Here is a 72,089-nt window from a genome sequence, read left to right as displayed (position 1 = left end):
ACGTATTGATTGGACAGTAGCTCAAAAGACACTACTTAAAGTGACAATAATTATTTAATTCATTAATATCAAAACAAGTACACAATTATAATAATCAAAACAATTACATCATATTTATTGTTTGGATAAATATCCTAAGGTAAAAACTAATATCTTAAATCTTGATCAATGTAAATTACTTGTACTTGTAGCATGTATAAAAATAGAGTTTGTCAACACGAATGTTGGTGAGAATTCATAAGTTTTAGTTGAGATACATATATAGATAAAAAAACCACAATTCCTATATTAATGATGAGTATTGCAATTCCTATGAAAATGTGAACAACTATATAGATGTGGACCCGTTCTTATTGATACGAAATCAAAGTACTTGGGTAAATGTATGATCATACTAGATGAGGATGAGATACCAACCACCAAACATAAAATAAACAATTAAGCACATAGAACATTATCATAGAGCATGCAATAATTACACATAAACATATCTTAAATTGTGTTATGAATAGATAAGTAAATAAAAAATGAGTAGTTTAAATAGGGTATACATGCCACCCCAAAAATATAAAAGATGAAAAAGGAGGATATGTAAACTCACCTGATAAGTTCTAAACGGTCCGCAAGAAACGTTCTTAAGGTTGTAAGGTCGTCCAGGTGAAGGCTTAAATGACGAAGTGCAAATACCAAGAGAGAAAACATTTGCTTTGAGAAGTAAACGTTGTGGGAACGTATGATAACCATGGTGGTTTAGAATCTAATTCCTTTTTTTTTATTTTACTAACGGTTGAAAGGAACAATATTTTATGACTTATTCGTTAGAGTATTTTCAATAACCAATAATGTTTATCGTATTTAAGACGGTTTGTAATCTTTATAACTCATCTTCATAAAGACATTAATGAATTAAACATTATTTTCATAAATGGTCTTTCTTTTAGAATAAAAAAAATATGTATAAATTATTAAAACGTATATAAAGTGTGGAAATAAAAATATTCTGATTCAAATACAAATTAAAAAGACAACGTGTTGCATGATTTGTTAATTTAATTTTATTATTTCTATAATAATAATAGAACGTGCAGATGCATGTGAGAATATTTATAATAATAATAATAATAATATTTTAATAATGAAGATAAACAAAGACATCTACAAGGTGTCTTGGATTAACCCACAACCCAGTTTTTAAAACTCTTTCACAGTTTATGTTTAAAAAAATTCATTCTTGTTATGTTAAAATGTAAACGGTAGAGCTTCTTATTAAGAACAAGATAAGCAGAAATGGTGCGTTTAGTTTACCTCGAGTCGGTGCTCAAACCACTAACGGCGTAGCCCGCCGAAAAAGAACACGCGGCGGTGGCTAAAACTAAGGGGGTCGGTTTAGTGAGGGGAAAGGATTTGTGAGTGCGGTGTCCTTAGAAACATATGATTTTAAAGGGCGTTAGACAAATTTGGTAAATCCTGGAATTTAAGCATCAATTTGAGCCGGAGTTAGTCAATATTATCGCGTATGGTGACGTAATATGTTGTTTATGCCATTATAGGATTGATAATTACCAAAAAACTCAAGTGATTTGCGGATCAAAAGAATCATAAGTTCTAACGTTTAAACTTTGTTTTTGGTATGAAAATTGGTGTGATTAGTGCCAAAAGGTTTCCATAGTAAAAAAAAACCCACAATGTACTTGTGTTTTAAGGACCCACTTTTGTATATTCATGCAATTGCTCGACTTTTACTTATCCAGGGTGTTGCGCGTATTTTTTTTATGGCTTCTCCACCAACTCTGTTGTGATATTGGGGTTTATAACTTACACATCAGTAAAATCATTTGATCAAAACTCGCATTTAACACAACAACATTAGATGTCTAAACCCTTTTGTAACATTTAACATCTAAACCCCAGGTAAGCTAACTAGTTTGCTAAACAAATAAGGAGCCTTGATCAGCATAAACTAGCAAGCTGCCAAGCAGCAAGATGTAGAATAAAAAACCATACAGAAAACCTGACTAGCTAGTTAACATGGCCAAATTATCAAAGGATCGATACAATACGTAGACACATGCACGCAAACACATTAATATTTCCAGCACATAAAATGTTTGTGCTTCATTATTTAAGTTGTTGCATAAAGATGAAATCATGTTTGACAATTTAATTGTTTTTTATAGGGTACTTGATAACGGGTACGAGGAAAAGGGGATCTTTCTTTCTCAAAACCGGGTTACCCGCTTCTTCCACTTTCAAATCTTCAATCTTCATTCCACTTGGAAGCTTCCAATCAAACCAGTAAAGAAGGTTTGCGATCACGAACTCAATATTTCCAGGAGCTATGTTCTTAGCTGGACAGGACCTTCGGCCACCTCCAAATGGGAGCATCTCAAACCTATCACGTCCAAAATCAATGTCAGGATTCGTAAACCTCTCCGGATAGAACTCATCCGCATTCTCCCCCCATGTACTTGGGTCTCTTGCTAGCCCCCAGGCATTGGTTAGAACAACCGTATCAGGAAAGACATCATAACCACCAATTCGGGTATGATTTAAGCTTGCATGTGGAATCAAGTACGGGGCGGGCGTGTGAACTCTGAATGACTCCTTCACCACCATTTTCAAGTATATCATTTTTCTGGTATCCAGTTCTTCTACCTTTTTTATTTGATCTCCCATGCAACTTCGGATTTCACTTTGCAGTTTTTGCATCACTCTAGGATTTCTAATGATCTCGAACATCACCCATGTCAACGCGAGAACTGTTGAGTCGATCCCCCCCGTAATTATGTCCTGATCAAATGTTATCAGTTAAGTATTATATATGAAAGTAAATGTTGTAAAATAACTAATGTCCGGCTTACCATCACAAGAGCTTTTAAATCTGAAATGCTCGGTCGATAGCAGGAGCCGGAAGCATCGTCTTTGCTTTTGGAAAGCATGTCAAGTAAAGTATGGATAAAATCTTTGTCATCCTCACACTGTTCTTCAACTAGTTTATTTTTGAGATGGTCATCAATGATTGCGTCGATGAACGTATCAAGATTTCTAAAGCCCTCATCCAGTCTACGATTCCATCCACTAAGTTGGTCAATAAAATAACCTAACCATGGAAAGGAATCACCGACTGATCCATTCAGTAATTCGATGGTTTCATCAAGCATAAACTCCAATGACGGACCCTTTAGCAGTTGGAGCTGTTCTTCGTAGCTCTTACCAAACGCCACCATACACACCTTTTGCTTCACTATTTCTAAGAACATACTGCTTAAATTCACCACCTTGTTTGGTGGATTTAAGGACAGAGATTGGATTACACGCTCCATCTCTGTCACTAACACACAGTTAGTCAGTTTAGCTTTCTTCGGACCGAGGAACTCAGTCACCAAAATCTTGCGCATCTCCCTCCAATGATCGCTATGCGGCGAGAAGGCAACATCCTTAAAGTTGTATGCTAGTCGTTTGGTTGCCTGGAAACGTCCGCGGGAACAAAAATTATGATCTTGAGTTTTTAAGACTTGTTTGGCCATTTCAGGAGAAGAGATGACAAGGAAGGGTTTTGAGCCTATATGGATTTGCATAACAGGGCCATATTGTTGGGAAAGTTGCCATAGGGCCTTATGACGAGGCTTACCAAGCAGTTGGTGCAAGTTTCCAAGTATAGGAAGTTTTGGAGGGCTTGGGGGAAGCTTAAACTTGGATGACCTATTGGATCTTAGGGTTCGGTATACAAGAAATATGCAAAAGGTGGAGAGGACTAATAATATTGCCCATTCAGTGAAGTGGGCCATGTGATTAGTTGGTTTAATTTGGCTAGTTGTGAGTTACTCCAATGTCTATTTATAATCATCGGCAGATCTAGATCGACTAGAGATCTAGATTGACTAGGGATGACAATGAAACTCGAATCCGAAGGTAATACCTAAAACATGACATATATAATTGCGACTGGTAAAAACTTCCTATTAGGGTTTGGGATTAGTTTTGAAAATTTTAACGGGTTTGAATTTCTAAAATACCTGATTACCCGGCCCGACCACCCGATAACATCAACCTATTTACCTGATTATATAGCCGATGTACCCGACGTAACTTTATATAGATTAAAAGTTTATTTATATCCCTTTAATTTAGTATTTTTTTAAGGTTCTTCAGTTCTATCTGTAAATTTTACGTTAAACTATCTTGTTAATAATTTATACCAAAACTTTTTAAGTTATTATATCAAGATCCAAAAATCAATTAATCTAACTGTCACACACACCTACCTCCCAGCTTATTCTAAGTGTTTTGGAAAATTATTTTGTCTAAAATCTCTACCAAAAGATTTTATGAAAGGAAGAAAATTATTTTGTCTAAAATCTCTATCAAAAGATTTTTAGGTTATTATATCAAGATCCAAAAATCAATTAATCTAACTGTCACACACACCTACCTCCCAGCTTATTCTAAGTGTTTTGGAAAATTATTGTCTAAAATCACACACACCTACCTCCCAGCTACTTATATTGAAAGGAAGAATTTGTCTAAAATCTCTACCAAAAGATTTTATTTTTCCTCCAAATGGCATTTCACACTTATTTTTACCGATGTAGCGGTGTATGCCTAAATGCAACCGGTGTTAGTACGTTTGTAATCTACGGAATGTGCGTAACCCGAAGATGATATGCATTTCACGCGGCTTCGTACGGATGTGTAACCAGTGCCAGTAAGCGCGTCACATAATGCCTATACGCGAGAAACCCGGTATGTATAAAAAACACCATCCATGTAACTGATGCTTGAGCGCGCGGTAACTGGTGGCGACAAGCAAGAAGCAAAGATGAAATGTATAGTAATTTCAAAACTTGGTCCGTTTTGACGGACATGTTCCGACCCGAAAATGTTTTAAACCGATGCCCGTTTTGACATGAACCCTTTCGATCTAAACTCATCCCGACATGAACTAAATTAACCCTTTTTGTATTAACCTGTTCCAACACCATTAGCAGAACATGTCCGACCCGCTGTCGGTAATAAATGATCACGCGACATGTTAGTTTTTTAAAAATTAATAAACTATAGCAATACTATACTCAAATAAAAGAGAATAAAATGCTCGTTTTTATGGTGTATTTTTTTTGAAAAAATATTAACATGTGAAAAAGTTACGGCCGTTAAAAAGTCGTGGGGTAGGTGGTTTATAATTAGGGGGAAATGTGTAACTATTTAATATATTAACAAAACTTGATTGAAGTTAAAGTACTATTATTGTATATTATTTTGGAATAAGCAAAGAGTATTTTACCCCTAATTTCTTAAAACTATATGCATTGCTACTTGTACTATACGCAACAAGAGTGGTACCTCTTAAAATTTAAGAGGTCTCCCACTCTTATATTATATATAGTATAGATATAGATTATTACTAAAAATATCTCTCAATGTTCTATCCAAAGCTCCAAATGCAAGTTTATAAGTCACTAGGTTACGTACCCGTGTGCAACAAGCATCAGCCGTCACATATTGTATCTAGATCTGTCCGGCCGAAAAAAAGCCGGAATCCGATGACTTGCTTCCGGAAAAAACGGCTTCCGGCCACAGAGCCATCACCCTCCATCATTTTCGCCGCCAACATTTTCACAACCGGCTGCCTTCATTTAACCATTCGCCGGAAACACGAATCCGGCAACACCACCATCGTCGGCTTCTTTCACTCCACCTCCGGCCACTCTAGCTGCCACCGCCGCTATTAAGCTCGCCGAAAAAACGAATTCCGGCCAACCACTCTCCGCGGCCCTCTTTTCTTTCTTACTTTCTTTATTTTTTCTTTCACCACGGCCACCACTCGACGCTACGGCCGGAAAACCGCAACCACCACCAATACAGCCAGAAAACGGTTCCCAAAACGTCCGGATCAGGCACTTGTAGATCTCGAACATCCGGATCTATAAGGAGATTGCTTCAAACACGCTTATTTCCCACTTTATTTCCAAGATCTTCAAACTTTATTTTCAAAACTTCAACGGGTTTTAACGTCTCGGTTCGGGTAATAGCAGAAATAGAACCCGAATATCAAGAGGAAAGTTGAATCATAAGATTCGACCCACACCGATACCAATTGTAGGTCCCAAAACAACCACCGAATAGTTTTGCTCCCGATAAACGTGTCGAGAAGGGTGCGGTAAATCAAACGATTGAACATAAATAATATAAAGATAAAATAAAGGAACGATCTCGTTGTCGGTTAAAAGATTGGGGGGTGTTTGGGATTCCTTATTTTACCTCCTTACACCTTATTTAAAGCATAAGGTATAAGTTACAATGTTGTAACTTATACCTTATACACTCACAAAACCCAACTTTCCCAAACACCTTATAACATCACCCATAAGTTATAAGCTATAAGGAGCAAAAATAAGGAATCCCAAATAGCCCCTTGATATATAAAAGATAGAACCAACCCACCTAAGGTGAGCTCCCCTTGGATGGTGATTTACACCTTACAAACACACATAAAATAACAACTAAAATCCTATTTATAACCAAACTAACATTCTAGAAGATCTTCTCCCCGTTGAAGCTCAACGTGCATCCCGAAGCTCTCGTTTCGTGTCCGGTTTCCTCTTCAGCTTTAATTATTCACTTGACCATTAATACATAATGGGTTTCGTAATTTGATATCGCAAGTCACACTTTTTGGTCTTACACCACCAAAAATATGCACGACAAATTACTAAATTTTGTAATTTGATAGTTGGAATTGAACTCCAATTTTCACGGATTAAATCCATAACTTTTTATCATATATTTTGAAGCTTCTTTAAGTTTTAGGAACCTATCATTACAATAGAAATGAATCACAATCAACAATCAAATGAAGATTTTGAAAATATTAGCTAGGCATATGTTATATCAAGAAAATGAAGCTCCAAATATAAATAGCATATCTAACCGCTACAACAATATCACCTGCAATATACACAACCATAAAACAAAAGCTATAAATCTGATATTTCGAATCGAGGGACCAAACCTGCAATTCCGTAATCAACTATACCCTGCGAACAACATATGAAAAGAATGGAGCTATAACCGAAATCCTGTCACAGCACCAACGTCCTTAATTATATCTCTCAATTCCGTCTTTCGTTTGCTTTCGATATATTAGTTTATACATGGATGGGTTGTACAGAATCACTGAATTACCTACTGATAGGTTAAATACCATAAGGTCACTAAATTACCTACTGATAGGTGAAATACCATAAGGTCACCTGCAATAGAATGAATGCACAACAACAACATTAATACCACATCACCTGATGTCTAAAGGTCACCTGTAATAGGACATTAATTTAAAGGGTGGCTAGGGGGGGTAGGGTTTGGCTGCCTTGTCCGGAGACCGGAATAGTGGTGTCATTACCAACAATAATATTGTGTAAAATACCCGAACTAAAAGGAGATTGGAAGTTACCTGGGTTATTTGCAGTGACGAAGCTTGAACTAAGACACCGGGGGAGCCGGACTCAAAGTGTATACAAAACTTCACAAAAGATGGGGGGCTGGGCTCAAATTTTTGGCCGAAAACGGCTAAATTTACACCACGTATAAAAATTTTCGAACGAAAATGGATAAATTTACACTACTACGCAAAAAAACCGGGGGTGGGGACCCCGGCCCTAGCTAACCTTCGCCCCTGGTTATTTGTCATGTGAGATGTAGCGCCGATGTCCATCATCCATTGATCCAACGGGTTTAATGACATCGTGTAAAGAGCATGTTCAATGTTGGTAGGGGCAGAAGCATCCGCATATGCTTGATTAGGTCAAGGCCCAAGTAAACCGGCTACAAGATTAGCTTGTTGAGAATGAGGCTGTGGGTTATCCGACCACGTGGTGTATTTGTTTTCCATGGTGATTCATCAAATTGCGAGATGGGTAAAACAAGGAAGGATGTGAGGCAGAAGGTAGGGATCGAAGAATAGGCCGCAAGACATAGAGGCGGCTAGTTTTTGGAGGCTTTTGATACCATGAAAGAGTTATTTACAATTGATAATTGGCTTCTCAATCGTAGACAGGCATAATCTTTACCAAGGGGTGAATTGTAATCAGTGACCACCACTGATACAACAAGCAGTCTTAATCGTGGTGACCGAAGGGATTACGGAGCTGTAACATATGCGTTGTGTTCCCGAGTTAACTTAACGAGGAAAAAAAGGAAAGGAAATCCTCTCTCTTTTCCTTTCATTTCCTTCAAATTCTTTCCATTTTGGAAATAAAACAGTCACCCTTTAAAACCTCACATTTCTCCCATTTTTCCTTTCCTTTCTCCTCTTAAATGAAACTTGGGAACACAAGTTTTTAACTTTCCTTTCCTTTCTTTTCATAAAAAAAAACTTTGGAACACACCCATCTATATCTTTCCATCCATTTCCTTTCATTTCTCCTCTTAAGTGGAACTCAGGAACACAACGCACATGCAAGATTACAGTTATGGTGGTGGTGTGAGTGGGAACAATAGATGGACTCAGGGTTAGCCCAACTTCATTAAAAGCCCAAGCTAGAATTTTGGACCTCTAATTTTTGGAGGTCTCCATCTAGAAATATAAATATGCATACATGGTATATATAGTATTTCTACGGAAAAGTTTACAACAACTTGTGTTAGCTTAGTAGCATAAGAAGTACTTAAGTTATGGTGTTGCGTTACTTAGTGGCCTTAACTTCAATTGTGCTAAAAGTAAATATTGATAGAGAACTCTTGTTTTTATAACTTCACTTCTAAAGTTAGATGAATCTATATAAATAAAGTTATTGTCGTATAAAATGACACCCTAAATAGAGAAATCTGCGTTTTATCTTCCTGGTATATTGACCAATTCGACAGGTTTGACACTGAAAATGATTTTGCGAATTATGAACCACTGTGAAATTTCGACGGGTCAATCTGTACCAAACCGTTAAATATTTTCGTTAAAGGCTGTTAAGATGGAGGGTGTTTTGGTCATTTTACAAATGAAAATTTGGCGATAAAAATGTGCCATTCTGTTTTTAATTTTTTTTGAAAGCTTGGAACACCAAGTTGACGCTAAAAATGGCAGTCCGACCACTGGGTATTTTTTTCTTCCCTGCTTCCACCGTAAGATTACCCACCTTCCTCTTCTTTTCCTTTCTTTCTTACCCACATCTTCTTCCTTACCCACATAAACTTACCCACATTATATAATCCACCATCTGCTTCCTTTCTTCCTTACCCGAACCCGTAGCCCCCGTAGCCCCTCCACCGTATCTCCGGCTCAACGTCTATGACTCCCGTGTCTCCGGCTCACCGTCTCCGGTTCCCCGTCTCCGTCTCCCGTGTCTCCGGCTCCCACCGTCTCCGGCACCCGCTCCGTCAAGATGGTTCTAATAGTGAATGTGAACTTCAATAGGGCTCTTTTAGGAGTCCCAATCGAACTCAATCTCCGGATTGAGTTCCGTATCCGAGAGATCACGGGTTGGTTTGTGGTCGACTTAGCCCGCCATAACCAAATAAACTTCCATCGTACGTGGAATTTTGGGTCGCGTCTCCGGATGCTACCCTTATAAAATCCCGAAGCTTATAATTCGGGTGAATAATTAATTATTAGGTATATTATGTATGTGAAATCCCGAAGTTTCGGGTGATTTGATATATTTATTTTGTGTTCGTGTTATATATATAAAAAAATGTTTGTGTTAATGTGTTCGGGTTGGGTTCGGGTGGTTGGGTTCGTCGTTTTTTAACAAAAAAGTTTGTTAAAAAACGAGCCGTTTCGTCGTTTTTTAACTAAAAGTTAGTTAAAAAACGAGCCGTTTCGTCGTTTTTGAACCAAAAGTTTACTAAAAAACGGGCTGTTTCATCGATTTTTAACAAAAAGTTTGTTGAAAAACGACCCGTTTCGTCGTTTTTGAACCAAAAGTTTACTAAAAAACGACCCGTTTCGTTGTTTTTGAACCAAAAGTTTACTAAAAAACGGGCTGTTTCGTCGTATTCGGACTCGTTTTGATTTTTTAGAAAAAATTGGCCGTAAATACGTTTAAAAAAACCCGATCCTAGAAATAATGCAAATATTATATACAACATATACATACAGAGCATATATACACAATATATATATACAACATATATATACGGCATACATACTGAACATATATACAACACACATATACAGCACATTCTGTATATACAAGAAACTATTTCAAGTGCTTAATATATATTACATATTGTATAGTTTGATTAAATAGTAGTTCAGTTCAACTGGTTGGTGTTGTTTGTTGTTAAATCGGGGGTCGGGGGTTCGAACCCCACCCACTACATGAAATTTGATATTTAGTTTTAGGTTTAATTATAGACTCATGGGTAAAAGGGTAATTTCACCGTTTTTTGTCACTCAACTCACGGTCAACTGACGGCAAGGAGTCAGATTAACCCGCTGAAATTTCACAGTGGTCCATAATTCGCAAAATCATTTTCAGTGTCAAACCTGTCGAATTGGTCCATATACCAGGGAGACACAATGCAGATTTATCCCCTAAATATGTAACATTACCATATTATTTACTCGTGATTTGTTGTTTTATTAACGGACCCAACTCATTTAATGTCAAAATGTAGTTATAAATTGGCAACCAACGTTATTTTGTAAAAACATATTTACATAGTTTCTAAATTGGTTTGATTCTAATAAGTTTCTAGTATGGTCAAATAAAAAGAATAAAAACTAAAAACCCACAATTTCTTGAAAAAGGGGCCCCAATATTTTTATTTGTTTAATTTAGGTCTCTAAAATCGTTGAGTCGGCATTGAATGAACTACCCTAATTAGCTAGTCGCATTTTAGCATTTATTACTTCAACTAACATGTGGCGTCAAGCCTCTCTTTTATCTATAGTTATAATGTAATGTGAATGTGCTTGGTATTATGATGCAACCTTGGGTACTATCACATAATAAAATTAAGCTAACACATAATTAAGTGGCACATGAATTACAGTTCTTTTGCTATTGGTTTGAAGTGATGCCAACACTGAAAAAGTCATAAATTAAATATATGAAAATTTCTATGATTTTACAGTCGTCTTATAAACGTTTCCCAAACAAAACCAGGCTAGTTGTTGTAACTTGAAACAAATCTCCTTTGATCGATCTTACTACTACAAAAACACTAACTCAAAAACAAGTAAACAAAAGATCAACCCAGCAAATTAATTAACACATGCATGCATCAATATTTAAGGGGACAAAAAGTTCCCCAATGTTACAAATTATGTTGTGAGTGTTGGGTCATGCAATTCTACCATAGTGTAGCACCATAAGATGGTCCACTGAGGCCGCGGTGGAGTTTATAAACACAACATCCTTCCTTGGCCTATTCCATATGTTATCTCTTACATGTTGCAGGCTCAAAAACGGAAAAAGTTGTTGTCCTTTACATCTTATTTCTGTCTGCTTTCATAAATATAACCAAGGAGAATCATGTAATTAGTAGCAAAATTTAATGATGGTGGTGAACATGAAGCTAGTAAAGAAGATGCACAAGTATCTGATGTACAATTACATTATCATTGCGTATGCATGAGGTAGGGGTTTGTCATGGGATTATGGATGGTGGGTCCTACCCATACATCTAACTCGGCTCAAAAGGAAGCTACTTTTTGTCTTTTCATACCTAGGACCCAATAACGTAACTTGCCATTCACACACACAAAAAACATAAATGATTTATTCGTATTGTTACAAAGGGATCCTAAACTGATTTATTAGCTTTATATGTAGAGAGTTCACAAGCTACATATTTAAAATATTTGGGAAAATGATCAAAATGTTTATTTGGTTGGTTAATGTTAGACCTAATGTCTATGTAATCTATTGATTTTTAACATGTTAACCCTAAAACTAGTTGACTCCCACTTTTTATTTAATCATTACTTGATGGTAAGTATTACCAATTAGATTCTAACACATGTCCAAAAGATCTCGTCAGAAACCAAATAATCTCATCGAAAAGGGAAAAAACTGTCAAAAGTCAAAATAATCTCGTGGGAAGACAACATAAATCTCGCCAGACGCCAAAATCGGCTCTAACAGTTTCATAAAAAATAGTGACACGATGGTTTTTTGACGCATCACATAATTTGATCGGTTAAAAGCATGTTTAGGGTTGAGTTGAAAACAATTTATTGTCTTATTGGCTTGAAAACACCTTAAACGCATATTGGCTCGATGGAACTTTTAGGGCATGTTTGGGATTTAATTTGAAAATTGTTTATTGACTTATTGGCTTGGTTTTTCAAAAAGCCAATAAGTTAAAAAAAATATTTGGCAAACACAAAAGTCCCTTTTATTTTTGTATTTTAAATGGTTAAAAAAACTGTTTTCAAAAAGTCACGAGAACTCGTCTTGAAAAGTCCAACAGTTTTCAAACTAAATCTCAAACATGCCCTAAAAATTTTATCGAGTAATGATTAAATAATGATCAGGTCACCAGAATTTATGGTGAACATTTTTTAAAAATTGATCAATTAAATGAAAATTTTGTCAACATCAACCGATCAAAAGTAACATCTTGTTAATTATTCCAATATATGCAATATAAACCTATATATACCATGGTTGATAAAAATGTTGAATGGGCTTCACCTTCCGCCACGATCGATACTTTAATAATTAGACCGCAATCATCATGCAGCCATTAGACTAATTTCTAATAATTTATCACGTACGTAACTTTATTAATTCTTTAGACCAAATGCCGAGGAATATTAATATATACTTCTATTCTCAATTGCTTTATTTTGTATCCAAAATATACAAATATATCATCATCATCATCATCATCATCATCATCATCATCATCATCATCATCCACCAATATCATGCCCGTCTCTCTCTCCAACCATCCATTCCATCCCACATGTGCCAAACTTTATATATGTAAAATCAAATGACATTCTTCTAATCTAAGAAAATGAAATGGTGCCTTCTTAAGAAAATGAAATGCAAGTATTCCGTTTGAAAAATGACCCCACAAGTATTCCGTTTGATGTACTATAAATACCCTTTAGCTCATGAGAATTAGGGTAAGTAAAGGCGAGGGAGAACTCTATACTTAAGGAGTGAGATCAATTTGTTTGTCATTCATGTATTCTTAGTAGAATGATGAGCCAATTAATGACACGCATTTAAGATCAATAACATATGATTGCACAATTAGAATAGCTTTAATCCAACATTTTGTTAGTTATCTGATAGCATACAACAAAGTAACTAAATAAGTGTGCTAGTTATTCAAAATTAAGGTTTTCATCTTCAGTTGGTCATACCCAAGTATGTTTGCTAGCAATTCAACATCAAGGTTTTGATCTTCAGATGTCCAACTAAGAATAGTTGACCTGTGCATGTCAATTCCGGCCCGAGACCTAGGCCAAAACACCCGAGCTTGCTGTCCCATTTGAAATACTGTTTTGGCAGCCACCATCACTACAATTGGAGCTATTTGGTTAACTTTTCTGACCCATAAAACCTACTATGCGGCTGTCAAACACCTCAAATCGCACGACATGATATGACCTTGTAACCGAACACAAAATCATGATGTTACCACCTCCAGCTTCTCAACACCCTGCAAAATTCCAAAAGTTGTTTAAGTTAACTTTATATTTCATAAGCTAAACACAAACATACATATACACAATTGGTGATTCTTTTCCTAGCTAGCATATGAAATACTTTTCTCTTTGGAACTATTGTTTGTACTCATAATTATGATAATTCCAAGTCCAAAAGTTGAAGGTCTAATAAAAAACAGGCACTAAGCAAATGGACACAAATCCTTTCCCTACGACTACTGTTTTACTCTATTTACTAAGGTGCTTTATAAAGTATTAAGCCGATACAAAAAGGTGTAAGAATTTAAAAGGAACTCGGAAGCTAATGAAATACAAAACAGAGCAGCTTACAAACATAGCAGCAGATTGTGGTTTGATGCTCATAAAAGCCTAAATAATGAAAATGCTAATTTAATATACAAATGAAAGCAATAAAATACAGTAATTACTAAATGTAATGTAATATGCAGCCATTAATTGAATTAAATCTTGCAGTTATAACTTATAGTTAAATGTATTTTTGCAGATTCACTGGATTACATTTAAACAGAAATGTGAAAAAAACTAAATCAACATTCAAATTTGTAGTTGACTGTCACCATTAAAAGCAGACGGCAAATGAGAGAGATGAATTGAGTATGCTGGTTTTATGTTAATTTCTAACCAACCGTAAGTAATTACTTTGAAAAGTAAATAATAATAATAATAATAATAATAATAACCATTTGGAACCTTGCCTTGTTTATGTTAATTAAACTGATACAAAAGGTATATATGGGCTTTGGTGCTAGGAAATTTACATCTAAAAGGTCTTGTAGTCTCAGCCCCAAGACTCAAGCCGGTTAGGACTCTTGGTAGCAGAGGTGCAAAAAAAAACCCGAACTCGGAACCGTACCAAAAAAAAATACATGGAACTGGTTTTTTTTACCCGGGTTTTTAATACCCAAACTCGTACACGACCCTACCCGTAGGGTACGGATAGGGTATGCATTTCAGTACCAAAACCCGTACCCGGAACCGGACCCGATTAATACCCGGTAATACCTGAAAACCGGAACCGGCTCCATACCCGAAACCGGGTTTTTTCAAATACTTGAAAAAAAAACCTGAAAAATACCCGAATATACTCCGAAAAAGGGCAATTTCTTAAAAAAATCCAATCTATACCCGGAAAAAAGCTTGAAACCCCCGAAAATAGGGTTTTTTAATACCCGAAAATAGGGTATTCAAATACCCAGTTTTAGAATAGCCGGTTCTATACCCGACCCGAACCCGATGCATAGGGTATGGTTTTTGGAAACAATACCCGGACCCGACCCGGGTATTGCCAATACCCGATTTTTCAATACCCGGTTACATACCCGAAACCGGGTATTTGAAAAACCCGATTTGTGCACCTCCACTTGGTACTTGGTAGTCTCATCATGATACTATTACATAGGGCCGTCCAACTGCTTGCCACTCGAACTCGCTCGCCGCTCGATCGGTAATTGCTAGGAAAATGCTCGCTCGATTGGAAACGAGCACAGGTTTGCTCGGTTCGGTTTGGCTTGAATTTTAATTTGTTTTATATATAATTCTATATGAAAAAATATCAAATATAGAAATATATAGACTACACACATAAAATATAAGTATACAATTATTTAAACCATTTAATTTAATTACCTTGTTTGAGTTATTATATTTATTATTTTCTTTTCTTTTAATCACATTCTCCCTTTTATGCATCAGTAACCCTAAACTCTCTAACCTAAAGCATCGTTCTCTAATTCATTCTATTACGTTATACCAAACAGATCTTGAGTCTCCGTTAAGAAACTCTAGAATTGGATCAACTATTACTCATTAACATAAATGAAAACGACAATTACATTACCAAATAACTATATCATAACACGAGCAGAATACAAGAATATGGTTGGATTTATATATCCTATCACACATGCAACAAAGAAATGAAACATAAAGTATATCATATTACAATGATATTTGTAAACACCAACAAGTCAACAACCATCATGCATTTGATCTTGAATCTTCAACAGGTACAGGGTGGACCAAAATAGATTTAATGTGATTTACTATTTCTTTGTCGGCATGTGTGTAGCCGTCGTTGACTTTATAAAGGAGATCACACGCCCGTGCGTAGTTGATTATCGGTGTAAGCAGAGGGAATGGTATTTCAGTTGGCCTAAGAGAGTCTCTATTTATAACTTTCCATGCTTCTTCAACTTTATTTGATATAAATTCACACGCTTCTTTCTCGGTGGCACCGGTTTCCTTTTGGTAGCATTCAATGCTTGAAGCAACATGACCTCTTTCTTGTTCCTCCTAAATAAATCATCACATTATTACTACAATCATAACTAGAATAATTGTATGTGTTTAGCACCTTGTGTGTGGTAATGTCATCCATTAGTCTTAAAACCAAACATGCGGCTTTAACAATAGGAGGATATGCGGCGACCCACTTAAAGGTATCCTCATTGACCAAATTATCCGTCCTACCAACAAAAGCTCTCGCTATCATCACGCCATAGGTACAAGTCTTCACTGAAACAGATATGTACTCTTCCAGAGTCGGCATATAGCCCTCTTTTAACCATTTAGCTTCCAATAGGTTGTTTCGAATAATGTCTTTTGCCTAAAATTTATAACAGCTTATTTGTTTAGATAGACAAGCTAGAGTAACATTTATAATATAATTACGTATAGCGCAACTGATAGCAGATTCAAAACATACCATCTCAATCACATAGGAGATCTGGTATGCTTTTCCTTCCTTTGCAAGTGATTTCTCCATTTCTTGGTGATGATTCAAAAGTTCTTGATATATTAGTTTCATATATTCTGGAAGCAAATCTATGCAACTCATTGACCATCTAAATAATACAAAATTAACAAGGCAAAATTATATAAACAATAAATGAAGAGGGATTTCTTTGATAAAATTAAGATTAATTAATGCAATTCGCGTACCGTTCAACAGCATCAGTAAAGATCTCGAGTTCTTCATAGGTACCATAGTTATCATATGTGTCATCCAAAACGATCAACCACATGGAAGTCTTCATTAGGAAAATTCTTGTAAGAGTATGGTGAGGCTCGTAATAGACTCCCAGTATCCAAAAATAGCCTTCTATCAACCTGTCTCGAACATATGGTAGTTTTCGTGGCATGTCCAAGTCCTTCCACCATCTAACACCGATTTATACTAATTAGCCATATTGAAAACTCTATAAATATTGATACGGTTGGTCAAGCTAGCGATGAGGTCATGCTTTTAGTTGATTAGTATGTATGTTTGTTTAGCTTGATTAATTAAGGTAAAGATGAATTACATATAAGCCTACTAAGGTAAAAATAAAGTTGTGTGTTACGTACTTGCAAAGTTGCCTAAGCTCCTCCTTGTGTATTGATTGAAGCAGATTAAAATCAAATTTTGCAAGCTTCAACAAGGTCTCATTGTGAGAAGCTTCTTGTTGGTAAATAGGAATGTAACGCACGGCCTCCAGCCTTGGCAACCTTTTCCGGAGTGGTTGCTTTAGTGCTTGTTGTATTTGGGTTCTTAACAAAGAGTCACAAGAAGGATCCTTTGCAATGTTAGCAAGGTTAATTTTAGTGAACTCGAGGGCATAATCTAGTACCTTTTCGCCTTCCACACTCATATATGACGCTTCGTACAAAGCAAGCATTCCATGTGCATCTTCACATAAAGATTCCATGAAATTTCCCTTCTCATCCATGTGGTTCTTGAATACACCTGTGACATGCAAGTCCTGATCATCTTAGCTAGTGCTATAGTGCCCCATGCATCAACCAAGTGATATTTGTTGTAAAAAAAATAAAAATAAATATCTAATGGATCTAAAGTAAACTTGAAACTACATACCAGATGAGATGTTGAAGCCTTGTTGTCGAAGGAGCCGGAACCAAAGAGAGATACTTTGTAGGTTGTTATGATGGACCCATTTTTCGCCATACGTAACATAGATATGTTGCAAGGCTTCCTCAATCTCCTCTTGGAAATGATAGGCAATGCCAAGGCGTTGGATTGCATCAATAAGTTGTATCAACTTTATATGTTGTGTTGACTCATTAGAGGAAGCTTTGATCACTAGCTCTTTTCTTACTTCTTCTTTGAGCTCTTCAATAACTTGTTTCTCCTTCACTAAATCTTTTGGCTGCATTAATTACAAAAGAACATAGAAGACATATAGATGATTTTCTCATTATAATTAATGGACAATATATTAACCGGTGATACACAGAGAAACCTCATCAGGTGTAAGAAACCGATCCCCCCACATGCTAGCACTGAAATTCGTAGTGTGGCGTTTATCATCAGTAGTCGATGGTAGTAATAGTGATGAAGAAATGGAAGATGCCATTTTAATTTAAAAAAAAAAATTAATTATTACTCTATTAAGAGTGATAGATAGGTTATGAAAGCTTCTGAAATCAGGCGCACCAAATATATAGGCAAAACCACAAGGACAAACACATAGAAAACAATTTATACTAAATTATATACAAAAACATAAACGTGCCACTAATGTTATATTCATGGGATATAAAAATACCAAGTTGGTCATCACCAACCAAGAGTATATTTTTAGGATGATCTGCAAGAGTGTTAATTACTATTACTATTATTCATTTATTTAATAATCCAAATTAATTATTAATCCTATATATTTTCCATCTCAGTTTGTTAATTTTCCTTTTGTTTTATGGAGTATGTACTTGTTTCAATCTTGCTTTATGTGTGACTTTAGTTGAGAGGTAAAATGTTTGGTTGATGTGTTTTAATTAAAATATTTATGTTTGCAATGTGTTTAAATAGTACCCTATAATAAGTAGATACATATATGTAAATTCACCTGTAACAAAAGCATGCATATATGTATTTTTTGTTTGATCAACAGAGAAAAGAAATACATTAAAAAGGAAAATAGCAAGGAGGTGTGAAAGTACAAAACATAGACAACTTGAAATACTAAGTGCAAACAAGCAACGACCAAAACAAGACAGCTCTAGCTACCAAAGTTGTCTGCAAAACACTCCAAATAGATCACCCTTACACCTATCCCAAGGCTAGTTACTCCATATGGGTCTATGACAATCCAACAAAAAAATGTGAACCTTAATCTCAACTATGTTCTCGTCTTCAATTTTTTATTGTTGCACACCAAGTCGTTACGCGCTTTCCATAAGATCCAAGAAGACAAACGATTGCAAGCAAAGCCTTTTCTTTGTTTTGCGTAATCCGGATTTATGAACCAATATAATGCGATCTAACATTGAAGAAACACCGGTCGAACCCCAGACAGATTACGAGTAATCTGGGAGTTAGGTAGATGTTTCCCACAAGGGGTTAGATCCGGCAAAGATGGTTCTTCTGATAACCTGCAAAACAGACACCGTGAGCTCGTCACTGAGAAGGGGGGGGTTCCTCCTTGTGACCACCCTCCGGCGTGAGAATCAGACTAGATTGCTCTTTAAATATAAAAGTATATTAAGAGATTGCTAGAGCAGATATCAGGTATGAGATATATATTAGATGATAGTAGATAAGATATGATAAGATGAGATGATCATACCATTTGAGGTATTTATAGCCGAAGGTAGGTTTCCAAGGAGGTATGGCCGGCTGCAACAGTGTTCCTGTTCCACCAACAGTAGCCTACGCACGTGCCCTGCTGGTAGTTGGTGGGTAGGTAGCGGCTGATAGCGACCAGGCCTGCTGTATACTATTCCTTTTCCACCAACTGCCGGCTACGCACGTGGTATGACAAGAGTTGGTGAGTAGGCAGCGGCTAATAGTGACATACAGTGTAGGAGCATGCTGCTCGCCATACTGTTGTCCATAAGCTGTCGTATCTTTAGTCAGATCTTTTTCCCATACCTCGTCAGGTACAGTACAGAAGATCTTCCCGTATCGTACGGACTGGCTTATTTGGGCGGGAGTACTCCCCCTCCCGCCCTTGTGCGGGATTGATCCCGGCTTCGCTCATTCCTTCAGGTGACACTGAGTGATTGAGAGCTAAGTGCCTTGTGCGTGTAGCCTTGCTGCGCGGGTGGCCTTCCCTAATGGCTTGTATCCGAGGCTGCGGGGACAGGCGGAGTCCTTCACCATTGGGAGGCATTTCCTGCGGGAACAGCTTGCGTACTGCGCGTAAGGACGTCACGTCTCTGAGCATGGTTGGTCCTGCGGATCCAGTTGGTTTCTGCGCAGACGTCCCTGTTTAAGGTGAGTCTTGCGGGTCCAACTGGGCTCTGCTGGGACCTACCTCTTCAAGTCCCCCCAGTCCAATGTTCTTCTCATGCGTGTTTAATAAAGTGAGGTGAACTTTTGGACTTAAGCAAAGGGTTTTGAAAAGGGTTTTTTAAGGTTTTCCATGGGGATTCTTCCCGCGGAAGTCCTTGTCACTTGCAGAAATTCCCAAGTTTCCTGCTTGGTCTTTGGGTATGATGCGGGTAGGTCTGTAACCTCCTCGCAAGTCAGGAGCGTTGAGTCCCACTTGTGTGGATTCTCCATGAGGTTTTGGTAGTTTTGAACATAGTGATCAATTATGTTAAAACCACCAATTCCATCCTGGAGCTTCAAACAACGTAGTTCTCGATGTTCCCGCTATGCGGGGATGTTATTTCCGTTTCCGCAAGCATTGCCCAGAAGATCCTTCTTGGTTTCAATTCCCAGCGGAGCGCTAGGTATGTGAAGGGTTTTGCCTTAACACTGTACCAGCGCTCGTCTTACGGTTACTTTACTTCCAAGGTATTCCTGGTGTCAATTCCCTGCGGGTGCTAGGTATGTGAAGGGTTTTGCCTTTACACTGTACCCGCACCCGTCTTATAGTTACTTGGTTGCCGAGGAATATTTGGCTTCAATTCCCTGCGGGTGCTAGGTATGTGAAGGGTTTTGCCTTAACACTGTACCCGCATCCGTCTTACGGTTATTTGTTCGCCAGGGGTATTTTCCCGCTTACTTTTTAATATTTTTAAATTTTGAATTTTGAAATTCGAAAGGTTGGTGGAAAGATAAGAACAGTCCAAACCTCTGAAACGTCGTGCGACGGTTTCTTCTGACTGTGTCAGGACGTGCAGGAAGTTATGGTGACGTGACAGTACATGGTCATTCCAGTCGCTTTATCAGGCGCGTGGGCGCGATTTTTCGGGCGCGTGGCCGCGAAATTACTGGCACACGTCCTTTCAACAGCTGTTTCCAGCTTGCTTTTTGCCACGTGTCATAGTTTCATTGCACCTTCGATTTCTCTCTCCTCCGCATTAAATTCACCGCATTAATTGCGATTACTATATAAAGGGGGAGAGGGTTCTTTGTAATCCACACTTTTCACTCTTCATCTTTAAAGCGATTTCCGGCGAATACTCCCTTATTCAGTCGAGCATTCTCTCGAAATCGTTCTCTTCCTTTCTGCAAGATGTCTTCTCATGATGTTGAGACTACAGCCGAGGAGGCTGTGTATGCCGAGATCCCGTCGTCTATTGCTGACAAGGACGACAAGAGCACTGCTGGTGAGTGCCAGTGTGCTCTTTCCCCCGATCTTTACCGGTATGTGGTCCGGAAGTTCATGCTCGAGTCCCTCGAGCCTGAGTTTCCGGAGCCCCATCAAACCGTGTATGATGCCCCCCGAGGCAAGATCGGGGTATACGCTGCATTCTTTGTCTACGGGAATCTTAGGTTCCCGTTGACAAAGTTTGTTTACCGTGTCCTTGAGAGGCACGGTGTGCACCTGACCGAGGTGCATCCGATGGCGATTGCCAAGGTTCGGCACTTCGAGTGGGTGTGCCGGATTCTGGGCGTCGAGCCATATGTTGACCGCCTGATGACCTTCTACAATTGGAGGTGCATCCAGGGGTGGTATTCACTGACAACCCGGATTAAGGGTTTAAAGATTTGTACCACCGAGCGGAGTCTTCACTCGTGGAGGAGGGAGTTCTTCTTCATTTCTGCCCGCGCCATCCCCATCGCCATGAAGTTTAAAAATGGCCAAGCAATTCCGAGCCTTCACGCCACCAATTACCAGGAGGCGGAATGGTTCTCGAAGATATCCCGGGTCCAATCTCCGGTTTTCCGGTTTCCGGAGTCCGGGATGGTGATGTTGGGGATGAGCCGAGTGTGGAAAGAGGCGGATGCGCAAAAAATCCCGATCGTCCTCGAATACGGTTCGAACTCTATCCCTTACGGTATGCTCCGTTTCCTTTTGTTTATACGAGTTTATCTTCTAACTGTTTATTTTCTTTCAGAGGGGAACGACTTGGAGTCGCTCCTGTACCCGCGGGAAGCTGACGGTCCCGCGCGGATGGGTACTCGTGCTCTAGACGACAACGAGTTGCCCATCCTAGAACAACTGGCGGATCGGTTTGTGGAGGTCTATCCGCTGGGCCACGAGATCCTGAGCCACCGGCGGCCAGGTAAGGCGTTATTCTATCCTCAACCCCTCAATGTTGTACCCGCTGCTGGAATTCCAGACATCCCGTCTTCTTCTGAGGAATCCGCAGATGGTCCTCCGCTGGTGCGGAAGAAGAAGGCTGCCGGCGGAAAAGGGAAGGAGAAGGTGGCCTCCACAGCCGATCTAGTGCTTCTATCTGACACTGAGTCAGATAGTGAAGAGGTGGCGGGGAACCCCGGTGGTGAGAAGACCACTGCTCCGGAGGCTACGACTGTTACCTCCGGAGAACCAACGACGACGACGGTGACCGGCATCAAGAGACCGGCTCCATCGGGTTCGTCTCCGCCCGTCCGTACGTTCAGGCTCAAGAAAACCCGTAAGTACAAATATTCTTCTTTGTAGATTTATCATACTTCATAAATTTATTGAAACACTTATCTTCTTGTGCAGGCGTGGATGTTGACGCATTCCAGGGTGGAGCGCAGAGGAGTACCTCTCCGCCAATGACGGTAGGCTCGGTCAGCCTTCCTGAGGCGTCGACCCAGGCGCCTGCGCCTGCTTCCGCTAGTCCAGTTGCTCACTCCTTTGAGCCGACTGTTCCAGCCGAGATGACGTCACCGCCGGCGGTGAGTGCGATTTTTACAGCATCTTTCACCGAGCCGGCGGTTACTATTGCCGCGGATCCCGCGGCGGCGACCACGGCGGCTGCTACTACGCCCCCGCCACCGGCAACGACGGCCGGTCCATCAGGTACGCGCGGGGCTTCTCGCCAATCTCTGCCACCTTCCCATCTGCCTGACCTCTTGGACGGATTTCCTTTAGGTTCAGGTGATGGGTTTGGCGGATATCGGCCTGTCATTGACCCTACAGGTGCGTAGGGTTCTTTTGGCCCTTATATTTTTTATCATCTTTTCCTAACTGCTTTGTTTCTTTTGCAGTGTCGGATTCCAATGAAGTGTATGTTCCGCGATGGAACATCCGCCGAGGAACAACCCTTCGTACCCCTGTGGAGTGCGTGGAATGGGCTCGTTACGCTGCTCCTAGTGGTGCGTTGGGGGAAGCCATGGCTAGCTACCAGGAGGGTAGGCTAAGAAATGAGCTTCGGGTTCTCCTGGCCCGGATGCAGCCGCGCGTCGAGCTGCTTTGTCGTGAAAACGACAAGTTAAAAGCGGCTCGCGCCAAAGAAGTATCTCAAGCGCGGGCTCTCCGGGAGGAGAACCAAAAACTAACCGCAGTGGCTGCGGAGAAGGAGAAGGCCTTCAAGGCCCTCGAGGTTGAAGTTCAGGCTCGACTCGAGGCCCGTTCCAAGGCTGCCCAAGCTGTTAATGAACAGCTTCGGCTGGCTAAGGAGACTGCGAGGAACGCAACCGAGAGGGCCACCAAGGCTGAAGCCGTTGCTGAGCCTTTACGCGTGGAGAATGAGGAGCTCAAGGCCAAATTAGAGGCTCTCCAGCGCGCTCATGATGCCTTGGCAATGGAAGATGCCAAGAAACTCCAGGAAATCTTGGACCAGAGGGGCGTGCTTGCCCACACCGAGCGGAAGCTAAAGGGCGTTGAAGAGGCTGCGGCTAAAGAGGTGTTGCTTGCCAACCTCAACAAGAGCGAAGCCGAACGCGCCTGCACCCAAGCTCAAGCCGCCCTTCAAGAAGCTCTGGTTGCCAAGGAATGGCTTCTTCGAGAAGCGTTGTCTCAGGTATGCTTCTTTATCTTTACGCTTTTCTTTGCAAATAGAAAAGGTTTTGACACTTGTATTTTTTTTTTCTTTGTAGGTTGTGCATCGGGTCTTTTCAGAGACTTCTTATGATGATGCTATGAGCGCAGCCCTCAACGCTTCTCATGAGGATGGGGAAAAGGCCGGCTTCCTGCTTGGTCTAGGGTTCGTTGAGAAAGGCATCCCGCCTTCCAACTTCCCTTTGTTCGATGTGGATACCGAAGCTATTTATGACCAGGCAGTGAACCAATACGCCGCCTTCCCGCATCCAGTGGTGGAGAAGGTGAACCAAGTAGCTGCTGCTGATGATGGGTTAGCTATCCTTAAAGCTTTCCTCGAACCACCCCGTTCTTCTGATGGAGCGGGTCCAAGTGGAAGCGGCCCTGAAGCTTGATCCTGAAGATCCCTTCCCATTGCTAGGATAGTCTTGTACAGATGTATTTATTTTTTCTTTTCGTAGGCGGGTAGTTACCCGGCCATTCTTGTAATAATTCGTTTGTGAAATATAAATCTTTTTGCGTATAAGATTGTTATTTCCTTCTTTGGGTTTCTTGCTTTATAAACTTATATGACTTGCATACTTAGTTTAAATTAGCAATTTTCCAAGTGTTTAGAATAAGTTAACCTGTTGAATCGTGGTTGATAATGGGTTAAAGTTTTGCTTCCTCTTTCGTGATTGTGCGGGTATAACCGTCACTTGCACTTAGTAGGATGGCTAAACTTTAACCTTCATCTGACCTGCGTGTGGGTTTTCCTCATCTTTCCTCGAAATTTTTAAGTCTTTAGGATAAGTTAACCTTTGAACGTGGTTGATAATGGGTTAAAGTTTCGCTTCCTCTTTCGTGATTGTGCGGGTAGAACCGTCACTTGCACTTAGTAGGGTGGATAAACTTTAACCTTCATCTGACCTACGTGTAGGTTTTCCTCATCCTTTCGTTAGAAACTAAGTTTTTTGATTGATCGTTCGACGCGCGGTTGTCAATAGGTTTGGTTTCCTTTCATGATTTGTGCGGTTAAGACCGGCACTTTCATTTAGTGGGATAGCCAATGTTTACCAATGACTGACCTGCGTGAAGGTTTGTCACGTTATTGGGTTTGTGCAGGTAGGACCGCCTTCCCACGCAACGACTTCACGTAATGTGAATGCCGTCACCAGTGTTGCATAGTTTAACCGTTCGACGCGCGGTTGTTGATAGGTTATTGTTCAGTTTCCTCATTATGATTCGTGCGGATAGACCGGCACTTTCATTTTTGGGTGCTGAACTTTTCCCCTTCAACTGACCTGCGTGAAGGTTTTGTCATTTTTGGGTTTATGCGGTCTTTTGCCGTCTTCCCCATGCCACGATTCTTCACATAATGCGGTGAGGACCGGCATTAGTGTTTGAATCAACCGTTCAACGCGCGGTTGTTAATAGGTTCAGTTTCCTCTTATCATGATTCATGCGGGTAGACCAGCACTTTCATTTAGTAGGATGACTGAGCTACCTTTAACTGACCTGCGTGAAGGTTTGCCCTTACTGGGTTTATGCGGATTTTGCCGCCTTCCCCACGCAACGACTTTCCACGTAATTATGCGGTGAAAGCCGGCATATTAGTGTTCAGAAAAGTATAAATGTAAAATCATCAGCTTCGATGTTCTAAAGAGAATCATTTCCATTAGAAGTGGCTCTTGGCCTTTTCTTTACAAATTGGAATTGATTTACATGCAAACTGTGTAAATGAGCTCCCTTCCATGTTGTTGGGATGGGAGTGCCATCGAGCCGATACGCACCTGGTTCGGGATCTCGTTCTTTACGCAGCATGTAGTCTCGACATTGAAGCTGGAATTTTTATTCGTGTTTTCCCCAGCTGGGGTTCTACACGCACCCGCCTGCTCAGCCTTTATTGCGCCACGAGGTGCGCGAGCGTCCCATCTCTGACAAATGCTTCGACCATGTCCTTTACGTCTATGCATTCTTCAGTGTTGTGGCCTTTTGTCCTGTGAAAGTCACAGTACTTGCTCCGATCAGCATCGTGACGATGTCGGATTATTGGAGGCTTTGGCCACGGGAGCTCTTCAGTGGCGAATATCTCAGTGACGCTTTTGGTGAGTGGCGTCCATCTGGAGTTCCGGTGCGGCTGTACATTATCCCTTCCGCCCAATCGATGTTGCAAGCCGGATGAGGTGTCAAAGTTTACCCTTGACTGCCAAATGCCTAGCTTCCGCTTTTTATTTAGTCGGGCGGTGAGGACGTTGTCTTCTCTCGTCTTCTGAGTGTAGAGGTTTGTGCTCTGTGGGAGATCTCTACCCAGTTGCTTCTCCGTTTCCGCATAGCGTTTTGCTGCTGTCATGATGGCATCCCATGTGGATGGCATGCCATCTTTACCCGTTAGGGTGCGGATGAGCTCTGGGTCATGCGCGCCCTGGATGAAGGCAGCGCGAACAAGATCTTCGCTGATATTGCCCAAACTTAGCTTCTTTGAGTTGAAGCGAGTGATGAAGTTTGGCAGAGATTCATCTTCTTCTCGTATGCATTTGAGGATTGTCCATTGCTCCTCGGTATACTTTCGTTGCTGGCTGAAGTGTTGGCTAAACTTCTGCTGGAAGTCTGCCCAGTCGTATATGTGGTTGACCGGTAGACGATCAAACCAAGCTCTAGCAGCCCCAACAAGCGTCATTTGGAACATGTAACACCACGTGGGTTCCGTCCAATTGCTGACGGTTGCCCCCGCTATGAACCTGTTCAAATGATCGTCTGGATCAGATATACCGTCATATGTGCCTATGTTAGGCATCTGTTTGGCACTTTTTGGGGCAATTGCTTCCGCAATGTCCCTTGCAAATTTGGACGTTCCCGCATTTGCAACGTTTGGTCTGAATGTTTTGGAGAAGTCGCGTGGACTTCCACCTGTGTTTTTTGGTCTGAAGGCGTCTCCAAAATGCCTTCTTGGTTGGGAAACCGATTCTTTACGCTTCCCTTTCGCCTTATGGCGAGGGTTTGCGTCTCTATCGGATTCTTCCGAGTCATCCGAGTATTCCTCGAATTCATCAGCCTGTTGGACGGAACGCAAGCGTTCCTCCAATTCAGCTTGGAATTCCTTCTGACTTGCCTCCGCCCATGCCTTTACTTCATCGAGTGTTTGGTGGGGGAGTCTTGTTTGTTTCTCTAACTGGGTATCAGTGGACCCCAGTGAGCGGTTGTTTACTGCACTTGCCCCAACTTTGGTAAGTGGGGTAGTGTTCGTAAAATTTACTTCACTTGCCCCGGCTTCGGTAGCCGGGGTAGTGTTTGTAAAAGCTGTGTAACCGGTATTCTTCCCAGTAGCTGGGGTTGTAGTTACCGGAGTTTCTCTAACCATCTTTCCAGAAGTTTGAAAAAACTGGAGAAAAAATGAAGTTCTAGCTTTATGCACGGATGGCGCCAATGAAGAAACACCGGTCGAACCCCGGACAGATTACGAGTAATCTGGGAGTTAGGTAGATGTTTCCTACGAGGGGTTAGATCCGGCAAAGATGGTTCTTCTGATAACCTGCAAAACAGACACCGTGAGCTCGTCACTGAGAAGGGGGGGTTCCTCCTTGTGACCACCCTCCGGCGTGAGAATCAGACTAGATTGCTCTTTAAATATAAAAGTATATTAAGAGATTGCTAGAGCAGATATCAGGTATGAGATATATATTAGATGATAGTAGATAAGATATGATAAGATGAGATGATCATACCATTTGAGGTATTTATAGCCGAAGATAGGTTTCCAATGAGGTATGGCCGGCTGCAACAGTGTTCCTGTTCCACCAACAGTAGCCTACGCACGTGCCCTGCTGGTAGTTGGTGGGTAGGTAGCGGCTGATAGCGACCAGGCCTGCTGTATACTATTCCTTTTCCACCAACTGCCGGCTACGCACGTGGTATGACAAGAGTTGGTGAGTAGGCAGCGGCTAATAGTGACATACAGTGTAGGAGCATGCTGCTCGCCATACTGTTGTCCATAAGCTGTCGTGTCTTTAGTCAGATCTTTTTCCCATACCTCGTCAGGTACAGTACAGAAGATCTTCCCGTATCGTACGGACTGGCTTATTTGGGCGGGAGTACTCCCCCTCCCGCCCTTGTGCGGGATTGATCCCGGCTTCGCTCATTCCTTCAGGTGACACTGAGTGATTGAGAGCTAAGTGCCTTGTGCGTGTAGCCTTGCTGCGCGGGTGGCCTTCCCTAATGGCTTGTATCCGAGGCTGCGGGGACAGGCGGAGTCCTTCACCATTGGGAGGCATTTCCTGCGGGAACAGCTTGCGTACTGCGCGTAAGGACGTCACGTCTCTGAGCATGGTTGGTCCTGCGGATCCAGTTGGTTTCTGCGCAGACGTCTCTGTTTAAGGTGAGTCTTGCGGGTCCAACTGGGCTCTGCTGGGACCTACCTCTTCAAACATTAATCTCCTTTAGTTTAAAGGTTTGAGTTTTAATTAAATCGATTTGACGAAATCAAGAGACTATTTGTTGAATTTGATCAATGATGAGGCTAGGGTTGGGGATCAGGTTTAATCGACTGGTAAATTTTTTTAAAGAGAGAGAAATAAAGATAACTAGGGAGACATGTATTGGGAACGTCAACCATCTACAAACTGATTATCTCCCTGTATGCACAGATGATTCGTTGATCCTTCCTGCCATTAAGTCGCAGTCATTCAATATACGTACAATGCACGTCAGCCTTCCATATATGAATCTACCATCTCGTATACACAACATGTATAAGGCTCCTTCATCCTTTCCTATACCAGTAAACATTATTTTACAACACATGTATGATCTGTATCTTAACTCACCATACAAACTTAGTCCTGTAGGTCGTACACATAACTACTCATACATGCCTTCGCACATAAATCATTATGGTGGTATTTGTTTTTCTAAAAAAGGTTTGCGCAGGTTCTTTTGTCTTTATCGTGCATACCACGCGCATGCATTGCCATCTACAAAATGTTTGTTTTTTTCGTAGACGTTACATTAAAAAACATCTGCTCAAACTATTTTTGATGCAGACTAGGCACATCCACTACTAAGATCTTTTAAAGGTCTGCAAAGGGATGAACACCGCCACCTATCAACACCCACTATCCACCGCCACCACTACCGTCCACCACCCACCACCACAACAACCAACCACCGTACACCACTGTCTACCACCACCATTGCAGTCCACCACCACCACAACCCACCATCCGCCACCACCATCGTTCACCGTCTACCACCATCGTCCATCACCACCACCATCGTTCGCCACCATTGTACACAACCACCCATTGCCAAAATTCGTACACCAACTCCAGTTTATTTTAGTAGTCTACACATGTTAAAAAAAACAAACAGTCCTTTTTTATGTAGACTGTAGAGGTTTGGTCAACCTCTTCTTTTATAGATGTCTGCAGATGTGGTCTACAAACTACATATATTTTAACTTTGAAAAAACAAACAATACCTAAAAGATGGGACCGACAACAGACAAACCCTTAATTGAGACTAGTATTTGCATACAATCCATAATTAGGATTATTTAAACGTAATCCCCCCTTCTTTTTAAGGAAAAATTCCCAAAATGTCTTATTAATGGAAAACGATTCCATTTTTGTCGCTATAAATAAAAGTTTCCTGAAATGTTCCATACAAACACATATTTGACGACATGTTAAACCTGCTAGCCTTCCACACAAGTCTTTGACGACATCTTTGGAAAAAATATTTGCTAAATGGTGTAAGGTTCAAATATATTTATTACTTTAATAATTTGCAAAAAATATTTGCTAAAAAAGTTATCATCCAATAGGTACATGTAAATTTTATATGAAAACCACGTGTAATATGATGTTTGTAACCCAAGTATATAATATATGTATAACATTGTATAAACATAAGCAATTGATTTAAAGGTGAAGTTCATTTCAAGAGGGTAAGTTTGGACGGTTTAATGGGTTTAAAGTCAACCAAGAAGACACCTAGTTGATATACATATAATTCACATATGCTTAAAAGTGAGAAGAATACAATATTAATATATGATGTGCAATATTAAATACATAATTGGATGTACTTGTTGTATATAATGTAAATTGATTGAGGAGGAGCAGAGCTATGAAAGTCGCCTTCGGTGTGTTTGTGAGTACGAACACTATCAGATAAAGGTGTTTAGTGCTAAGGAATGAAGGAGACAAAAAAATTTAGTTTTTCGTTGTTGCTGACGGATATCACAGTCACTAATGGAAATAAACAAATTTTACGATAACTAATAGCTACGGTATAATATATTCGATTATTAGTTGTCTACGTAATTTGTGATACACAACTTAAAGGAAATCACTAATTATTAATTAATAGTGAAATTTTGTTTTCATAGAAGAAAGAATTCAAAAATCAATGAATATATTTATTTGTGTACATGGAAGGTTTGAATTTCTTTATTTTAATTTAATTATAAATATTTATGACCTAAAGCTTCAAAGATAGGGTGCCACTTGGCAAACTATTAGGCCAATTAGAGTTAATACGGTTCAATAATCATTTTTGTTTATTATAATAGTAGATAGGTGACTCGCCCCATATCATTAAATTTGTTTTGTTTAATAACTGAGCAGCGTCAACGTCGATGTCAGTCTTAGAAATTCAAAAAATGTATATATAAATACTTCGTTCTAGCAAATGTTGGATTTTAATATTTCGTAATAACAATTATGTTAGTAATGTGACAAGTGCCACTCTTAACTTTTACTTTTATTATAAAATCAATCGTACTATAATGTAAAACAAATTTCGTGTCTCTAAAACGAGGTCGATTTTTTCTTAATCATATTTTTCAAATTCTTTTTGAGATGATACAAATAAGAGACCCTAGAACATAGGATTGCAATTGTTTACGGTACTACCATGAATTATTGTTATTAACATACCTTGACCTTGAAAGATGTTCTTGGTGTTGAATATTTAATACCTTGCATTTTGGAAAATTAGCAATTGTGATATAGTATTTAGTATTTTGTATATAACAATTTAATTTTACAAGTGGACTTTGCATGCATGCTGGATCTTGACTGCCTTGGGTTTAATGTAAAGGTAATGCCAATTATTTTAAGTCACGTGCCACCATATGATGTTGCTCAACTATTTTAACGCATAAAATGTAACCGATCTAAACTTTTGAAAACATCATTCTCATAGATATACACAATTCAATTTTTATGTTTTAGACTTCTATAGAAGTTGCAACTTAATTAATGTTACGTACATCCGTGAAACATTACAAATAAAAGTATACTAATATTTCTATTGGTATGATTTTGTAATGCAATTCTTGGTTCAATCATATCCTCATTATTGTTTTGTGTTAGATTTTGGAATAGATTTAAATTAATATTCTTATTTAAGAAAATTATAATTTTCTTTATCGGTGGGTGACTCTAAACCTAAAGACTTGCAACAAACAGCCACTAAGTTACATGTCTCGGCGGCTCGGTGTCGCCTACTGTTAGGGAGATGGCTGCTACTAAATTTGTGAAGGTACTGTACAGAAAAAATCGTTTATTGTGTATTCTAAGGGAGAAAAGAAGTAGTAAAGTGTTTTGGTTTGCTTGGTTTGAAAATTTATGTCATAAGCTACTTTGAATGCTATTTTGAAATTTTGTTGTCCAAAGATATCATATTACTATCTTCTGATGTTTGTTTACTTTTAATGGTAAGTTTTACTAATAGAAATCAAGGTTTAACAATATGTAGTAATCCATTATATTGTATAGTTGCTAGATGATATATTATCTTTTTAACTTTTCATCTCATATAGTACTTTATAATGTAACCGTGTTGGTATATTAAGATGTGTGTTTTTAAAATTAATACTTTAGATTGGAAATAGATGTATTTTTTTATAATTTGATTGATTGCAATTATAAATCAAACACAAACAAACAAACGAAACTTGAGTATAAAAATGCCGACCAAAAGTTTCTTGTGAAATTGGTTAAGATATATATATATATATATATATATATATATATATGTATATATTGTTATAATATTACTCTTAATTACAACAAGATTATTGAATTGATAAAGAGACAGGGGATAAGAAAAGTGAGAATGTAATATCTTTTGGGATGCCAGTACTCGTTATACATACACTCTATTTATAATGTTAAAATACTGTTTGTGAATACTATTTAGGGGGGACAAACATGCATTATTGCTTTGAAAGAAATGGTCATCAAAAATCGTCGGTGGATTCACCTTTGAAAAAGTGGTCATCCAAAAAAAAACGTCGGTGGATTCATAAGACTCCCCCTTGGATGACACCTTTTCAAAACTTCGGGGTCTTGAAGTACTGCTTCATTAAAAACCTTGCTAAAGGAAAACCCAATGGGAAAAAACTTTAGCTAAGGGAAAAAGAGTGCAGTATATAGCTCCCCCTCAAATTGCAGGTCGTTACATTGTTCGTACATGGCGCATGCCAATATCATGAACATGTTTCCTGAATGTTACTGTGGGAAGTGCTTTTGTGAAAAGATCAGCTGAGTTGTTGCTAGACTGGACATATCTCATTTCAACCTGATTGTCTTTAATAAGGTCTCGAGTATACTCAAAGTATCTTGGTGGTATATGCTTTGTTCTGTCACTTTTGATATACCCTTCCTTCATTTGCGAGACACAAGCTGCATTATCTTCATAGATAGGAGTTGGAATTCGATCTTTCTCTAGTCCACAAGAAATCAATATGTGTCGTGACATAGATCTTAACCATACACATTCTCTTGAAGCTTCATGCAATGCAATGACTTCAGCATGATTTGAAGATGTTGCAATAAGTGTTTGTTTCTGAGAACGCCATGAAATCGCAGTTCCTCCATTCTTAAATATGTATCCAGTTTGAGATTTTGCTTTATGGGGATCAGATAAATAACCTGCATCTGCATAACCAACTAACCCTTCTTTTGAATTGTTAGGATAAAATAAACCTAAATCAGCAGTTCCTTTTAGATACCGAAAAATATGTTTAATGCCATTCCAATGTCTTTTAGTAGGGGATGAACTGAATCTTGCTAATAAGTTAACTGCAAAAGAAATGTCAGGTCTTGTACAGTTAGTAAGATACATAAGTGCTCCAATTGCACTGAGGTATGGTACTTCGGGACCAAGAATCTCTTCATTATCTTCGCAAGGACGAAATGGATCATTGTCAACATTGAGTGATCTAACAACCATCGGTGTGCTTAAAGGATTTGCTTTGTCCATATTGAAACGTTTTAAGAGTTTCTCAGTATAAGTTGACTGATGCACAAGTATCTCATTATGCATATGCTCAATTTGTAAACCAAGACAATATTTGGTTTTTCTAAGATCTTTCATTTCGAATTCTTTCTTTAAAAGAGCAATTGCTTCATTAATTTCCTTTTGTGTCCCAATTAAATTTAGATCGTCAACATACACAGCTATGATCACATATCCTGATGTTGTCTTCTTGATGAAGACACATGGACAAATAAGATTATTTGTGTATCCTTTGCTTATCAAATAATCACTCAAACGATTGTACCACATCCTTCCAGATTGTTTCAGTCCATACAAGGATCTTTGTAACTTGATGGAATACATTTCCTTAGGCTTTGAGCTTATTGCATCGGGGAGTTTAAATCCTTCGGGAATTTTCATATAGATGTCACTATCTAGTGATCCATACAAGTAAGCTGTGACAACATCCATAAGACGCATCTCTAACTTTTTAGAGATTGCTAAGCTGATTAAATATCTAAACGTAATAGCATCCATGACAGGAGAATACGTTTCTTCATAGTCAATTCCTGGCCTCTGAGAAAAACCTTGAGCTACAAGTCTTGCTTTATATCTTGTAACTTCATTTTTCTCATTTCTTTTTCTCACAAAAACCCATTTATATCCTACAGGTTTCATTGACTTTGGTGTAATGACAATAGGTCCAAAAACCTTTCGATTGTTTAGTGAGTTTAATTCAGCTTGCATAGCATCTTTCCATTTGTTCTAATCTTGTCGATTTTTACAATCATCTACAGATTTTGGTTCAGGGTCATCATTTTCTTCCATGATATCGCTTGCCACAGAATAAGAAAATATATCATCAATATTTTCCATTTCATCTCGATCCCACATTATATGTGATTTACCATAGTTTATTGACAATTCTTTGTTGGAATCATTTATTTCTTCCTGAGGAAATGTTATATCATTTATTCTTTCCTGAGGGAAGGTTTTGTCAATCATTCCTTCCTTAGGGTCAGTATCCTTCTCAGAACCCTTTCTTTTTCGAGGATTTTTATCCTTTGAACCGATTGGCCTTCCACGTTTTAAACGTTTTTGAGATTCATGAGGTGCATTATTATGGTTTTGCTTGCTTGGAATCTCAACTCGAGCTGGAGCATTAGCAGCTGGTATATGAGATTTAGTGACCCTGTTTATATCAGTAAATGCATCAGGTAACTGATTTGCAATTTCTTGTAGATGTATTATTTTTTGAACCTCTGTTTCACTTTGTTTTGATCTTGGGTCTAGGTGTAACAATGATGGTACACACCATGATATATCCCTTTCTTGCTTTTTCATTTCTCCCCCTAATGCTGGGAACATTGTCTCGTTAAAATGACAATCAGCAAAACGTGCTGTAAATACATCACCTGTTAAAGGTTCAAGGTATCTTATGATGGAAGATGTTTCATATCCAACATATATTCCCAACCTTCTTTGGGGACCCATTTTTGTGCGTTGTGGTGGTGCAATAGGAACATACACAGCACAACCAAAAATTCTAAGATGAGAGATATTTGGCTCATTTCCAGAAATAAGTTGTGTGGGAGAGTATTTATGATTTGCACTTGGTCTTACGCGGATTAATGATCCAGCATGCATAATTGCATGACCCCAAATAGAAACAGGGAGTTTTGTCCTCATTATTAATGGTCTAGCTATTAGCTGTAGGCGTTTGATCAACGACTCGGCTAAGCCATTTTGTGTGTGTACATGAGCAACAGGGTGTTCTACAACAATCCCCACAGACATGCAATAATCATCAAAAGCATGTGATGTAAATTCTCCCGCATTATCAAGCCTTACTCTTTTAATGGTATAATCCGGAAAATGTGCACGTAATTTGATAATTTGAGCAAGAAATTTTGCAAAAGCAACATTACGAGTGGATAATAAAGAGATATTAGACCATCTGCTAGATGCGTCTATTAAGACCATGAAGTATCTAAATGGTCCACATGGTGGATGAATTGGTCCACATATGTCACCTTGAATTCTTTCAAGAAACATTGGTGTTTCTTTATCGACTTTTAATGGCGAAGGCCTTGTAATTAATTTTCCAAGAGAACAAGATGTACATTGAGGCATTTTATCTATTTTGTGGATCTTTTGACCTTTCAGTGGATGCCCATGTGTATTTTCAATGATCCTTTTCATCATTGTGGATCCTGGATGGCCTAATCTGTCATGCCATAAGTTTATGATACGAGAATCGCAACAATTTTCTTTGACTGCCATATGTGCTTGAGGCACATTTATATATGTATAATGCAAACCAGAATGGAGCATTGGCAATTTTTCCAATATTTGATCTTTGCTTATGATATGCAAATATTTTTCATTACTAACAGTCCTTGACTGAGTATCATATCCATTATGATATATGTTTCTGAAACTCAACAAATTTCTTGTTGATTTTGGGGAAAATAAAGCATTTTCTATTTTGAGCTTTGTACCATTTGGTAATGCTAAATTAGCTTTTCCCACTCCTTCTATCAAGTTTGTAGGACCTGATATTGTATTGATGATCCCTTTTGTTGGTTTCAGTTCATAAAAATATTTTTTAGATCTAAGTATAGTATGCGTGGCTCCACTATCCGCTATACATATATCTTCTTCATTTGTTTGATCTTGTGCTCCGGTGATTTTTATTTTAAATCTTTCTTGGTTAGGATATAAGCGGCTCGTGCTGATAACGTGTTATAATATTACTCTTAATTACAACAAGATTATTGAATTGATAAAGAGACAGGGGATAAGAAAAGTGAGAATGTAATATCTTTTGGGATGCCAGTACTCGTTATACATACACTCTATTTATAATGTTAAAATACTGTTTGTGAATACTATTTAGGGGGGACAAACATGCATTATTGCTTTGAAAGAAATGGTCATCAAAAATCGTCGGTGGATTCATCTTTGAAAAAGTGGTCATCCAAAAAAAAAACGTGGGTGGATTCATAATATATATATATATGATATGATGAATCAATTATTGAGGTTGTAGTTGAAGTTGTTCACGTCACGCTCTCTTTGCCCTCTAACATATCATATTATTATTATTATTATTATTATGGATAATATTTATTTTCAATTTAAGAGACAATGATATGTGTTCTAAAACCTTACATTGTTTTTGCTAAGCCAAAGTAAATTAACTTTCACAACATATTTCATTTTTCATTCTCAAACTAAGAAAATAACATAAATCATTGTTTACTACAGTGTCGATTTGAAATAGTTTAGAGGGAGGTATATAGGATTTCACCTGAGGTATTGCGTGACACAAGGTTTTCAAGTAAATTAAATAAAAAAAATATATAAGGTTGGAATTAGACCTGCTATGTTATATGAGATAGATTGATGGGTCATCACGCGCATAATGGAGGTAGCATAAATGAAGATGCTTAGGTGGATGTGTGGGCAACAAAATGTTAGACCTGATATGATATGAGATTTTTAGGGAAATGTTAGTAGTGGCTATTATTTCAGATAAGATAAAGGATAAAAGAATGAGATGGCTTGGGCATGTAAAGATCGGTTATGGTTAAAGAAGGATTTATTTTAAGGGATGATACTTTTGTGTCAAAGTGTTACAAGATCTAGAATTTTTCAGTGAATTTGTAAATGGTTGCCTTCTTGTATTTATGTTTATATGTTATACGTGTTATAATTTTAATTTTCTCTCTTAACTAACTTTATTAAGCTTTATAACTTTGTGGCTTTAGTACAATATTTATGTACGATTTTGTTTTTGAGTCGAGTCTCATATTTCAATGCAAATGACTAGACTTTTACGTATTCAACTCATACCATAATTATTCATTGAAAGTCAAAATATAAAAATTGATTTTATACCTAAATTATGTAAACTGTAGTTTTCTCTTAAGGGCTTTATAGAGTTATAAAAAAGTGTTTGTTAATAATCATCAACTTTTACCTATTCAACTTATACCATAATTATTCATTGAAAGTCAATATGAGGTAGATGAAGAGACCAAATCCAAAACCAACCACCTTAAAATTAATCAAACAAATGAAGAAGATATATGTATAGCGGATAGTGGAGCCACGCATACTATACCTAGATCTAAAAAATATTTTTATAAACTGAAACCAACAAAAGGGATCATCAATACAATATCAGGTCCTACAAACTTGATATAAGGAGTGGGAAAAGCTAATTTAGCATTACCAAATGGTACAAAGCTCAAAATAGAAAATGCTTTATTTTCCCCAAAATCAACAAGAAATTTGTTGAGTTTCAGAAACATATATTATAATGGATATAATACTCAGTCAAAGACTGTTAGTAATTTGCACTAAAGGTAGGATGAACACAATGATGCATCTAAAATTTATTGCCTCCTACTTATATTGAAAGGAAGAATTTGTCTAAAATCTCTACAAAAAAAAATTATTTTTCCTACAAATGGCATTTCACAATTATTTTTACCATTATTACTAAAAATGTATCTCAACGTTCTATCCAAAGCTCCAAATGCTAGTTTATAAGTCATAGGTGACTCGTCCCATATAATTACATTTGTTTTCTTTACTAACTGAGTAGCGTCAACGTCTATGTCAGTCTTAGAAATTCAAAAAATGAATATATAAATACTTCGTTCTAACAAATGTTGGATTTTAATATTTCGTAATAATAATTATGTTAGTAATGTGACAAGTGCCACTCTTAACTTTTACTTTTATTATAAAATCAATCGTACTATAATGGAAAACTAATTTTGTCTCTCTAAAATGAGGTCGATTTTTTTTTAATTCTTTTGAGATCATACAAATAAGAGACCCTAGAATATAGGATTGCAATTGTTTACGGTACTACCATGAATTATTGTTATTAACAGACCTTGACCTTGAAAGATTTTCTTGGTGTTGAATATATAATACCTTGCATTTTGGAAAATTAGCAATTGTGATATTGTATTTAGGATTTTGTATATAACAATTTAATTTTACAAGTGGACTTTGCATGCATGCTGGATCTTGACTGCCTTGGGTTTAATGTAAAGGTAATGCCGATTATTTTCAGTCACGTGCCACCATATGATGTTGCTCAAATATTTTAACACATAAAATGTACGTAACCGATCTAAACTTTTGAAAACATCGTTCTCTTTGATACACAATTCAATTTTTTATGTTTTAGACTTCTACATAATTTGTAATTTAAAGTTACGTACATCCATGTAACATTACAAGAAAAATTATACTAAGGTAGCGTTTGGTATGCAGCAATGGAGGACGGAATGGAATGATCCATTGCGAGGGAACGGAAAATAGTGTGTTTGGTTGACCAAAGGAATGGAATGACCCATTGCCTTGTCCATTCCATTCCTTCTAAAATACCTCAATTTCATTCCATCCATACCCCATGTGTTTTTTTCATTTCATTCCCTTCTTCACCCTACATCACCTCCACCACCCTCCCACCACCACCACCCAACATCACCACCCACCACCGCCGCCGCCACTGCCACCAGCCACCACCATCTTCGTCCACCTCCGCCCATCGCCGCCACCACCACCGACCTCCACCAACCATTGACATCGGTGCCAGCCACCCAGCACCGCCAGCCGCCCGCCGCATATATCAACTATCGCCCCACCAACACACATGCCGTCCACCGTCACCGCTGCCCACCACCTGTCACACCCCGACCAAAGGCGGAACATGCCGGGGCGTAACGTATTGATTGGACAGTAGCTCAAAAGACACTACTTAAAGTGACAATAATTATTTAATTCATTAATATCAAAACAAGTACACAATTATAATAATCAAAACAATTACATCATATTTATTGTTTGGATAAATATCCTAAGGTAAAAACTAATATCTTAAATCTTGATCAATGTAAATTACTTGTACTTGTAGCATGTATAAAAATAGAGTTTGTCAACACGAATGTTGGTGAGAATTCATAAGTTTTAGTTGAGATACATATATAGATAAAAAAACCACAATTCCTATATTAATGATGAGTATTGCAATTCCTATGAAAATGTGAACAACTATATAGATGTGGACCCGTTCTTATTGATACGAAATCAAAGTACTTGGGTAAATGTATGATCATACTAGATGAGGATGAGATACCAACCACCAAACATAAAATAAACAATTAAGCACATAGAACATTATCATAGAGCATGCAATAATTACACATAAACATATCTTAAATTGTGTTATGAATAGATAAGTAAATAAAAAATGAGTAGTTTAAATAGGGTATACATGCCACCCCAAAAATATAAAAGATGAAAAAGGAGGATATGTAAACTCACCTGATAAGTTCTAAACGGTCCGCAAGAAACGTTCTTAAGGTTGAAAGGTCGTCCAGGTGAAGGCTTAAATGACGAAGTGCAAATACCAAGAGAGAAAACATTTGCTTTGAGAAGTAAACGTTGTGGGAACGTATGATAACCATGGTGGTTTAGAATCTAATTCCTTTTTTTTTATTTTACTAACGGTTGAAAGGAACAATATTTTATGACTTATTCGTTAGAGTATTTTCAATAACCAATAATGTTTATCGTATTTAAGACGGTTTGTAATCTTTATAACTCATCTTCATAAAGACATTAATGAATTAAACATTATTTTCATAAATGGTCTTTCTTTTAGAATAAAAAAAATATGTATAAATTATTAAAACGTATATAAAGTGTGGAAATAAAAATACTCTGATTCAAATACAAATTAAAAAGACAACGTGTTGCATGATTTGTTAATTTAATTTTATTATTTCTATAATAATAATAGAACGTGCAGATGCATGTGAGAATATTTATAATAATAATAATAATAATATTTTAATAATGAAGATAAACAAAGACATCTACAAGGTGTCTTGGATTAACCCACAACCCAGTTTTTAAAACTCTTTCACAGTTTATGTTTAAAAAAATTCATTCTTGTTATGTTAAAATGTAAACGGTAGAGCTTCTTATTAAGAACAAGATAAGCAGAAATGGTGCGTTTAGTTTACCTCGAGTCGGTGCTCAAACCACTAACGGCGTAGCCCGCCGAAAAAGAACACGCGGCGGTGGCTAAAACTAAGGGGGTCGGTTTAGTGAGGGGAAAGGATTTGTGAGCGCGGTGTCCTTAGAAACATATGATTTTAAAGGGCGTTAGACAAATTTGGTAAATCCTGGAATTTAAGCATCAATTTGAGCCGGAGTTAGTCAATATTATCGCGTATGGTGACGTAATATGTTGTTTATGCCATTATAGGATTGATAATTACCAAAAAACTCAAGTGATTTGCGGATCAAAAGAATCATAAGTTCTAACGTTTAAACTTTGTTTTTGGTATGAAAATTGGTGTGATTAGTGCCAAAAGGTTTCCATAGTAAAAAAAAACCCACAATGTACTTGTGTTTTAAGGACCCACTTTTGTATATTCATGCAATTGCTCGACTTTTACTTATCCAGGGTGTTGCGCGTATTTTTTTTATGGCTTCTCCACCAACTCTGTTGTGATATTGGGGTTTATAACTTACACATCAGTAAAATCATTTGATCAAAACTCGCATTTAACACAACAACATTAGATGTCTAAACCCTTTTGTAACATTTAACATCTAAACCCCAGGTAAGCTAACTAGTTTGCTAAACAAATAAGGAGCCTTGATCAGCATAAACTAGCAAGCTGCCAAGCAGCAAGATGTAGAATAAAAAACCATACAGAAAACCTGACTAGCTAGTTAACATGGCCAAATTATCAAAGGATCGATACAATACGTAGACACATGCACGCAAACACATTAATATTTCCAGCACATAAAATGTTTGTGCTTCATTATTTAAGTTGTTGCATAAAGATGAAATCATGTTTGACAATTTAATTGTTTTTTATAGGGTACTTGATAACGGGTACGAGGAAAAGGGGATCTTTCTTTCTCAAAACCGGGTTACCCGCTTCTTCCACTTTCAAATCTTCAATCTTCATTCCACTTGGAAGCTTCCAATCAAACCAGTAAAGAAGGTTTGCGATCACGAACTCAATATTTCCAGGAGCTATGTTCTTAGCTGGACAGGACCTTCGGCCACCTCCAAATGGGAGCATCTCAAACCTATCACGTCCAAAATCAATGTCAGGATTCGTAAACCTCTCCGGATAGAACTCATCCGCATTCTCCCCCCATGTACTTGGGTCTCTTGCTAGCCCCCAGGCATTGGTTAGAACAACCGTATCAGGAAAGACATCATAACCACCAATTCGGGTATGATTTAAGCTTGCATGTGGAATCAAGTACGGGGCGGGCGTGTGAACTCTGAATGACTCCTTCACCACCATTTTCAAGTATATCATTTTTCTGGTATCCAGTTCTTCTACCTTTTTTATTTGATCTCCCATGCAACTTCGGATTTCACTTTGCAGTTTTTGCATCACTCTAGGATTTCTAATGATCTCGAACATCACCCATGTCAACGCGAGAACTGTTGAGTCGATCCCCCCCGTAATTATGTCCTGATCAAATGTTATCAGTTAAGTATTATATATGAAAGTAAATGTTGTAAAATAACTAATGTCCGGCTTACCATCACAAGAGCTTTTAAATCTGAAATGCTCGGTCGATAGCAGGAGCCGGAAGCATCGTCTTTGCTTTTGGAAAGCATGTCAAGTAAAGTATGGATAAAATCTTTGTCATCCTCACACTGTTCTTCAACTAGTTTATTTTTGAGATGGTCATCAATGATTGCGTCGATGAACGTATCAAGATTTCTAAAGCCCTCATCCAGTCTACGATTCCATCCACTAAGTTGGTCAATAAAATAACCTAACCATGGAAAGGAATCACCGACTGATCCATTCAGTAATTCGATGGTTTCATCAAGCATAAACTCCAATGACGGACCCTTTAGCAGTTGGAGCTGTTCTTCGTAGCTCTTACCAAACGCCACCATACACACCTTTTGCTTCACTATTTCTAAGAACATACTGCTTAAATTCACCACCTTGTTTGGTGGATTTAAGGACAGAGATTGGATTACACGCTCCATCTCTGTCACTAACACACAGTTAGTCAGTTTAGCTTTCTTCGGACCGAGGAACTCAGTCACCAAAATCTTGCGCATCTCCCTCCAATGATCGCTATGCGGCGAGAAGGCAACATCCTTAAAGTTGTATGCTAGTCGTTTGGTAGCCTGGAAACGTCCGCGGGAACAAAAATTATGATCTTGAGTTTTTAAGACTTGTTTGGCCATTTCAGGAGAAGAGATGACAAGGAAGGGTTTTGAGCCTATATGGATTTGCATAACAGGGCCATATTGTTGGGAAAGTTGCCATAGGGCCTTATGACGAGGCTTACCAAGCAGTTGGTGCAAGTTTCCAAGTATAGGAAGTTTTGGAGGGCTTGGGGGAAGCTTAAACTTGGATGACCTATTGGATCTTAGGGTTCGGTATACAAGAAATATGCAAAAGGTGGAGAGGACTAATAATATTGCCCATTCAGTGAAGTGGGCCATGTGATTAGTTGGTTTAATTTGGCTAGTTGTGAGTTACTCCAATGTCTATTTATAATCATCGGCAGATCTAGATCGACTAGAGATCTAGATTGACTAGGGATGACAATGAAACTCGAATCCGAAGGTAATACCTAAAACATGACATATATAATTGCGACTGGTAAAAACTTCCTATTAGGGTTTGGGATTAGTTTTGAAAATTTTAACGGGTTTGAATTTCTAAAATACCTGATTACCCGGCCCGACCACCCGATAACATCAACCTATTTACCTGATTATATAGCCGATGTACCCGACGTAACTTTATATAGATTAAAAGTTTATTTATATCCCTTTAATTTAGTATTTTTTTAAGGTTCTTCAGTTCTATCTGTAAATTTTACGTTAAACTATCTTGTTAATAATTTATACCAAAACTTTTTAAGTTATTATATCAAGATCCAAAAATCAATTAATCTAACTGTCACACACACCTACCTCCCAGCTTATTCTAAGTGTTTTGGAAAATTATTTTGTCTAAAATCTCTACCAAAAGATTTTATTTTTGAAAGGAAGAAAATTATTTTGTCTAAAATCTCTATCAAAAGATTTTTAAGTTATTATATCAAGATCCAAAAATCAATTAATCTAACTGTCACACACACCTACCTCCCAGCTTATTCTAAGTGTTTTGGAAAATTATTGTCTAAAATCACACACACCTACCTCCCAGCTACTTATATTGAAAGGAAGAATTTGTCTAAAATCTCTACCAAAAGATTTTATTTTTCCTCCAAATGGCAATTCACACTGGGAACATTGTCTCGTTAAAATGACAATCAGCAAAACGTGCTGTAAATACATCACCTGTTAAAGGTTCAAGGTATCTTATGATGGAAGATGTTTCATATCCAACATATATTCCCAACCTTCTTTGGGGACCCATTTTTGTGCGTTGTGGTGGTGCAATAGGAACATACACAGCACAACCAAAAATTCTAAGATGAGAGATATTTGGCTCATTTCCAGAAACAAGTTGTGTGGGAGAGTATTTATGATTTGCACTTGGTCTTACGCGGATTAATGATCCAGCATGCATAATTGCATGACCCCAAATAGAAACAGGGAGTTTTGTCCTCATTATTAATGGTCTAGCTATTAGCTGCAAGCGTTTGATCAACGACTCGGCTAAGCCATTTTGTGTGTGTACATGAGCAACAGGGTGTTCTACAACAATCCCCACAGACATGCAATAATCATCAAAAGCATGTGATGTAAATTCTCCCGCATTATCAAGCCTTACTCTTTTAATGGTATAATCCGGAAAATGTGCACGTAATTTGATAATTTGAGCAAGAAATTTTGCAAAAGCAACATTACGAGTGGATAATAAAGAGATATTAGACCATCTGCTAGATGCGTCTATTAAGACCATGAAGTATCTAAATGGTCCACATGGTGGATGAATTGGTCCACATATGTCACCTTGAATTCTTTCAAGAAACATTGGTGTTTCTTTATCGACTTTTAATGGCGAAGGCCTTGTAATTAATTTTCCAAGAGAACAAGATGTACATTGAGGCATTTTATCTATTTTGTGGATCTTTTGACCTTTCAGTGGATGCCCATGTGTATTTTCAATGATCCTTTTCATCATTGTGGATCCTGGATGGCCTAATCTGTCATGCCATAAGTTTATGATACGAGAATCGCAACAATTTTCTTTGACTGCCATATGTGCTTGAGGCACATTTATATATGTATAATGCAAACCAGAATGGAGCATTGGCAATTTTTTCGATATTTGATCTTTGCTTATGATATGCAAATATTTTTCATTACTAACAGTCCTTGACTGAGTATCATATCCATTATGATATATGTTTCTGAAACTCAACAAATTTCTTGTTGATTTTGGGGAAAATAAAGCATTTTCTATTTTGAGCTTTGTACCATTTGGTAATGCTAAATTAGCTTTTCCCACTCCTTCTATCAAGTTTGTAGGACCTGATATTGTATTGATGATCCCTTTTGTTGGTTTCAGTTCATAAAAATATTTTTTAGATCTAAGTATAGTATGCGTGGCTCCACTATCCGCTATACATATATCTTCTTCATTTGTTTGATCTTGTGCTCCGGTGATTTTCATTTTAAATCTTTCTTGGTTAGGATATAAGCGGCTCGTGCTGATAACGTGTTATAATATTACTCTTAATTACAACAAGATTATTGAATTGATAAAGAGACAGGGGATAAGAAAAGTGAGAATGTAATATCTTTTGGGATGCCAGTACTCGTTATACATACACTCTATTTATAATGTTAAAATACTGTTTGTGAATAATATTTAGGGGGGACAAACATGCATTATTGCTTTGAAAGAAATGGTCATCAAAAATCGTCGGTGGATTCACCTTTGAAAAAGTGGTCATCCAAAAAAAAAACGTGGGTGGATTCATAATATATATATATATGATATGATGAATCAATTATTGAGGTTGTAGTTGAAGTTGTTCACGTCACGCTCTCTTTGCCCTCTAACATATCATATTATTATTATTATTATTATTATTATTATTATTATTATGGATAATATTTATTTTCAATTTAAGAGACAATGATATGTGTTCTAAAACCTTACATTGTTTTTGCTAAGCCAAAGTAAATTAACTTTCACAACATATTTCATTTTTCATTCTCAAACTAAGAAAATAACATAAATCATTGTTTACTACAGTGTCGATTTGAAATAGTTTAGAGGGAGGTATATAGGATTTCACCTGAGGTATTGCGTGACACAAGGTTTTCAAGTAAATTAAATAAAAAAAATATATAAGGTTGGAATTAGACCTGCTATGTTATATGAGATAGATTGATGGGTCATCACGCGCATAATGGAGGTAGCATAAATGAAGATGCTTAGGTGGATGTGTGGGCAACAAAATGTTAGACCTGATATGATATGAGATTTTTAGGGAAATGTTAGTAGTGGCTATTATTTCAGATAAGATAAAGGATAAAAGAATGAGATGGCTTGGGCATGTAAAGATCGGTTATGGTTAAAGAAGGATTTATTTTAAGGGATGATACTTTTGTGTCAAAGTGTTACAAGATCTAGAATTTTTCAGTGAATTTGTAAATGGTTGCCTTCTTGTATTTATGTTTATATGTTATACGTGTTATAATTTTAATTTTCTCTCTTAACTAACTTTATTAAGCTTTATAACTTTGTGGCTTTAGTACAATATTTATGTACGATTTTGTTTTTGAGTCGAGTCTCATATTTCAATGCAAATGACTAGACTTTTACGTATTCAACTCATACCATAATTATTCATTGAAAGTCAAAATATAAAAATTGATTTTATACCTAAATTATGTAAACTGTAGTTTTCTCTTAAGGGCTTTATAGAGTTATAAAAAAGTGTTTGTTAATAATCATCAACTTTTACCTATTCAACTTATACCATAATTATTCATTGAAAGTCAATATGAGGTAGATGAAGAGACCAAATCCAAAACCAACCACCTTAAAATTAATCAAACAAATGAAGAAGATATATGTATAGCGGATAGTGGAGCCACGCATACTATACCTAGATCTAAAAAATATTTTTATAAACTGAAACCAACAAAAGGGATCATCAATACAATATCAGGTCCTACAAACTTGATATAAGGAGTGGGAAAAGCTAATTTAGCATTACCAAATGGTACAAAGCTCAAAATAGAAAATGCTTTATTTTCCCCAAAATCAACAAGAAATTTGTTGAGTTTCAGAAACATATATTATAATGGATATAATACTCAGTCAAAGACTGTTAGTAATTTGCACTAAAGGTAGGATGAACACAATGATGCATCTAAAATTTATTGCCTCCTACTTATATTGAAAGGAAGAATTTGTCTAAAATCTCTACAAAAAAAAATTATTTTTCCTACAAATGGCATTTCACAATTATTTTTACCATTATTACTAAAAATGTATCTCAACGTTCTATCCAAAGCTCCAAATGCTAGTTTATAAGTCATAGGTGACTCGTCCCATATAATTACATTTGTTTTCTTTACTAACTGAGTAGCGTCAATGTCTATGTCAGTCTTAGAAATTCAAAAAATGAATATATAAATACTTCGTTCTAACAAATGTTGGATTTTAATATTTCGTAATAATAATTATGTTAGTAATGTGACAAGTGCCACTCTTAACTTTTACTTTTATTATAAAATCAATCGTACTATAATGGAAAACTAATTTCGTCTCTCTAAAATGAGGTCGATTTTTTTTTAATTCTTTTGAGATCATACAAATAAGAGACCCTAGAATATAGGATTGCAATTGTTTACGGTACTACCATGAATTATTGTTATTAACAGACCTTGACCTTGAAAGATTTTCTTGGTGTTGAATATATAATACCTTGCATTTTGGAAAATTAGCAATTGTGATATTGTATTTAGGATTTTGTATATAACAATTTAATTTTACAAGTGGACTTTGCATGCATGCTGGATCTTGACTGCCTTGGGTTTAATGTAAAGGTAATGCCGATTATTTTCAGTCACGTGCCACCATATGATGTTGCTCAAATATTTTAACACATAAAATGTACGTAACCGATCTAAACTTTTGAAAACATCGTTCTCTTTGATACACAATTCAATTTTTTATGTTTTAGACTTCTACATAATTTGTAATTTAAAGTTACGTACATCCATGTAACATTACAAGAAAAATTATACTAAGGTAGCGTTTGGTATGCAGCAATGGAGGACGGAATGGAATGATCCATTGCGAGGGAACGGAAAATAGTGTGTTTGGTTGACCAAAGGAATGGAATGACCCATTGCCTTGTCCATTCCATTCCTTCTAAAATACCTCAATTTCATTCCATCCATACCCTATGTGTTTTTTTCATTTCATTCCCTTCTTCACCCTACATCACCTCCACCACCCTCCCACCACCACCACCCAACATCACCACCCACCACCGCCGCCGCCACTGCCACCAGCCACCACCATCTTCGTCCACCTCCGCCCATCGCCGCCACCACCACCGACCTCCACCAACCATTGACATCGGTGCCAGCCACCCAGCACCGCCAGCCGCCCGCCGCATATATCAACTATCGCCCCACCAACACACATGCCGTCCACCGTCACCGCTGCCCACCACCTGTCACACCCCGACCAAAGGCGGAACATGCCGGGGCGTAACGTATTGATTGGACAGTAGCTCAAAAGACACTACTTAAAGTGACAATAATTATTTAATTCATTAATATCAAAACAAGTACACAATTATAATAATCAAAACAATTACATCATATTTATTGTTTGGATAAATATCCTAAGGTAAAAACTAATATCTTAAATCTTGATCAATGTAAATTACTTGTACTTGTAGCATGTATAAAAATAGAGTTTGTCAACACGAATGTTGGTGAGAATTCATAAGTTTTAGTTGAGATACATATATAGATAAAAAAACCACAATTCCTATATTAATGATGAGTATTGCAATTCCTATGAAAATGTGAACAACTATATAGATGTGGACCCGTTCTTATTGATACGAAATCAAAGTACTTGGGTAAATGTATGATCATACTAGATGAGGATGAGATACCAACCACCAAACATAAAATAAACAATTAAGCACATAGAACATTATCATAGAGCATGCAATAATTACACATAAACATATCTTAAATTGTGTTATGAATAGATAAGTAAATAAAAAATGAGTAGTTTAAATAGGGTATACATGCCACCCCAAAAATATAAAAGATGAAAAAGGAGGATATGTAAACTCACCTGATAAGTTCTAAACGGTCCGCAAGAAACGTTCTTAAGGTTGTAAGGTCGTCCAGGTGAAGGCTTAAATGACGAAGTGCAAATACCAAGAGAGAAAACATTTGCTTTGAGAAGTAAACGTTGTGGGAACGTATGATAACCATGGTGGTTTAGAATCTAATTCCTTTTTTTTTATTTTACTAACGGTTGAAAGGAACAATATTTTATGACTTATTCGTTAGAGTATTTTCAATAACCAATAATGTTTATCGTATTTAAGACGGTTTGTAATCTTTATAACTCATCTTCATAAAGACATTAATGAATTAAACATTATTTTCATAAATGGTCTTTCTTTTAGAATAAAAAAAATATGTATAAATTATTAAAACGTATATAAAGTGTGGAAATAAAAATATTCTGATTCAAATACAAATTAAAAAGACAACGTGTTGCATGATTTGTTAATTTAATTTTATTATTTCTATAATAATAATAGAACGTGCAGATGCATGTGAGAATATTTATAATAATAATAATAATAATATTTTAATAATGAAGATAAACAAAGACATCTACAAGGTGTCTTGGATTAACCCACAACCCAGTTTTTAAAACTCTTTCACAGTTTATGTTTAAAAAAATTCATTCTTGTTATGTTAAAATGTAAACGGTAGAGCTTCTTATTAAGAACAAGATAAGCAGAAATGGTGCGTTTAGTTTACCTCGAGTCGGTGCTCAAACCACTAACGGCGTAGCCCGCCGAAAAAGAACACGCGGCGGTGGCTAAAACTAAGGGGGTCGGTTTAGTGAGGGGAAAGGATTTGTGAGTGCGGTGTCCTTAGAAACATATGATTTTAAAGGGCGTTAGACAAATTTGGTAAATCCTGGAATTTAAGCATCAATTTGAGCCGGAGTTAGTCAATATTATCGCGTATGGTGACGTAATATGTTGTTTATGCCATTATAGGATTGATAATTACCAAAAAACTCAAGTGATTTGCGGATCAAAAGAATCATAAGTTCTAACGTTTAAACTTTGTTTTTGGTATGAAAATTGGTGTGATTAGTGCCAAAAGGTTTCCATAGTAAAAAAAAACCCACAATGTACTTGTGTTTTAAGGACCCACTTTTGTATATTCATGCAATTGCTCGACTTTTACTTATCCAGGGTGTTGCGCGTATTTTTTTTATGGCTTCTCCACCAACTCTGTTGTGATATTGGGGTTTATAACTTACACATCAGTAAAATCATTTGATCAAAACTCGCATTTAACACAACAACATTAGATGTCTAAACCCTTTTGTAACATTTAACATCTAAACCCCAGGTAAGCTAACTAGTTTGCTAAACAAATAAGGAGCCTTGATCAGCATAAACTAGCAAGCTGCCAAGCAGCAAGATGTAGAATAAAAAACCATACAGAAAACCTGACTAGCTAGTTAACATGGCCAAATTATCAAAGGATCGATACAATACGTAGACACATGCACGCAAACACATTAATATTTCCAGCACATAAAATGTTTGTGCTTCATTATTTAAGTTGTTGCATAAAGATGAAATCATGTTTGACAATTTAATTGTTTTTTATAGGGTACTTGATAACGGGTACGAGGAAAAGGGGATCTTTCTTTCTCAAAACCGGGTTACCCGCTTCTTCCACTTTCAAATCTTCAATCTTCATTCCACTTGGAAGCTTCCAATCAAACCAGTAAAGAAGGTTTGCGATCACGAACTCAATATTTCCAGGAGCTATGTTCTTAGCTGGACAGGACCTTCGGCCACCTCCAAATGGGAGCATCTCAAACCTATCACGTCCAAAATCAATGTCAGGATTCGTAAACCTCTCCGGATAGAACTCATCCGCATTCTCCCCCCATGTACTTGGGTCTCTTGCTAGCCCCCAGGCATTGGTTAGAACAACCGTATCAGGAAAGACATCATAACCACCAATTCGGGTATGATTTAAGCTTGCATGTGGAATCAAGTACGGGGCGGGCGTGTGAACTCTGAATGACTCCTTCACCACCATTTTCAAGTATATCATTTTTCTGGTATCCAGTTCTTCTACCTTTTTTATTTGATCTCCCATGCAACTTCGGATTTCACTTTGCAGTTTTTGCATCACTCTAGGATTTCTAATGATCTCGAACATCACCCATGTCAACGCGAGAACTGTTGAGTCGATCCCCCCCGTAATTATGTCCTGATCAAATGTTATCAGTTAAGTATTATATATGAAAGTAAATGTTGTAAAATAACTAATGTCCGGCTTACCATCACAAGAGCTTTTAAATCTGAAATGCTCGGTCGATAGCAGGAGCCGGAAGCATCGTCTTTGCTTTTGGAAAGCATGTCAAGTAAAGTATGGATAAAATCTTTGTCATCCTCACACTGTTCTTCAACTAGTTTATTTTTGAGATGGTCATCAATGATTGCGTCGATGAACGTATCAAGATTTCTAAAGCCCTCATCCAGTCTACGATTCCATCCACTAAGTTGGTCAATAAAATAACCTAACCATGGAAAGGAATCACCGACTGATCCATTCAGTAATTCGATGGTTTCATCAAGCATAAACTCCAATGACGGACCCTTTAGCAGTTGGAGCTGTTCTTCGTAGCTCTTACCAAACGCCACCATACACACCTTTTGCTTCACTATTTCTAAGAACATACTGCTTAAATTCACCACCTTGTTTGGTGGATTTAAGGACAGAGATTGGATTACACGCTCCATCTCTGTCACTAACACACAGTTAGTCAGTTTAGCTTTCTTCGGACCGAGGAACTCAGTCACCAAAATCTTGCGCATCTCCCTCCAATGATCGCTATGCGGCGAGAAGGCAACATCCTTAAAGTTGTATGCTAGTCGTTTGGTTGCCTGGAAACGTCCGCGGGAACAAAAATTATGATCTTGAGTTTTTAAGACTTGTTTGGCCATTTCAGGAGAAGAGATGACAAGGAAGGGTTTTGAGCCTATATGGATTTGCATAACAGGGCCATATTGTTGGGAAAGTTGCCATAGGGCCTTATGACGAGGCTTACCAAGCAGTTGGTGCAAGTTTCCAAGTATAGGAAGTTTTGGAGGGCTTGGGGGAAGCTTAAACTTGGATGACCTATTGGATCTTAGGGTTCGGTATACAAGAAATATGCAAAAGGTGGAGAGGACTAATAATATTGCCCATTCAGTGAAGTGGGCCATGTGATTAGTTGGTTTAATTTGGCTAGTTGTGAGTTACTCCAATGTCTATTTATAATCATCGGCAGATCTAGATCGACTAGAGATCTAGATTGACTAGGGATGACAATGAAACTCGAATCCGAAGGTAATACCTAAAACATGACATATATAATTGCGACTGGTAAAAACTTCCTATTAGGGTTTGGGATTAGTTTTGAAAATTTTAACGGGTTTGAATTTCTAAAATACCTGATTACCCGGCCCGACCACCCGATAACATCAACCTATTTACCTGATTATATAGCCGATGTACCCGACGTAACTTTATATAGATTAAAAGTTTATTTATATCCCTTTAATTTAGTATTTTTTTAAGGTTCTTCAGTTCTATCTGTAAATTTTACGTTAAACTATCTTGTTAATAATTTATACCAAAACTTTTTAAGTTATTATATCAAGATCCAAAAATCAATTAATCTAACTGTCACACACACCTACCTCCCAGCTTATTCTAAGTGTTTTGGAAAATTATTTTGTCTAAAATCTCTACCAAAAGATTTTATGAAAGGAAGAAAATTATTTTGTCTAAAATCTCTATCAAAAGATTTTTAGGTTATTATATCAAGATCCAAAAATCAATTAATCTAACTGTCACACACACCTACCTCCCAGCTTATTCTAAGTGTTTTGGAAAATTATTGTCTAAAATCACACACACCTACCTCCCAGCTACTTATATTGAAAGGAAGAATTTGTCTAAAATCTCTACCAAAAGATTTTATTTTTCCTCCAAATGGCATTTCACACTTATTTTTACCGATGTAGCGGTGTATGCCTAAATGCAACCGGTGTTAGTACGTTTGTAATCTACGGAATGTGCGTAACCCGAAGATGATATGCATTTCACGCGGCTTCGTACGGATGTGTAACCAGTGCCAGTAAGCGCGTCACATAATGCCTATACGCGAGAAACCCGGTATGTATAAAAAACACCATCCATGTAACTGATGCTTGAGCGCGCGGTAACTGGTGGCGACAAGCAAGAAGCAAAGATGAAATGTATAGTAATTTCAAAACTTGGTCCGTTTTGACGGACATGTTCCGACCCGAAAATGTTTTAAACCGATGCCCGTTTTGACATGAACCCTTTCGATCTAAACTCATCCCGACATGAACTAAATTAACCCTTTTTGTATTAACCTGTTCCAACACCATTAGCAGAACATGTCCGACCCGCTGTCGGTAATAAATGATCACGCGACATGTTAGTTTTTTAAAAATTAATAAACTATAGCAATACTATACTCAAATAAAAGAGAATAAAATGCTCGTTTTTATGGTGTATTTTTTTTGAAAAAATATTAACATGTGAAAAAGTTACGGCCGTTAAAAAGTCGTGGGGTAGGTGGTTTATAATTAGGGGGAAATGTGTAACTATTTAATATATTAACAAAACTTGATTGAAGTTAAAGTACTATTATTGTATATTATTTTGGAATAAGCAAAGAGTATTTTACCCCTAATTTCTTAAAACTATATGCATTGCTACTTGTACTATACGCAACAAGAGTGGTACCTCTTAAAATTTAAGAGGTCTCCCACTCTTATATTATATATAGTATAGATATAGATTATTACTAAAAATATCTCTCAATGTTCTATCCAAAGCTCCAAATGCAAGTTTATAAGTCACTAGGTTACGTACCCGTGTGCAACAAGCATCAGCCGTCACATATTGTATCTAGATCTGTCCGGCCGAAAAAAAGCCGGAATCCGATGACTTGCTTCCGGAAAAACGGCTTCCGGCCACAGAGCCATCACCCTCCATCATTTTCGCCGCCAACATTTTCACAACCGGCTGCCTTCATTTAACCATTCGCCGGAAACACGAATCCGGCAACACCACCATCGTCGGCTTCTTTCACTCCACCTCCGGCCACTCTAGCTGCCACCGCCGCTATTAAGCTCGCCGAAAAAACGAATTCCGGCCAACCACTCTCCGCGGCCCTCTTTTCTTTCTTACTTTCTTTATTTTTTCTTTCACCACGGCCACCACTCGACGCTACGGCCGGAAAACCGCAACCACCACCAATACAGCCAGAAAACGGTTCCCAAAACGTCCGGATCAGGCACTTGTAGATCTCGAACATCCGGATCTATAAGGAGATTGCTTCAAACACGCTTATTTCCCACTTTATTTCCAAGATCTTCAAACTTTATTTTCAAAACTTCAACGGGTTTTAACGTCTCGGTTCGGGTAATAGCAGAAATAGAACCCGAATATCAAGAGGAAAGTTGAATCATAATATTCGACCCACACCGATACCAATTGTAGGTCCCAAAACAACCACCGAATAGTTTTGCTCCCGATAAACGTGTCGAGAAGGGTGCGGTAAATCAAACGATTGAACATAAATAATATAAAGATAAAATAAAGGAACGATCTCGTTGTCGGTTAAAAGATTGGGGGGTGTTTGGGATTCCTTATTTTACCTCCTTACACCTTATTTAAAGCATAAGGTATAAGTTACAATGTTGTAACTTATACCTTATACACTCACAAAACCCAACTTTCCCAAACACCTTATAACATCACCCATAAGTTATAAGCTATAAGGAGCAAAAATAAGGAATCCCAAATAGCCCCTTGATATATAAAAGATAGAACCAACCCACCTAAGGTGAGCTCCCCTTGGATGGTGATTTACACCTTACAAACACACATAAAATAACAACTAAAATCCTATTTATAACCAAACTAACATTCTAGAAGATCTTCTCCCCGTTGAAGCTCAACGTGCATCCCGAAGCTCTCGTTTCGTGTCCGGTTTCCTCTTCAGCTTTAATTATTCACTTGACCATTAATACATAATGGGTTTCGTAATTTGATATCGCAAGTCACACTTTTTGGTCTTACACCACCAAAAATATGCACGACAAATTACTAAATTTTGTAATTTGATAGTTGGAATTGAACTCCAATTTTCACGGATTAAATCCATAACTTTTTATCATATATTTTGAAGCTTCTTTAAGTTTTAGGAACCTATCATTACAATAGAAATGAATCACAATCAACAATCAAATGAAGATTTTGAAAATATTAGCTAGGCATATGTTATATCAAGAAAATGAAGCTCCAAATATAAATAGCATATCTAACCGCTACAACAATATCACCTGCAATATACACAACCATAAAACAAAAGCTATAAATCTGATATTTCGAATCGAGGGACCAAACCTGCAATTCCGTAATCAACTATACCCTGCGAACAACATATGAAAAGAATGGAGCTATAACCGAAATCCTGTCACAGCACCAACGTCCTTAATTATATCTCTCAATTCCGTCTTTCGTTTGCTTTCGATATATTAGTTTATACATGGATGGGTTGTACAGAATCACTGAATTACCTACTGATAGGTTAAATACCATAAGGTCACTAAATTACCTACTGATAGGTGAAATACCATAAGGTCACCTGCAATAGAATGAATGCACAACAACAACATTAATACCACATCACCTGATGTCTAAAGGTCACCTGTAATAGGACATTAATTTAAAGGGTGGCTAGGGGGGGTAGGGTTTGGCTGCCTTGTCCGGAGACCGGAATAGTGGTGTCATTACCAACAATAATATTGTGTAAAATACCCGAACTAAAAGGAGATTGGAAGTTACCTGGGTTATTTGCAGTGACGAAGCTTGAACTAAGACACCGGGGGAGCCGGACTCAAAGTGTATACAAAACTTCACAAAAGATGGGGGGCTGGGCTCAAATTTTTGGCCGAAAACGGCTAAATTTACACCACGTATAAAAATTTTCGAACGAAAATGGATAAATTTACACTACTACGCAAAAAAACCGGGGGTGGGGACCCCGGCCCTAGCTAACCTTCGCCCCTGGTTATTTGTCATGTGAGATGTAGCGCCGATGTCCATCATCCATTGATCCAACGGGTTTAATGACATCGTGTAAAGAGCATGTTCAATGTTGGTAGGGGCAGAAGCATCCGCATATGCTTGATTAGGTCAAGGCCCAAGTAAACCGGCTACAAGATTAGCTTGTTGAGAATGAGGCTGTGGGTTATCCGACCACGTGGTGTATTTGTTTTCCATGGTGATTCATCAAATTGCGAGATGGGTAAAACAAGGAAGGATGTGAGGCAGAAGGTAGGGATCGAAGAATAGGCCGCAAGACATAGAGGCGGCTAGTTTTTGGAGGCTTTTGATACCATGAAAGAGTTATTTACAATTGATAATTGGCTTCTCAATCGTAGACAGGCATAATCTTTACCAAGGGGTGAATTGTAATCAGTGACCACCACTGATACAACAAGCAGTCTTAATCGTGGTGACCGAAGGGATTACGGAGCTGTAACATATGCGTTGTGTTCCCGAGTTAACTTAACGAGGAAAAAAAGGAAAGGAAATCCTCTCTCTTTTCCTTTCATTTCCTTCAAATTCTTTCCATTTTGGAAATAAAACAGTCACCCTTTAAAACCTCACATTTCTCCCATTTTTCCTTTCCTTTCTCCTCTTAAATGAAACTTGGGAACACAAGTTTTTAACTTTCCTTTCCTTTCTTTTCATAAAAAAAAACTTTGGAACACACCCATCTATATCTTTCCATCCATTTCCTTTCATTTCTCCTCTTAAGTGGAACTCAGGAACACAACGCACATGCAAGATTACAGTTATGGTGGTGGTGTGAGTGGGAACAATAGATGGACTCAGGGTTAGCCCAACTTCATTAAAAGCCCAAGCTAGAATTTTGGACCTCTAATTTTTGGAGGTCTCCATCTAGAAATATAAATATGCATACATGGTATATATAGTATTTCTACGGAAAAGTTTACAACAACTTGTGTTAGCTTAGTAGCATAAGAAGTACTTAAGTTATGGTGTTGCGTTACTTAGTGGCCTTAACTTCAATTGTGCTAAAAGTAAATATTGATAGAGAACTCTTGTTTTTATAACTTCACTTCTAAAGTTAGATGAATCTATATAAATAAAGTTATTGTCGTATAAAATGACACCCTAAATAGAGAAATCTGCGTTTTATCTTCCTGGTATATTGACCAATTCGACAGGTTTGACACTGAAAATGATTTTGCGAATTATGAACCACTGTGAAATTTCGACGGGTCAATCTGTACCAAACCGTTAAATATTTTCGTTAAAGGCTGTTAAGATGGAGGGTGTTTTGGTCATTTTACAAATGAAAATTTGGCGATAAAAATGTGCCATTCTGTTTTTAATTTTTTTTGAAAGCTTGGAACACCAAGTTGACGCTAAAAATGGCAGTCCGACCACTGGGTATTTTTTTCTTCCCTGCTTCCACCGTAAGATTACCCACCTTCCTCTTCTTTTCCTTTCTTTCTTACCCACATCTTCTTCCTTACCCACATAAACTTACCCACATTATATAATCCACCATCTGCTTCCTTTCTTCCTTACCCGAACCCGTAGCCCCCGTAGCCCCTCCACCGTATCTCCGGCTCAACGTCTATGACTCCCGTGTCTCCGGCTCACCGTCTCCGGTTCCCCGTCTCCGTCTCCCGTGTCTCCGGCTCCCACCGTCTCCGGCACCCGCTCCTTCAAGATGGTTCTAATAGTGAATGTGAACTTCAATAGGGCTCTTTTAGGAGTCCCAATCGAACTCAATCTCCGGATTGAGTTCCGTATCCGAGAGATCACGGGTTGGTTTGTGGTCGACTTAGCCCGCCATAACCAAATAAACTTCCATCGTACGTGGAATTTTGGGTCGCGTCTCCGGATGCTACCCTTATAAAATCCCGAAGCTTATAATTCGGGTGAATAATTAATTATTAGGTATATTATGTATGTGAAATCCCGAAGTTTCGGGTGATTTGATATATTTATTTTGTGTTCGTGTTATATATATAAAAAAATGTTTGTGTTAATGTGTTCGGGTTGGGTTCGGGTGGTTGGGTTCGTCGTTTTTTAACAAAAAAGTTTGTTAAAAAACGAGCCGTTTCGTCGTTTTTGAACCAAAAGTTTACTAAAAAACGGGCTGTTTCATCGATTTTTAACAAAAAGTTTGTTGAAAAACGACCCGTTTCGTCGTTTTTGAACCAAAAGTTTACTAAAAAACGACCCGTTTCGTTGTTTTTGAACCAAAAGTTTACTAAAAAACGGGCTGTTTCGTCGTATTCGGACTCGTTTTGATTTTTTAGAAAAAATTGGCCGTAAATACGTTTAAAAAAACCCGATCCTAGAAATAATGCAAATATTATATACAACATATACATACAGAGCATATATACACAATATATATATACAACATATATATACGGCATACATACTGAACATATATACAACACACATATACAGCACATTCTGTATATACAAGAAACTATTTCAAGTGCTTAATATATATTACATATTGTATAGTTTGATTAAATAGTAGTTCAGTTCAACTGGTTGGTGTTGTTTGTTGTTAAATCGGGGGTCGGGGGTTCGAACCCCACCCACTACATGAAATTTGATATTTAGTTTTAGGTTTAATTATAGACTCATGGGTAAAAGGGTAATTTCACCGTTTTTTGTCACTCAACTCACGGTCAACTGACGGCAAGGAGTCAGATTAACCCGCTGAAATTTCACAGTGGTCCATAATTCGCAAAATCATTTTCAGTGTCAAACCTGTCGAATTGGTCCATATACCAGGGAGACACAATGCAGATTTATCCCCTAAATATGTAACATTACCATATTATTTACTCGTGATTTGTTGTTTTATTAACGGACCCAACTCATTTAATGTCAAAATGTAGTTATAAATTGGCAACCAACGTTATTTTGTAAAAACATATTTACATAGTTTCTAAATTGGTTTGATTCTAATAAGTTTCTAGTATGGTCAAATAAAAAGAATAAAAACTAAAAACCCACAATTTCTTGAAAAAGGGGCCCCAATATTTTTATTTGTTTAATTTAGGTCTCTAAAATCGTTGAGTCGGCATTGAATGAACTACCCTAATTAGCTAGTCGCATTTTAGCATTTATTACTTCAACTAACATGTGGCGTCAAGCCTCTCTTTTATCTATAGTTATAATGTAATGTGAATGTGCTTGGTATTATGATGCAACCTTGGGTACTATCACATAATAAAATTAAGCTAACACATAATTAAGTGGCACATGAATTACAGTTCTTTTGCTATTGGTTTGAAGTGATGCCAACACTGAAAAAGTCATAAATTAAATATATGAAAATTTCTATGATTTTACAGTCGTCTTATAAACGTTTCCCAAACAAAACCAGGCTAGTTGTTGTAACTTGAAACAAATCTCCTTTGATCGATCTTACTACTACAAAAACACTAACTCAAAAACAAGTAAACAAAAGATCAACCCAGCAAATTAATTAACACATGCATGCATCAATATTTAAGGGGACAAAAAGTTCCCCAATGTTACAAATTATGTTGTGAGTGTTGGGTCATGCAATTCTACCATAGTGTAGCACCATAAGATGGTCCACTGAGGCCGCGGTGGAGTTTATAAACACAACATCCTTCCTTGGCCTATTCCATATGTTATCTCTTACATGTTGCAGGCTCAAAAACGGAAAAAGTTGTTGTCCTTTACATCTTATTTCTGTCTGCTTTCATAAATATAACCAAGGAGAATCATGTAATTAGTAGCAAAATTTAATGATGGTGGTGAACATGAAGCTAGTAAAGAAGATGCACAAGTATCTGATGTACAATTACATTATCATTGCGTATGCATGAGGTAGGGGTTTGTCATGGGATTATGGATGGTGGGTCCTACCCATACATCTAACTCGGCTCAAAAGGAAGCTACTTTTTGTCTTTTCATACCTAGGACCCAATAACGTAACTTGCCATTCACACACACAAAAAACATAAATGATTTATTCGTATTGTTACAAAGGGATCCTAAACTGATTTATTAGCTTTATATGTAGAGAGTTCACAAGCTACATATTTAAAATATTTGGGAAAATGATCAAAATGTTTATTTGGTTGGTTAATGTTAGACCTAATGTCTATGTAATCTATTGATTTTTAACATGTTAACCCTAAAACTAGTTGACTCCCACTTTTTATTTAATCATTACTTGATGGTAAGTATTACCAATTAGATTCTAACACATGTCCAAAAGATCTCGTCAGAAACCAAATAATCTCATCGAAAAGGGAAAAAACTGTCAAAAGTCAAAATAATCTCGTGGGAAGACAACATAAATCTCGCCAGACGCCAAAATCGGCTCTAACAGTTTCATAAAAAATAGTGACACGATGGTTTTTTGACGCATCACATAATTTGATCGGTTAAAAGCATGTTTAGGGTTGAGTTGAAAACAATTTATTGTCTTATTGGCTTGAAAACACCTTAAACGCATATTGGCTCGATGGAACTTTTAGGGCATGTTTGGGATTTAATTTGAAAATTGTTTATTGACTTATTGGCTTGGTTTTTCAAAAAGCCAATAAGTTAAAAAAAATATTTGGCAAACACAAAAGTCCCTTTTATTTTTGTATTTTAAATGGTTAAAAAAACTGTTTTCAAAAAGTCACGAGAACTCGTCTTGAAAAGTCCAACAGTTTTCAAACTAAATCTCAAACATGCCCTAAAAATTTTATCGAGTAATGATTAAATAATGATCAGGTCACCAGAATTTATGGTGAACATTTTTTAAAAATTGATCAATTAAATGAAAATTTTGTCAACATCAACCGATCAAAAGTAACATCTTGTTAATTATTCCAATATATGCAATATAAACCTATATATACCATGGTTGATAAAAATGTTGAATGGGCTTCACCTTCCGCCACGATCGATACTTTAATAATTAGACCGCAATCATCATGCAGCCATTAGACTAATTTCTAATAATTTATCACGTACGTAACTTTATTAATTCTTTAGACCAAATGCCGAGGAATATTAATATATACTTCTATTCTCAATTGCTTTATTTTGTATCCAAAATATACAAATATATCATCATCATCATCATCATCATCATCATCATCATCATCATCATCATCCACCAATATCATGCCCGTCTCTCTCTCCAACCATCCATTCCATCCCACATGTGCCAAACTTTATATATGTAAAATCAAATGACATTCTTCTAATCTAAGAAAATGAAATGGTGCCTTCTTAAGAAAATGAAATGCAAGTATTCCGTTTGAAAAATGACCCCACAAGTATTCCGTTTGATGTACTATAAATACCCTTTAGCTCATGAGAATTAGGGTAAGTAAAGGCGAGGGAGAACTCTATACTTAAGGAGTGAGATCAATTTGTTTGTCATTCATGTATTCTTAGTAGAATGATGAGCCAATTAATGACACGCATTTAAGATCAATAACATATGATTGCACAATTAGAATAGCTTTAATCCAACATTTTGTTAGTTATCTGATAGCATACAACAAAGTAACTAAATAAGTGTGCTAGTTATTCAAAATTAAGGTTTTCATCTTCAGTTGGTCATACCCAAGTATGTTTGCTAGCAATTCAACATCAAGGTTTTGATCTTCAGATGTCCAACTAAGAATAGTTGACCTGTGCATGTCAATTCCGGCCCGAGACCTAGGCCAAAACACCCGAGCTTGCTGTCCCATTTGAAATACTGTTTTGGCAGCCACCATCACTACAATTGGAGCTATTTGGTTAACTTTTCTGACCCATAAAACCTACTATGCGGCTGTCAAACACCTCAAATCGCACGACATGATATGACCTTGTAACCGAACACAAAATCATGATGTTACCACCTCCAGCTTCTCAACACCCTGCAAAATTCCAAAAGTTGTTTAAGTTAACTTTATATTTCATAAGCTAAACACAAACATACATATACACAATTGGTGATTCTTTTCCTAGCTAGCATATGAAATACTTTTCTCTTTGGAACTATTGTTTGTACTCATAATTATGATAATTCCAAGTCCAAAAGTTGAAGGTCTAATAAAAAACAGGCACTAAGCAAATGGACACAAATCCTTTCCCTACGACTACTGTTTTACTCTATTTACTAAGGTGCTTTATAAAGTATTAAGCCGATACAAAAAGGTGTAAGAATTTAAAAGGAACTCGGAAGCTAATGAAATACAAAACAGAGCAGCTTACAAACATAGCAGCAGATTGTGGTTTGATGCTCATAAAAGCCTAAATAATGAAAATGCTAATTTAATATACAAATGAAAGCAATAAAATACAGTAATTACTAAATGTAATGTAATATGCAGCCATTAATTGAATTAAATCTTGCAGTTATAACTTATAGTTAAATGTATTTTTGCAGATTCACTGGATTACATTTAAACAGAAATGTGAAAAAAACTAAATCAACATTCAAATTTGTAGTTGACTGTCACCATTAAAAGCAGACGGCAAATGAGAGAGATGAATTGAGTATGCTGGTTTTATGTTAATTTCTAACCAACCGTAAGTAATTACTTTGAAAAGTAAATAATAATAATAATAATAATAATAATAACCATTTGGAACCTTGCCTTGTTTATGTTAATTAAACTGATACAAAAGGTATATATGGGCTTTGGTGCTAGGAAATTTACATCTAAAAGGTCTTGTAGTCTCAGCCCCAAGACTCAAGCCGGTTAGGACTCTTGGTAGCAGAGGTGCAAAAAAAAACCCGAACTCGGAACCGTACCAAAAAAAAATACATGGAACTGGTTTTTTTTACCCGGGTTTTTAATACCCAAACTCGTACACGACCCTACCCGTAGGGTACGGATAGGGTATGCATTTCAGTACCAAAACCCGTACCCGGAACCGGACCCGATTAATACCCGGTAATACCTGAAAACCGGAACCGGCTCCATACCCGAAACCGGGTTTTTTCAAATACTTGAAAAAAAAACCTGAAAAATACCCGAATATACTCCGAAAAAGGGCAATTTCTTAAAAAAATCCAATCTATACCCGGAAAAAAGCTTGAAACCCCCGAAAATAGGGTTTTTTAATACCCGAAAATAGGGTATTCAAATACCCAGTTTTAGAATAGCCGGTTCTATACCCGACCCGAACCCGATGCATAGGGTATGGTTTTTGGAAACAATACCCGGACCCGACCCGGGTATTGCCAATACCCGATTTTTCAATACCCGGTTACATACCCGAAACCGGGTATTTGAAAAACCCGATTTGTGCACCTCCACTTGGTACTTGGTAGTCTCATCATGATACTATTACATAGGGCCGTCCAACTGCTTGCCACTCGAACTCGCTCGCCGCTCGATCGGTAATTGCTAGGAAAATGCTCGCTCGATTGGAAACGAGCACAGGTTTGCTCGGTTCGGTTTGGCTTGAATTTTAATTTGTTTTATATATAATTCTATATGAAAAAATATCAAATATAGAAATATATAGACTACACACATAAAATATAAGTATACAATTATTTAAACCATTTAATTTAATTACCTTGTTTGAGTTATTATATTTATTATTTTCTTTTCTTTTAATCACATTCTCCCTTTTATGCATCAGTAACCCTAAACTCTCTAACCTAAAGCATCGTTCTCTAATTCATTCTATTACGTTATACCAAACAGATCTTGAGTCTCCGTTAAGAAACTCTAGAATTGGATCAACTATTACTCATTAACATAAATGAAAACGACAATTACATTACCAAATAACTATATCATAACACGAGCAGAATACAAGAATATGGTTGGATTTATATATCCTATCACACATGCAACAAAGAAATGAAACATAAAGTATATCATATTACAATGATATTTGTAAACACCAACAAGTCAACAACCATCATGCATTTGATCTTGAATCTTCAACAGGTACAGGGTGGACCAAAATAGATTTAATGTGATTTACTATTTCTTTGTCGGCATGTGTGTAGCCGTCGTTGACTTTATAAAGGAGATCACACGCCCGTGCGTAGTTGATTATCGGTGTAAGCAGAGGGAATGGTATTTCAGTTGGCCTAAGAGAGTCTCTATTTATAACTTTCCATGCTTCTTCAACTTTATTTGATATAAATTCACACGCTTCTTTCTCGGTGGCACCGGTTTCCTTTTGGTAGCATTCAATGCTTGAAGCAACATGACCTCTTTCTTGTTCCTCCTAAATAAATCATCACATTATTACTACAATCATAACTAGAATAATTGTATGTGTTTAGCACCTTGTGTGTGGTAATGTCATCCATTAGTCTTAAAACCAAACATGCGGCTTTAACAATAGGAGGATATGCGGCGACCCACTTAAAGGTATCCTCATTGACCAAATTATCCGTCCTACCAACAAAAGCTCTCGCTATCATCACGCCATAGGTACAAGTCTTCACTGAAACAGATATGTACTCTTCCAGAGTCGGCATATAGCCCTCTTTTAACCATTTAGCTTCCAATAGGTTGTTTCGAATAATGTCTTTTGCCTAAAATTTATAACAGCTTATTTGTTTAGATAGACAAGCTAGAGTAACATTTATAATATAATTACGTATAGCGCAACTGATAGCAGATTCAAAACATACCATCTCAATCACATAGGAGATCTGGTATGCTTTTCCTTCCTTTGCAAGTGATTTCTCCATTTCTTGGTGATGATTCAAAAGTTCTTGATATATTAGTTTCATATATTCTGGAAGCAAATCTATGCAACTCATTGACCATCTAAATAATACAAAATTAACAAGGCAAAATTATATAAACAATAAATGAAGAGGGATTTCTTTGATAAAATTAAGATTAATTAATGCAATTCGCGTACCGTTCAACAGCATCAGTAAAGATCTCGAGTTCTTCATAGGTACCATAGTTATCATATGTGTCATCCAAAACGATCAACCACATGGAAGTCTTCATTAGGAAAATTCTTGTAAGAGTATGGTGAGGCTCGTAATAGACTCCCAGTATCCAAAAATAGCCTTCTATCAACCTGTCTCGAACATATGGTAGTTTTCGTGGCATGTCCAAGTCCTTCCACCATCTAACACCGATTTATACTAATTAGCCATATTGAAAACTCTATAAATATTGATACGGTTGGTCAAGCTAGCGATGAGGTCATGCTTTTAGTTGATTAGTATGTATGTTTGTTTAGCTTGATTAATTAAGGTAAAGATGAATTACATATAAGCCTACTAAGGTAAAAATAAAGTTGTGTGTTACGTACTTGCAAAGTTGCCTAAGCTCCTCCTTGTGTATTGATTGAAGCAGATTAAAATCAAATTTTGCAAGCTTCAACAAGGTCTCATTGTGAGAAGCTTCTTGTTGGTAAATAGGAATGTAACGCACGGCCTCCAGCCTTGGCAACCTTTTCCGGAGTGGTTGCTTTAGTGCTTGTTGTATTTGGGTTCTTAACAAAGAGTCACAAGAAGGATCCTTTGCAATGTTAGCAAGGTTAATTTTAGTGAACTCGAGGGCATAATCTAGTACCTTTTCGCCTTCCACACTCATATATGACGCTTCGTACAAAGCAAGCATTCCATGTGCATCTTCACATAAAGATTCCATGAAATTTCCCTTCTCATCCATGTGGTTCTTGAATACACCTGTGACATGCAAGTCCTGATCATCTTAGCTAGTGCTATAGTGCCCCATGCATCAACCAAGTGATATTGTTGTAAAAAAAATAAAAATAAATATCTAATGGATCTAAAGTAAACTTGAAACTACATACCAGATGAGATGTTGAAGCCTTGTTGTCGAAGGAGCCGGAACCAAAGAGAGATACTTTGTAGGTTGTTATGATGGACCCATTTTTCGCCATACGTAACATAGATATGTTGCAAGGCTTCCTCAATCTCCTCTTGGAAATGATAGGCAATGCCAAGGCGTTGGATTGCATCAATAAGTTGTATCAACTTTATATGTTGTGTTGACTCATTAGAGGAAGCTTTGATCACTAGCTCTTTTCTTACTTCTTCTTTGAGCTCTTCAATAACTTGTTTCTCCTTCACTAAATCTTTTGGCTGCATTAATTACAAAAGAACATAGAAGACATATAGATGATTTTCTCATTATAATTAATGGACAATATATTAACCGGTGATACACAGAGAAACCTCATCAGGTGTAAGAAACCGATCCCCCACATGCTAGCACTGAAATTCGTAGTGTGGCGTTTATCATCAGTAGTCGATGGTAGTAATAGTGATGAAGAAATGGAAGATGCCATTTTAATTTAAAAAAAAAAATTAATTATTACTCTATTAAGAGTGATAGATAGGTTATGAAAGCTTCTGAAATCAGGCGCACCAAATATATAGGCAAAACCACAAGGACAAACACATAGAAAACAATTTATACTAAATTATATACAAAAACATAAACGTGCCACTAATGTTATATTCATGGGATATAAAAATACCAAGTTGGTCATCACCAACCAAGAGTATATTTTTAGGATGATCTGCAAGAGTGTTAATTACTATTACTATTATTTCATTTATTTAATAATCCAAATTAATTATTAATCCTATCATATTTTCCATCTCAGTTTGTTAATTTTCCTTCTGTTTTATGGAGTATGTACTTGTTTCAATCTTGCTTTATGTGTGACTTTAGTTGAGAGGTAAAATGTTTGGTTGATGTGTTTTAATTAAAATATTTATGTTTGCAATGTGTTTAAATAGTACCCTATAATAAGTAGATACATATATGTAAATTCACCTGTAACAAAAGCATGCATATATGTATTTTTTGTTTGATCAACAGAGAAAAGAAATACATTAAAAAGGAAAATAGCAAGGAGGTGTGAAAGTACAAAACATAGACAACTTGAAATACTAAGTGCAAACAAGCAACGACCAAAACAAGACAGCTCTAGCTACCAAAGTTGTCTGCAAAACACTCCAAATAGATCACCCTTACACCTATCCCAAGGCTAGTTACTCCATATGGGTCTATGACAATCCAACAAAAAAATGTGAACCTTAATCTCAACTATGTTCTCGTCTTCAATTTTTTATTGTTGCACACCAAGTCGTTACGCGCTTTCCATAAGATCCAAGAAGACAAACGATTGCAAGCAAGCCTTTTCTTTGTTTTGCGTAATCCGGATTTATGAACCAATATAATGCGATCTACATTGAAGAAACACCGGTCGAACCCCAGACAGATTACGAGTAATCTGGGAGTTAGGTAGATGTTTCCCACGAGGGGTTAGATCCGGCAAAGATGGTTCTTCTGATAACCTGCAAAACAGACACCGTGAGCTCGTCACTGAGAAGGGGGGGGGGGGTTCCTCCTTGTGACCACCCTCCGGCGTGAGAATCAGACTAGATTGCTCTTTAAATATAAAAGTATATTAAGAGATTGCTAGAGCAGATATCAGGTATGAGATATATATTAGATGATAGTAGATAAGATATGATAAGATGAGATGATCATACCATTTGAGGTATTTATAGCCGAAGGTAGGTTTCCAAGGAGGTATGGCCGGCTGCAACAGTGTTCCTGTTCCACCAACAGTAGCCTACGCACGTGCCCTGCTGGTAGTTGGTGGGTAGGTAGCGGCTGATAGCGACCAGGCTGCTGTATACTATTCCTTTTCCACCAACTGCCAGCTACGCACGTGGTATGACAAGAGTTGGTGAGTAGGCAGCGGCTAATAGTGACATACAGTGTAGGAGCATGCTGCTCGCCATACTGTTGTCCATAAGCTGTCGTATCTTTAGTCAGATCTTTTTCCCATACCTTGTCAGGTACAGTACAGAAGATCTTCCCGTATCGTACGGACTGGCTTATTTTGGGCTCCCGCCCTTGTGCGGGATTGATCCCGGCTTCGCTCATTCCTTCAGGTGACACTGAGTGATTGAGAGCTAAGTGCCTTGTGCGTGTAGCCTTGCTTGCGCGGGTGGCCTTCCCTAATGGCTTGTATCCGAGGCTGCGGGGACAGGCGGAGTCCTTCACCATTGGGAGGCATTTCCTGCGGGAACAGCTTGCGTACTGCGCGTAAGGACGTCACGTCTCTGAGCATGGTTGGTCCTGCGGATCCAGTTGGTTTCTGCGCAGACGTCCCTGTTTAAGGTGAGTCTTGCGGGTCCAACTGGGCTCTGCTGGGACCTACCTCTTCAAGTCCCCCCAGTCCAATGTTCTTCTCATGCGTGTTTAATAAAGTGAGGTGAACTTTTGGACTTAAGCAAAGGGTTTTGAAAAGGGTTTTTTAAGGTTTTCCATGGGGATTCTTCCCGCGGAAGTCCTTGTCACTTGCAGAAATTCCCAAGTTTCCTGCTTGGTCTTTGGGTATGATGCGGGTAGGTCTGTAACCTCCTCGCAAGTCAGGAGCGTTGAGTCCCACTTGTGTGGATTCTCCATGAGGTTTTGGTAGTTTTGAACATAGTGATCAATTATGTTAAAACCACCAATTCCATCCTGGAGCTTCAAACAACGTAGTTCTCGATGTTCCCGCTATGCGGGGATGTTATTTCCGTTTCCGCAAGCATTGCCCAGAAGATCCTTCTTGGTTTCAATTCCCAGCGGAGCGCTAGGTATGTGAAGGGTTTTGCCTTAACACTGTACCAGCGCTCGTCTTACGGTTACTTTACTTCCAAGGTATTCCTGGTGTCAATTCCCTGCGGGTGCTAGGTATGTGAAGGGTTTTGCCTTTACACTGTACCCGCACCCGTCTTATAGTTACTTGGTTGCCGAGGAATATTTGGCTTCAATTCCCTGCGGGTGCTAGGTATGTGAAGGGTTTTGCCTTAACACTGTACCCGCATCCGTCTTACGGTTATTTGTTCGCCAGGGGTATTTTCCCGCTTACTTTTTAATATTTTTAAATTTTGAATTTTGAAATTCGAAAGGTTGGTGGAAAGATAAGAACAGTCCAAACCTCTGAAACGTCGTGCGACGGTTTCTTCTGACTGTGTCAGGACGTGCAGGAAGTTATGGTGACGTGACAGTACATGGTCATTCCAGTCGCTTTATCAGGCGCGTGGGCGCGATTTTTCGGGCGCGTGGCCGCGAAATTACTGGCACACGTCCTTTCAACAGCTGTTTCCAGCTTGCTTTTTGCCACGTGTCATAGTTTCATTGCACCTTCGATTTCTCTCTCCTCCGCATTAAATTCACCGCATTAATTGCGATTACTATATAAAGGGGGAGAGGGTTCTTTGTAATCCACACTTTTCACTCTTCATCTTTAAAGCGATTTCCGGCGAATACTCCCTTATTCAGTCGAGCATTCTCTCGAAATCGTTCTCTTCCTTTCTGCAAGATGTCTTCTCATGATGTTGAGACTACAGCCGAGGAGGCTGTGTATGCCGAGATCCCGTCGTCTATTGCTGACAAGGACGACAAGAGCACTGCTGGTGAGTGCCAGTGTGCTCTTTCCCCCGATCTTTACCGGTATGTGGTCCGGAAGTTCATGCTCGAGTCCCTCGAGCCTGAGTTTCCGGAGCCCCATCAAACCGTGTATGATGCCCCCCGAGGCAAGATCGGGGTCTACGGGAATCTTAGGTTCCCGTTGACAAAGTTTGTTTACCGTGTCCTTGAGAGGCACGGTGTGCACCTGACCGAGGTGCATCCGATGGCGATTGCCAAGGTTCGGCACTTCGAGTGGGTGTGCCGGATTCTGGGCGTCGAGCCATATGTTGACCGCCTGATGACCTTCTACACTTGGAGGTGCATCCAGGGGTGGTATTCACTGACAACCCGGATTAAGGGTTTAAAGATTTGTACCACCGAGCGGAGTCTTCGCTCGTGGAGGAGGGAGTTCTTCTTCATTTCTGCCCGCGCCATCCCCATCGCCATGAAGTTTAAAAATGGCCAAGCAATTCCGAGCCTTCACGCCACCAATTACCAGGAGGCGGAATGGTTCTCGAAGATATCCCGGGTCCAATCTCCGGTTTTCCGGTTTCCGGAGTCCGGGATGGTGATGTTGGGGATGAGCCGAGTGTGGAAAGAGGCGGATGCGCAAAAAATCCCGATCGTCCTCGAATACGGTTCGAACTCTATCCCTTACGGTATGCTCCGTTTCCTTTTGTTTATACGAGTTTATCTTCTAACTGTTTATTTTCTTTCAGAGGGGAACGACTTGGAGTCGCTCCTGTACCCGCGGGAAGCTGACGGTCCCGCGCGGATGGGTACTCGTGCTCTAGACGACAACGAGTTGCCCATCCTGGAACAACTGGCGGATCGGTTTGTGGAGGTCTATCCGCTGGGCCACGAGATCCTGAGCCACCGGCGGCCAGGTAAGGCGTTATTCTATCCTCAACCCCTCAATGTTGTACCCGCTGCTGGAATTCCAGACATCCCGTCTTCTTCTGAGGAATCCGCAGATGGTCCTCCGCTGGTGCGGAAGAAGAAGGCTGCCGGCGGAAAAGGGAAGGAGAAGGTGGCCTCCACAGCCGATCTAGTGCTTCTATCTGACACTGAGTCAGATAGTGAAGAGGTGGCGGGGAACCCCGGTGGTGAGAAGACCACTGCTCCGGAGGCTACGACTGTTACCTCCGGAGAACCAACGACGACGACGGTGACCGGCATCAAGAGACCGGCTCCATCGGGTTCGTCTCCGCCCGTCCGTACGTTCAGGCTCAAGAAAACCCGTAAGTACAAATATTCTTCTTTGTAGATTTATCATACTTCATAAATTTATTGAAACACTTATCTTCTTGTGCAGGCGTGGATGTTGACGCATTCCAGGGTGGAGCGCAGAGGAGTACCTCTCCGCCAATGACGGTAGGCTCGGTCAGCCTTCCTGAGGCGTCGACCCAGGCGCCTGCGCCTGCTTCCGCTAGTCCAGTTGCTCACTCCTTTGAGCCGACTGTTCCAGCCGAGATGACGTCACCCGCCGGCGGTGAGTGCGATTTTTACAGCATCTTTCACCGAGCCGGCGGTTACTATTGCCGCGGATCCCGCGGCGGCGACCACGGCGGCTGCTACTACGCCCCCCGCCACCGGCAACGACGGCCGGTCCATCAGGTACGCGCGGGGCTTCTCGCCAATCTCTGCCACCTTCCCATCTGCCTGACCTCTTGGACGGATTTCCTTTAGGTTCAGGTGATGGGTTTGGCGGATATCGGCCTGTCATTGACCCTACAGGTGCGTAGGGTTCTTTTGGCCCTTATATTTTTTATCATCTTTTCCTAACTGCTTTGTTTCTTTTGCAGTGTCGGATTCCAATGAAGTGTATGTTCCGCGATGGAACATCCGCCGAGGAACAACCCTTCGTACCCCTGTGGAGTGCGTGGAATGGGCTCGTTACGCTGCTCCTAGTGGTGCGTTGGGGGAAGCCATGGCTAGCTACCAGGAGGGTAGGCTAAGCAATGAGCTTCGGGTTCTCCTGGCCCGGATGCAGCCGCGCGTCGAGCTGCTTTGTCGTGAAAACGACAAGTTAAAAGCGGCTCGCGCCAAAGAAGTATCTCAAGCGCGGGCTCTCCGGGAGGAGAACCAAAAACTAACCGCAGTGGCTGCGGAGAAGGAGAAGGCCTTCAAGGCCCTCGAGGTTGAAGTTCAGGCTCGACTCGAGGCCCGTTCCAAGGCTGCCCAAGCTGTTAATGAACAGCTTCGGCTGGCTAAGGAGACTGCGAGGAACGCAACCGAGAGGGCCACCAAGGCTGAAGCCGTTGCTGAGCCTTTACGCGTGGAGAATGAGGAGCTCAAGGCCAAATTAGAGGCTCTCCAGCGCGCTCATGATACCTTGGCAATGGAAGATGCCAAGAAACTCCAGGAAATCTTGGACCAGAGGGGCGTGCTTGCCCACACCGAGCGGAAGCTAAAGGGCGTTGAAGAGGCTGCGGCTAAAGAGGTGTTGCTTGCCAACCTCAACAAGAGCGAAGCCGAACGCGCCTGCACCCAAGCTCAAGCCGCCCTTCAAGAAGCTCTGGTTGCCAAGGAATGGCTTCTTCGAGAAGCGTTGTCTCAGGTATGCTTCTTTATCTTTACGCTTTTCTTTGCAAATAGAAAAGGTTTTGACACTTGTATTTTTTTTTTCTTTGTAGGTTGTGCATCGGGTCTTTTCAGAGACTTCTTATGATGATGCTATGAGCGCAGCCCTCAACGCTTCTCATGAGGATGGGGAAAAGGCCGGCTTCCTGCTTGGTCTAGGGTTCGTTGAGAAAGGCATCCCGCCTTCCAACTTCCCTTTGTTCGATGTGGATACCGAAGCTATTTATGACCAGGCAGTGAACCAATACGCCGCCTTCCCGCATCCAGTGGTGGAGAAGGTAAACCAAGTAGCTGCTGCTGATGATGGGTTAGCTATCCTTAAAGCTTTCCTCGAACCACCCCGTTCTTCTGATGGAGCGGGTCCAAGTGGAAGCGGCCCTGAAGCTTGATCCTGAAGATCCCTTCCCATTGCTAGGATAGTCTTGTACAGATGTATTTATTTTTTCTTTTCGTAGGCGGGTAGTTACCCGGCCATTCTTGTAATAATTCGTTTGTGAAATATAAATCTTTTTGCGTATAAGATTGTTATTTCCTTCTTTGGGTTTCTTGCTTTATAAACTTATATGACTTGCATACTTAGTTTAAATTAGCAATTTTCCAAGTGTTTAGAATAAGTTAACCTGTTGAATCGTGGTTGATAATGGGTTAAAGTTTTGCTTCCTCTTTCGTGATTGTGCGGGTAGAACCGTCACTTGCACTTAGTAGGA

At 38.3% G+C, this 72,089-nt stretch overlaps 2 protein-coding genes and 3 pseudogenes across 2 annotated transcripts; all 5 read right to left on the bottom strand.

Moving 5' to 3' along the window:
* Positions 1-2,160: 2,160 nt before the first annotated feature.
* Positions 2,161-3,788, bottom strand: LOC143579878 (parthenolide synthase pseudogene; annotated as a pseudogene).
* An 11,837-nt stretch (positions 3,789-15,625) lies between these two features.
* Positions 15,626-18,000, bottom strand: LOC143579877 ((E)-beta-farnesene synthase-like). Its single transcript, XM_077063054.1, has 7 exons — positions 17,887-18,000; positions 17,502-17,793; positions 16,994-17,372; positions 16,589-16,807; positions 16,353-16,491; positions 16,002-16,253; positions 15,626-15,940 (listed from the first exon to the last, which is right to left on the bottom strand). Exons 1-7 carry the CDS (start codon positions 17,998-18,000, stop codon positions 15,626-15,628), a joined length of 1,710 nt encoding a protein of 569 aa, XP_076919169.1.
* A 22,889-nt stretch (positions 18,001-40,889) lies between these two features.
* Positions 40,890-42,517, bottom strand: LOC143579876 (parthenolide synthase pseudogene; annotated as a pseudogene).
* Positions 42,518-49,873: 7,356 nt separating this feature from the next.
* LOC143579875 (parthenolide synthase pseudogene) lies at positions 49,874-51,501 on the bottom strand (annotated as a pseudogene).
* Positions 51,502-63,295: 11,794 nt separating this feature from the next.
* Positions 63,296-65,668, bottom strand: LOC143579874 ((E)-beta-farnesene synthase-like). The gene is made up of 7 exons (XM_077063052.1): positions 65,546-65,668; positions 65,171-65,462; positions 64,664-65,042; positions 64,259-64,477; positions 64,023-64,161; positions 63,672-63,923; positions 63,296-63,610 (listed from the first exon to the last, which is right to left on the bottom strand). The coding sequence occupies exons 1-7, from the start codon at positions 65,666-65,668 to the stop codon at positions 63,296-63,298; spliced, it is 1,719 nt and encodes a 572-aa protein (XP_076919167.1).
* Between the last annotated feature and the right edge of the window lie 6,421 nt (positions 65,669-72,089).

This window comes from Bidens hawaiensis, unplaced genomic scaffold (genome assembly GCF_021521415.1).
Source record: "Bidens hawaiensis isolate Kalapana, Puna unplaced genomic scaffold, B.hawaiensis_p1.1 tig00030046_1, whole genome shotgun sequence".
NCBI classification, from domain to species: domain Eukaryota; kingdom Viridiplantae; phylum Streptophyta; class Magnoliopsida; order Asterales; family Asteraceae; genus Bidens; species Bidens hawaiensis.
Note: the sequence above shows the minus strand (reverse complement) of the source record. Positions and strands in the feature narration are given on the sequence as shown.

Bases quoted from the DNA above. Each gene is read 5' to 3' on its own strand.
- LOC143579877 (XM_077063054.1), bottom strand. From the start codon at position 18,000: ATGGCATCTTCCATTTCTTCATCACTATTACTACCATCGACTACTGAT. The intron at 17,373-17,501 runs GTATGTAGTTTC...TGCATGTCACAG, and splicing joins AGGCTTCAACATCTCATCTG to GTGTATTCAAGAACCACATG. The intron at 15,941-16,001 runs GTGCTAAACACA...TGATTTATTTAG, and splicing joins ATGACATTACCACACACAAG to GAGGAACAAGAAAGAGGTCA.
- LOC143579874 (XM_077063052.1), bottom strand. From the start codon at position 65,668: ATGGCATCTTCCATTTCTTCATCACTATTACTACCATCGACTACTGAT. The intron at 64,478-64,663 runs GTACGTAACACA...AATCGGTGTTAG, and splicing joins GAGCTTAGGCAACTTTGCAA to ATGGTGGAAGGACTTGGACA. The intron at 64,162-64,258 runs GTACGCGAATTG...TGTATTATTTAG, and splicing joins TTTACTGATGCTGTTGAACG to ATGGTCAATGAGTTGCATAG.